Source organism: Suricata suricatta, chromosome 17 (genome assembly GCF_006229205.1).
Source record: "Suricata suricatta isolate VVHF042 chromosome 17, meerkat_22Aug2017_6uvM2_HiC, whole genome shotgun sequence".
NCBI classification, from domain to species: domain Eukaryota; kingdom Metazoa; phylum Chordata; class Mammalia; order Carnivora; family Herpestidae; genus Suricata; species Suricata suricatta.
The window spans coordinates 50,267,075-50,339,163 of record NC_043716.1 but is presented as its reverse complement, the minus strand read 5'-3'; the positions used below and the strand labels follow the sequence as shown (position 1 = coordinate 50,339,163).

At 43.8% G+C, this 72,089-nt stretch overlaps 1 long non-coding RNA gene across 1 annotated transcript; it reads left to right on the top strand.

The window, feature by feature from the left end:
- Positions 1-17,733: 17,733 nt before the first annotated feature.
- Positions 17,734-33,913, top strand: LOC115282585. Its single transcript, XR_003904701.1, has 4 exons — positions 17,734-17,819; positions 23,411-23,487; positions 25,638-25,716; positions 32,735-33,913. It is a non-coding gene; the product is annotated as an uncharacterized LOC115282585 (long non-coding RNA).
- The last annotated feature ends 38,176 nt before the right edge of the window (positions 33,914-72,089 follow it).

Below are 72,089 nucleotides of genomic sequence, written 5' to 3'. Positions count from 1 at the left end.
TGTTAGCAGGTCACTGTTATTTTCAGGCTAGAAAACCACTGAATACATATTTGCTGATGTTGAGGGTCACACCTCTTGTGATGTCGTTTGTCACAAGAATATATCAAGTATATATCAAGGCTGATAGCAGCAGAGCAGTTACTGACATAGTTTAGGTATTTTTCAATTGTCTGTCATTTGTCATTATTAGACAAATACGGCTTCAGTAATTCCTTTGATGTTAGTATTTTAGCAGAGAAGTAACGTGTGCTCATGTGTTATTAGACTTCCAAGCATATGGTAAATAAGCTATTTCCATTAAATGTTTTGACTGATGATTAAAGTAATTATGCTTGTTGTAAAAATTTTGGAAAGCATTAGAGAGTGTAAAAAAGAAAATAAATACCATTCACAATCCCATCACTGATACAAAACTCTGAACTTTTTGATGCACATGTGGGTACATGAACATTTAACTATATCACATACATGCACATGTATAAACAAGTAAAATATAGATGTATTTTGGTAATTCTATTGCATATATGATTTTCTATACTTTGATTAATGTTATGCTCTGAGCATTATCTCTTATTGGTACTTATTGGTATTGGAATTCTTCATAAACAATTTTTAAAGGTCTGGCGGTTAAGCATTATTTGAGCACAACATAACGTTATTCTTAGCAGTTAAACAAATACTGGTCTCTATTTTTCACTCTTACGAAAATGCTACGAGCATCATTGTCTCAATCCTGTAGACTTTGTGAGGATTAAATGAGATGATCCATGTAAAATTTCTGGTATCACAGTGATAAACATTCAAACTGGTATTCTTTCCAATGGTCTCCCCACCGCACCCCACCCCTGTCTACTTTTCTTTTTCTTTAATGCATTTCTTTTCCCCTTAAGAATAAGACCCTAGAATTGTAACTGTTTAGTTAAATTATCACACATTTTTAAAGATCCCAATGTGGGTCACTAGGTTACTTGGTAGAGAGCTTATACCAGTTTTTCTTCCACACTGAGTGCTGTTATTTGAATCCAGTTCCTGGCTGGTTTGTGCAACTTCATTATCCTCTGTTCCAGTCTAAGGTCATGTTAAAATACAAGAGGGCGGGGAGCTCTGGAGTCAATTATCACTGAGTGGGAAGGCATGTGAGCACGTTGCCTTGCCCAATCCTTGCTCGCTTCAAGCTTTATCCACTTGAAACCAGCAGAGGATGAGCCCAGCTGGTTCCCGAACCAATCTTGACAAGACTGGAGGTACATTAGGGGTTCCATCTCCTCTAAGGGTCAAGAATTAGGTTCCTTGTGGGTGTTGCGACCCAAACGCTTTCCTGTCCACCAAAACCATTTTATTCCACCTTAATTACTCAGTCCATAAAATTAAAGCTTTGCTCCCCAAATTCCTGACTACGCTTCACGTCTTCCTTGTTGTGGAGACCCTGTCCTAGCCTACCTGGTTGGGGGCTTGAGCCACTCTCTGGTTCGTGCTGATCCCTTATCCCCGGGGAAATGCAGTCTGTTTCCAACTGCATGGACCACATGGAAGCTCGCTGCTGTCACTCTGTCACATCAGCTTGGAAATAAATGTGTGCTCCTCTATCTCACCAACAAGAGCCAACCTTCCAAAGCATTTACTGTCTTCCAGGTCAAGGTCAAATTTTCCACTCGTTTTTGGAGTTTTGGCCACCTCTATTCCCAAAACACTGGCCTGGGGGGTGAGGTGACCCCCACTATTCCCAGCATTTTTCCTGCATCATTGGCCAGTGTTGCTAAGTTCTGAGCCTGCTAGTGACCAACGCAGTTCACAACACAACACCTTCTGATGTGCTTCTTGCTGTCTCATGGCTTTGAGGAGAAGCAGCAGCTGGCTGGAAACATGTTAAATAGACCTGGCTCCTATGGGAATCACAGAGTTAAGCATTCCCACCCGTTAGGCCACCTTTCACATTTGATTGATTTTTTTTGATTGGTTGTTTGCCTGACCTGATCAGAGAGTTTGGGCAGCATTTCTGTTGACAATTAATTTCACTTTGGGTAAAGTTTAAACATGACTTATCACAACCCTGACACGTCTAGAAGGCCATGTTTTGTCCCCCCACAACCTCTTTCAGTTATGAGAACATTGGGTGTCAAGATTTTTTTTTTTATATATACCTAGGAAGCAAGTTCATTGCTTTGGATCTTTATGGAGAAAGGTCTTAGACATTCCTGACTGTTAGACTATTCTCTTTTGTGCTAGAGTCTAAAACTTTCATATATAGGTCAAAACCATCCATTTCTTGGAGCTCTGCTACTTTAAGGCCCCAGGACCAAGACTTCTATGTGTCTCTTTTTTCCAAGTTAAGTAGCTGAAGATCTGGAGCTGAAGTTACAAGTGTCACAGTGTCCCTGAGTGTCAAGTCTGGTAAAAGCTTTTAAAGGTCCTCTCTTCAACCTGCTGCGTAATGTGGATGTGCTTCCTACAGCATCCTTGCATGGGAATCACAGGTCTCTGTACTTGTCTAGCATCCTCAATTTTGGGGCTTATTCTCCTAAAGAAAACCTCTTCTTTGTATTTAATAGGAAATTACCTCCAACTTCCATTCCCTCCATATTTGCTCAATACCTACTATGTGTCAGCTGCTCGGCCCGTGGACTATAAAGCTGGGTAAATCCCAGGATTTGCCTTGGAGGGTTTGGAGTGGAGCAAGGGAAATGGTCAAGAGTATGGTGCTCAGGGGCGCCTGGGTGGCTCAGTCAGTTAAGCATCTGGCTTCGGCTCAGGTCATGATCTCACAGTTAGTAGGTTCGAGCCTCGCGTCAGGCTCTGTGCTGACAGCTAGCTCAGAGCCTGGAGCCTGCTTTGGATTCTGTGTCTCCTTCTCTCTGACCCTCCCCTGCTCGCACTGTCTCTCAAAAAAAAAAGTATGGTGCTCAAAGTTCCTGGGAATGAAGGTGGAAGAGCACCCAGTTCTTCCAGAGGAACTGCCAGGTAGAAGAAGCCTCTGCAAATGACGTGAGCTCAGAACTGAGGCCTAAGAAGTAGAGATGGGGTTGCACCCATGAGACCGAGAAAGAGGAAGAAAAGTTCATTGCACAGTGAGGAAAAGGTAACCATCCCTCCATTCATCCAGATCCACTGCTTTCTGTTACAGGTGTGCTATGGAATGGATGATCCCAGAAAGCCAGGCTGGAATGAGGCTGATGTGGACCTTGGATGCCCTGCTGAGGGTTTTGGGCTTTTTGCTGCTGAGAAGAGGAGGCATTAAAGTGAGGGATGTATGGGCATCAGTGGTATAACTTCTGACTGAGCAGGAGAGCCAGAAGCATGGGGCTGAGGCAGCACTGAATTCAATAAATATTTGGAGGCAGGATCACAGAACTGAGTGACTATTGTATCTGAAGAGTGATGGAGAACATTGTTCTCAATTCTGCAGCACCCTGGACACAGTTCTGCTTCTCCAGGAGTCTTCCCTTCTTTGGTCCTCAATTGGTTTACATACCACATGCTTTCTCGAACCTTCAACGTTGTTTGCACCTTCTTTAAACACAGAGGTTTGTTGAGGATCCTCTAGGATGTGGTCCCCAGAGTCAAAAACATATACTCAAAGGTGCCCCACCAGAGGAGATGATAGTGTCTTTTCAAGTGAACAGGACACTCCTTCAGTTCCATATTCTGCTTTTACCTCCCTTCATGCTTGGGGAAGGACCCCTCCCCTCCTTAAGTCCCCATCTGTCCATCAGCATGATCTATTAAATAGTGCACATGATCACTTAAAGAAAAAAGGAATAAAAGTTGTTTTGTTTACATTCACTTGTTTATTCTGTAAAAATTTATGGCATTTATACTGTACAAAGCATAATAAGCATTGCAATCAAATACCTACTATGTACCAGGCACCACACGGGGCCCATGGGATATAATGATGGAAAAATTCCAGAATGTGCCTTTAATGAGTTCATTCTAAACAAACATCTAAATATCTAAAAAGATGTGTAAAGCAAGTTTTCTACTAGTAAGGGACTTAGAGCCTAGAAGGCAAGGAAAGACAGACACCCATACTTTGATTCATGTTTTACAAAAACGTGACGTGCGTTGGATCCTTTTCCTGGGCAGGTATCCTTTTGGGGATTGAGACGAATGAGCTCACGTCATTCTCATAAAACCCTATGAGGCAGGGAGAGTCTCTCCCTAAACTTCTCGTTTTATAGAGGAGGAAACTGAGGCACAGTTGCTCAAGGTCACACGACTAAGAGGAATCAGAATGTAAACACAAGAATTTTGCCTCCTGAGTCTGTACCCATTACCAGTATGTTGTATAATCTCTTGCAAATAGGATTGAAAAAATGCCATGAAAGAGAAAGTGCCAACTCCTATGCCTAGAAAAAAGTGGCTCGTTTTGATCCCTTTGTAAATGATTTATCCCGGGTATGGGCTTCTCCCGGGCAAGGCTCCAGGTAAGGGGCAGGAGGGCATCATTGCCTTACCTCGTGCATCTATCTGCTGTGCCTGCATTTACAGCAGGAGAGCTCACACCCAGATGGATCTCTGTGTTAAAGTGATAATGTTTTATGCTTTTCGCTTTCAGCAGGTGACAGTAAAAAAATCAATGGCTTATAATTACAGGTCCTTGAAGTTCAGCGTTGCCACAAACTGTAATGAAAATTCATTTGTCGTAGGACAGCCACAGATTAGCAATTTATCTCTCCCCAAATAACAGGGTGGTTTATTATATTGCTGGTTTGCTACCTCTTACAGAAGGGACCGGATCATGTGCCAGGTTGCCCCAGTGAGTAATTGCCTGGTTTTATTATGTGGGATAAATCAATCACATAGACTTCTTGCGTTGGCTTAATGAGGTTAGTTCAGCAAGCATCGAGCTTGGGAAACAGTTGTTGGTCAACAGTCTCCAAGTGCTGACAGAGGGCCCTTGGAGGGCTGAATTTGGAGTGAATACTCAGCAGTTGGCCTGAAGGTGGGTGGTAAGAATCTTGGGTTCGGTTTGGGAATTGCCTTTCAAGAGGGCAAGAGTTCTAACATACGGTTGAACCTGCAGAAAGCATTTGCACATTGGTAGATGAGTAACTGAAGAAGCAAAACAAAACACAACCAAAAACAAATAAAAAAGAGGGTTTTTTTTTCAGCTGGTAGCCTTTGTCATTTCCCCATATAGTGATGCTTTATCTGGGATCGGGGGGCAGTGTATAGAAGAGGAATGGATCAAACCACAAAGCCTTCCAGGGGGAAGCATCTTACTTCTCCACAGTGAACACAGATTGGGGGCTGGGGAGTTGTTTAGTAACCCCTTGTATTTCCAAGTTCCCAGGTGTTGCAAGAACCAGCCTGCAATTGCTTGAGCTAGGGTCATGGCAGAAGAAAGGCATTGCAGTTTGCTTCTGCCCTTTGTACACTGGCTGATCTCTAAGTGAGATTCCTCTGAACACCTTCTAGACATTTGCCAATAGGGACAAATTGAAAATCGTCAGGAACTCCTTCTCCCTCCAATGAATCCTCCTGCCTAAGTGTGCTGTGAAGTCACCCCATTTGCCTCCCTCTGTGTATACAGTGAATGAGCATATCACTCTAGAGACTAAAGTGACCACAAGGGGCTGTGTTGAGGTTGCTGGAATAGAGAAGCATAGTCAGAGAGAAGTTTCAGGAGATGTCCACTATTTAGATTCTCAATTCAGAGTCAGTCATGTCTCACATCTTGGGATGCAGCCGCAATCCCTAAGGAAATTTTGGATGAGGACCCTTTGAAGACTTCCTGCCCCAGGTAATGCATTTCATGTTTCTACTTTGTCCTTTTCATCACAAGACATAGACTTACCAGAAAAACAAAGGTTTCAGTTCTCGACTCAGAAGATAGAAACGTCTTGACATCTGAGCAGAAAGGGGATCACTGAGACACAAGAAGGCACTTTGTAACAGGGCCATGATGGTGTAGCAATCAGAGTTGGCTGCCTTGTATCAGTCAGGGTGGTATGAGGTGGTAACAAACAGCCCCCAGATATTTTTTAACCTTTTCGTGTAAAATAAAACACGGACACTGCAACCCCCAAGAAACAATATTTATAATATTATTAAAAAGCTAACACTCATGTAACAGACATTCAAGTTAGGAAAAGGAGCTCAGATAGGCAACTCAGAAGCTCTTTACATGCCCTGTCTTTCCTCTCCCTCCCAGACTAAGCCCTGCTCCACTTTTTTTTGTAAAAAGCCCCAAATCTTAATAAATTAAAACAATTAAAGTCCATTGTTTACTCATCCTACTTATCTATCACAAGAAGCTGAGTATTGCTCCTTCGTCATTGTATCTTTACTCTGGGACACAGGTTGACAGAACTTTCCAGAACATTGCCAGTAAACACAGCAGAAAGAACAGTTCCTTCTGGGGAGACACACATTGGTCCAGCCTGGAAGTGATAAACATGACCTTCAGTCACAACTCCTTGGCCAGTGTTGGCCCCTGACATTCCCAGAAATGTGATGCCACCAAGTCCTCAAAAGGGGGAGCCAAGGGGGGTTGGGAAGGCATATTTGATAAAGAGCACTCAAAAGTCTACTGCAGATTTGGATTTCGACTCTGGGTTCAAATGTTAATTCTACCGGTGGCTAGTGTGTATTTTGGACAAGTAATTTTTTTTTTGAGAGAGAGAGACAGAGAGAGCAAGCAGGGAAGGGGCAAAGAGAGAGCTGGGAGAGAGTGAGAGAGAGAGAGAATCTCAAGCAGCATCTATATGGTCAGTGCAGAGATTGTGTCCTGAGCCAAAACCGAGAGTCAGACACTTACCCAACTGAACCACCCAGGTGCCCTTGGACAAGTAACTTTTTAAATGATGTTACCTCATTTATATGATTTATAGAGTTCTAAGAAGTAATGCTTTAAAGCCTTGGGACAGTGCCTGGCAATGGTAATCTTTCCTGAGAGTTTATTATGAAGACTGTTTAAACATCCCCTATTCAGGTAAGATGTTCAAGATTGGAAGAGATTTCTTCCAACTGCTGTCTGAGACGGGGTGGGTGCGGATCAGATGACTCGAGTGGTCTGTGCTGCCATAACCCCATGTGTAAACACAAAATAACAGAGTGAGGGGCCATTTTTGGAAGCACCTTGGAGTCATTCTGTTTCCTACCCCACAACCTATCAGTTTGAGGAGGGGTGGAGGGGAGAGAAGGAAAGGAAAGACAAGACATTCTCATTGCGAGATCCCTTTGGGGTTTCAATGGTGTTGTTAATACTTCGGGATGTTGGTCTTTCTCCCCTTCATGGATGTCAAGAAAGTGATTCATGTTCAGGGGAGGGATCCCATCCCCTCTTTCACTGACAGCAAAACTGTCAAAGAGCCCATCCCTATAAACACTAACCTGGCAAAGGAGATCAAGCCTCCATATGGAAAATCAAAGTAAGGGATCTGGCAGGGAGTTGCAAAGATGGTTTGAATCAGAGGCAGAGACAGCCCATGGACACTGGGGTGGGGGCTTGGGGGCCGTCTGCGCCCTTGTGCCAAGATGGCTGGGAACCTGGGCCAGTGAGTTTCCATTCGTTGGGGAAGGCAGGTCCTGTCTGCACTGGAAGCCAGATCATGGCATGTCTCTGGTTTAAATTCCGCTCATCGGAGGGTCCTCCAAGCTAATTGGGAAGGAGTCGGGCTGTGTTTTCTTTCCCGCTTCATAACAAGGGGAATTGCTTAATGCTCTGGACTTTATTAGGGGGGAATTTGACAATGTTTTGTTGGACAGAGGCTTTGTCCAGAGAACTAATCTCTCACACCTGTTTGGCTTTGTTAAGGAGCCAAGGGGTCCCGGCCTGCTCGCTATTGGTTACTGTAGGAATGGACGTAAGGGGAAGAAAGGAAGAGACCAAAGAAGAGATGAGCGTTTTCCTCCTTACTCCTAAATCAGAAAACCCAGTGGTAAAGATAATTAAAAATTCTACTGATGGAGTTAAAACCTATGCCATTTGTATCTGGAGTAGGCCCATCCAACAATATCAATTCCCTAAATATGTAGTAAGCATTGCTGTCTGCAAGGCACTGGCCTGTGCTCGCAGCAGGACAGGCAGAATTTCTGCCCTTTTGGGAATTCATATACTGGCCATCCCAAGAAACAATGGAACTGACTCATATGATTCTAGGAAGCCGGACCTAGGAACTGTTGGCTCCTTGCCTGTGCATTGTCATTCACTGGAACACCTTTCATCCATTGCAGGCTATTTCATGAGCCTATGGAACCTTGGCCTCTATCCTCTGGGGGAAAACTTGCTGCTCATTAGTGCTGCTAGAATTATGGTCAATGGAACCACGGAGAATATGTGTGGGCATATATACCTGTGGGAGGAGGGATGAATGTAGGACAGACGCAGGGCTTGTGGTTACTAGCTGCTAGTTACATGGGGGCTGGCAGAGGAAGGGTCTGTCCATGCTGGAGCAAGTAGCTAGTTGAATGGCTTGGGGAATCATAAAAGGATGCTGACTCTTATGGGTAGCAAAGAAGAGGCATCCCACACAGGGACCAACAGCTCCATCTCTTGAGTTATCTGGCTTTGAATGTGAGCCAGATCCATCTACATAAGGGAGAGAGGTGTATCCATGAGATCACAACCTCCATTCCAGAACATGCTCAGAATTTAGATTGGGGGTGGGTGAGGGCCTCCCTCCTTTCCTCCCCATCCCAGGTGAGAATGGCTGGGCCTTCCTCTCTGGAGAAATACAGGACATGTGCTTGACCCTGTCCCTATGTGTACCTATGACACAGGGGCAAAAGTTGATGACCAAACATGAATTTTCCTTGTCTACCTGCTGCCCTAGTGGTTAGGGGCAGGGGTGGCAGAGGGGAGGCCAGGCAGGCCCAGAGCATCAGGGAGGGCAAGCAGGTGGGTGAGAACCCGTCCCAGGAAGGCTGGTAGGCGGTGGGAGGCAGGACCATGTGTGAGCAGAGGCCCCAAGATCCCGCACATGCTCCATCTGACTTTACTTACAGAACACAAATTCGAAGACAGAATCATTAAGAATTTCAAGACAGGACCTGCAGAACATTATACCCCAAGCACAGGCCCTTAGAATCTTCTGGATGATTGCATGGTTGCCCACCTAGGAAGCCAGTCCCTGTCCCAAGTTCCCCACTTCTAAGCAGTAAAAGCTTGAGAATGTCACTCAACCTCTGTAAGCCTGAGCTTCTCCATCTACAAAGTCATGATGATGAAGAACCTGTCTATAAGGGATGTTGTAAAAACATGTATGGATGTATCCGTTTGCCTTTCTCTGGTATGATGTACGACTGAAGCTTTCTTTATTTTCCACCCCGTTCACTGAGGGGCCCCACTCTTTCCTTTTGCCTTTTTGTGGCCAGTGGCAGAAAATTCCAAGGTATCTAGCCAAGCTCAAGGAGAAGGATAGAACATGGGGCCCTCTGCCCTTCAATATATATACACACTACACGCAACACTCACACACACACACACACACACACACACTCACAACACTCACACACACACACACACACACACACAGGTACACATTCTACCTTCATTAACATTAAAGGCTAATGCGTATTTTTTTTAAGGACTTCAAGGAGACCGAGTTTCTTTGGTGGCTCTCTAAGGATGTCCGTGAGTGGATAGAAGTTTCGGTCATCTCCCTCTCAGTATCCCCATTCAACCACAAAAACTTGCCCGTTGGTCTGAATTATATTTTGGGGTTTTGTATAAGATTTTGTTTGAAAAACTTAAAAAGGTTCTCCTCTCCTAAAAAAAAAAACAAAACAGTATGAAAACCAGCACACGAATCAATGGGTCCGCATTCTGCTACAGCTATTTGTCCACCGAGTCTGATTCTCTAGCCATGTAGGTGCTGACCTGGGGCGGTGGCTGTACACGGGCCGGCAGACAGAGCAAAACCTGGGGCCCTGATGGCATAAGTTTCTTGCCCAAGGAGACACAGCTAGCAAGCCTGACTGAGTTTGACAACAGGACAGTCAGATTCCTAAGTGCCTTCTCTTCCCACTGCATTGCCTCCTTGCCTACACACGGGTCTAAGAGGTATGGAACTTTGCAGAAGCACTGCTCCAACTTGGGGATTTTAATTGTCTCTTGAGAAACACTGGGCTGAGAGTCAGATCCGTGTTCTACCTGGATCTTAGTCACCCTCAATTGTATGGGTTCTTTGGCAAAGGACATAGCTTTGTTGAGCCTCAATATGTTCATCTGTAAAATGGGAATGCTCTGTCTTACCTTTATCACAAAGCACTCATGAGGCTCTGATGATGTAGTCTGTGCAAAAGTCCCTTGGGAACCTGCAAAATACTATCCAGATGTATGAAAATTTTATACATTTTGCCTCTTTTGCCTGTCCTTTGATGAGCCTAGTTCTTGGAAGTCCTGATGAAGCAGTAGGGTTGATAGGAAGTGTTCATTCTGTGTCATTTGTCTTCCAGTAGCCTCCTCTCAGTGTTTCGTGACCTGCCTCTGTTAAGCCAAAGCCAAGTGATGAACCAAACACATACGCACACACAAGTGCACATATACATATATGTCTATGTAATTGTCATCCTAGAAATCATTAAAATTACCCCGTTTCCTTACATGTGGTGTGTTGGTAAATGTTTAACAACCAACTCTCTGGGGGCGCCTGGGTGGCTCAGTCGGTTAAGCATCTGACCCTTCATTTCAGCTCAGGTCACAATCTCACAGTTCGTGAGTTCAAGCCCTATACTCAGGTTTCTCTCTCTCTCCCTCTCTCTCTCTGCCCCTGCCCCACACATGCTCTGTCTCTCTCTCTTTCTCTCTCTCTCTCTCAAAATAAGTAAGTTAGCTTAAAAAAAAACCCAACCAACTCTCAGAAGAAAACATATTCATGTTTATATACACATAAGTAGATTACGAATCTCATTGACATAAAAGATACGTAGCACATGATTTGTGAATAATTATAAAATATGAAAACCTCTTTACTGTAAATTCCATATAGTTAATTGATTCTTGAGCTACATTCCATCGACTTCTCTTCTGCAGTTGGTGAAAGAGTCTATCTACACTCTTTCCAACACAAATACTGGTTAAAATGATATTTGCACTTTTGTTAAAGAACAAGATAAAAGAATGAAGACATTTGTTGGAACCTCACTTCTTAGTCGGTGATGTTAGTAATTTCTTCACGGAATCAGAGAATAGTTTTGAAAACTGAAAGAATATTTCATATATTCTCTCTCTATATATAGTAAGCACTATAGATGTTATAAAATTTTATGTATAATCTACATCCACAGTATTGTCTTTATCACTCTCAAGTCTAGACAATTACAAAGCCATAAATCACATCCTGATTTGTAGCATTTTTAGATTTCCACGGTGTTGATGGCACCACCATGACCAATTTTAAGCTACAAACGTGACACCACTGAACACAGAACAGGGAAGAGATGGGCAGCAGTCCTACCACATACACACGATATGTGTAAATAACCGCAAGACCACAGATCGTGGTTAAACTTTGTTAAATAGTACGGAACTGATAGCTCATTTACCTTGGTTTTTAATATAATTTATTTTGTTGCAAGTTTATAGAATTCCACTTCTAATAGTGGCTGTGCATAATAACTGGCTCACAAAACTCTTGGAAATCTAACAATCAGCCCCCGTGACTGGGCATGAGCTGGCCCCAGAGTTCCTCTGCATATTCTTTCTTTTCTTCCTTGTGAACCTGAAATTTTTCAACATTGAGATGGAGTATTTAGTACTAATACGGGTTAGACGCTAGGATTTAGTGATACAATCCTGGTTCTCGTGGAGCTTACAGTCTCTTTGGAAAACAAATAAGTAAAGCAGTGATTTAGAAAGTTTTCTAAGTGTGTTTCTGACCTTTAATGATAAGCTAGGCAAATCCTGTTTGGCTCTGGTGCGTATTTCTTCCATTTTTATTTCCTTGTTACCTTCTGGCCTGGCTCTTTCTGTCACCTTCTTCCTCTTAATGAAGAACTTTGGCTTGGGATCGTGAAGCTGGTCCTATGAGGTGCTGTGTCCAAGTCTCAAGTCTGCATATAACTGGTCTGGCACCCACCCCATTGAGAAGAGAGACCCTTCAAAAACACCTGCGATCTGCTTAGACCAGTGACCGCCCCTCACCCCTGCTTCCTATATCATCAGAACATATTTCTAAGGCGTCCACCCTCTTCCATGGGCAAGTACCCATTCTGGGATCCCGAGCAGAAATAAATACCGGAATAAAAACTTTAAAGTGCCCACTTACCCTCTGTTAAGAAAAAAATAGGGTTCGTGTCGAGAGGCCTTCCTCATTTTGTAGATTTCCCCTCAAATCAGGGACTTTCCAAGCAGTGGTTACGCCTCTGCTTATGTGAAATGGTGGCGGGGCTCTGATAATATTGGTCATTTTGTCCAGGACTGGATGCCTGTGTATGCACACGCGTGTGCACACACACACACACATGCAAAGAGGAAAAGACTCTCTCCATGTACAAGCGTGGGCTGCTCATCACAAAGGGCTAGCAGCGAGCCCTCTGTCATCACTGGTAATAGCTCCTGAAATGAGTTGGAAAACTTTAATCAAGTTACTGCTTTATTTTCAGCTTCTGTTATCTTTTGAACTCTAGCGGGTTGGGGGATGGGTTATCCAGCAGCCTGGGCTTTTTCTAAAGAGCCTTTGTCTCTCTGCCCAGGTATTAAGTTGGTGGGGTAACAATCATAGGTACATTCGGTTCACTCCCCCCGCACCCTCCCACCCCAGAGCCATCCTGGGTCTGAATGTGGGCCTGTGTTCTCCTGGTCCACCGTCCTCAGGCCTGCACAGGGGACTGAAAGAGAATGGGCCACAGGAATGTAACCAGAACAGAGCCAAATTGTTCAAGCTCTGTGAAGAAGAAAGAAAAAACGAGTTGGGGGGGTGGTTGGGAGAAGAAAAGATTTCCTTGTTGGTTCGATTTCTCTGGAGATATTTGGAGGATAACACAGCATTTTTTTTTTAGGAGGGGCACCGGGGAGCAAAACCTAGAGAGCCGAGTTTTATCGGCACAGCGGCCCATACAGAGAGGTGACATTTGAGAGAACAATTGCTAGGTTGTTTGGTCACATTTGCTGGTATGAATGAAGCCTAAGAAAAGCTGTCTTTGGATTGCTACTAATAGTCATCTTCATCATGCCTGCTCCCTCTCTCTCTCTCTCTCTTTCTCGGTTCCCTTATGAAATAAGGGCACACTGGTAATAAACAAAGCACTATAAAAGATCAGATTGACGTATTCTGTGGGCTCATTCAATGTCAGGAGCAAGGCTTCTGCACACCATCGCTGGTGCTTTCAGCTCCAAAAGCTGAGCCAGGACTGAGGGATGGTGGTGGGATGAGACTAGACCCCTTTCTCCCTTTTTGGAACCTTGCTGAGTCCATCGAGGCCATGTCCCTGGTCAGCTAACCCACACCTGGCGACTGAGGGACAGAGGAAAAGATGGCAGAGTAGAGACCCTTGGATTTGCTCATTTGGATTTTGGATTTTGACCTGACTTTCTTTGTCAATCCTCATGCCAGACCCAGGTGAGTAGCTGCCTGGGTTAAAAAGCGGTTATTCAGTTGAATCTGACTACCCGCCCCCCCCCCACCTTTGACATTGATTCAGTGGTGACTCTTATTTTTTCTCCTTTGCCGTGGTTTAGTCACTAGCGGGATGATCTCTCAGTGGAGTCCTTTCTGCCACCTGCTGCATGAGTGGCAGGTCCAGTTGTGCAGGGACTAGCTGGGTGGCTCATCTGATTTGGGAGGATAGTCAGGAATGGGTGGATGAAGAGAAGCATGGATGATTCTCTCCCAACAGGCAAGCTTTCTTGCCAGGCGTCTTCTTGCTCCTGGCCGGGCCTCTGTCTTCTGTCTTCACCTTCTCTATAACTCGCCTGTGCTTTCCATTTGTAAGACTCACTCACCGTAAGTGCGCGAGGGAACTGTCTGCTTTCAAAGACAAGAAGCTTAGACAAGACAGCTATGGGCACCAGCCATGGATCTCGTTTCTCCCATGAATTGGTACCTAGTGCGCTTGTCTAGAAAGTTCATCGGTGCATTGGCGCTGGTGAGCTGGGCTCTGTCCTATAGGCTTGGCCTCCGAGCTGATGAGTAACTAGGGATGAAAGCAGGGACCCCAGAGTTCTGGGGCTCTGTGCTTCATCAGGGCTAAGCTATTCTTTGAATTGCTCTTTGTTCTTTCCTGGATCACAAGCACCATTACTGGGAATATAACCTCATAATAGATAGAATAGATAGAATGAAATTATATCCATTTTGCAGACAGGAATATAAGGCTGGAGTGCGTGTGTGACTGCTAGTGTGCGGAGAAGCACATCCGAATGTGATGTGCATGCCTCAAAGACCTGCTTTGAGGAGCCTCAAAAATGCCCGCACTGGGGCACCTGGGCAGCTCAGTTGGTTAAGTCTCCGACTTCAGCTCAGATCATGATCTCACGTTCTTGGGTTCGCGCCCCGCGCCGGGCTCGGGGCTGACAGCTAGCTCAGAGCCTGGAGCCTGCTTCTAATTCTGTGTCTCCCTCTCTCTCTGCCCCTCCCTGCTCATGCTCTGTCTCTCTCTATCTTAAAAATAAATAAAACACTTTAAAAAAAAATGCCCGCACTGTGTATGCACAGTCTGATTACATCAGGGGCTTAGATCTGCATGTCCTAGGAGCAAATTGTCACAGCATCTATGTGTTCACTTCGATCTTTTCCTTAAAGAGTAATATCAAACGGTTCAATACATGCAGTCTGTAAGATCAGACACTCGTAGGTTGATACAAGTAAGTTTCGCCTCAGGATTTTAGCCATTTCCCATCTGTCCCATTTATTATTATTGTTGTTAGTATTATTAATTTTTAGTTTGCTTTTTATTTTATATTAGTATTATTTACTTATTATTGCATACTATTATTTATTTTTAGCCTCTGTTTGGGGAGTCAGCTTTGAAAGTGATTCATCAGGAGTTACCTTCTAATTATTACAAAGGGGAGACTTTCTGGAGTTTAACTAAAACCCGAAAATTCCCACATGAGGAAGACTCATGTGTGTGTGTGCACGCGCGCGTGTGTGTGCATGTAAAAGCATCCACTGTGGGATAGCGCTGGTTCTATTTAGGTGTGTGTACAGGACTGTGAAATAATCATAGGAGAGAACATTGAGTCATTGTGACTTGGACTCAGGTTCCAGATGGTTCAACAGAGCTTCCGATGTGAAGACATAGTATTAATTCGTAGGAACGGGGTTCCATGGAAAACCTCGTCTATGTATTTCACAGACATGCACAAACTTTAACGTATCTTGATCTGTTCGATAATGAACAATGGATGTTGGAAAGCTTTTCTGATGTGTCATCACATAGAACATTTCCTTTTTATTTGCTCAACTTTAGATTTTTTTTTTTTTTGGGTGTGTGTGTGCCTGTATTTTCCAAACGGCACTGATTTCTCTGGAACTAATGGGCTTTTAATATGGCTGCTCTAAGAGAAAGCTACTAAATGGCCTTCGTTTGTGCCGGGAACATAGTAGGGCTTCCGTAACCTTTTGAAGAACAAAGAAATGATTGAATAGTGTCTGACTGAAGGCAATGTTCACTTGTATATTTGTTTACATGCGTAGGTGTGTTCTCTTGAGGAGAATATTCACAGAATTACTGGGCCAGCTGTTTTTGAGCTCAGCCAACCTTTTCTTAGTGTCTCATTTTAATGTATCCTTAAATGCAATCACTTGATTGCTTTGGTATTATGTAAATGTATCACCAACCTTTCTGTCCTTCAAGTTTTCCTCTTTGTATATTTCTCATGATTATCCACATTTAATCCATAAGATATATGATGGATTTTATTGATATATATCACAAAGTGTCAATGGAGGCTCACACAAGAGTCCGTGCTCTCTGAGACCACCGTTTAAAATATGCAGTGTGAGTACGTGTACACTGAGCCCTGAAATAGAATTTAATTTCCTTTCCCAATATATACTCATTATTCCAGAATGGCCAGCAGGATGTAGTACTACAGGGGTCAGGGATTGTTACTCATATGAGGTGAAAGGGGTAGAGAGTACATCATTTTGGAGAGTTCTACCATTAACACTAACCACAAGTCACAATCTATTGCTGTGTCCTAATAAGCCTTTGGCCTGCAAAACATTGGATGAAGCCATTGCCAGTGATGTCTGGCCCCGGACATCTGCCTTTCACAGACTTATGGGGGCATGGGGACCCCGGGCTCAGACATGTGCATTATTCACTGTTTCTTTCTCTGCTTATTGGCCTTGTGGGTAAGGGCAGCATTAAGCAATGGCCCAGCAGCCTTTGAGAACAACGCAGCAAAATGCAGGAGAACACACGGTCTTGTGTTTGGGGCTTTAAGAGGCTCCTAGGTGACTTGGTGCTCAGGAGGATTTGAGAACAGATTGGCTTATAGCCATTACTGTTGGCTAATAATTGCACTAATCTTCTGGAGGGAGGTTTTGTGTGCTCGCATGTTCCCCCTTCCCTTGATACCCAAGTCAGAGAACAATGGGGGACTTGTGTTTCTGCATTATTCCATGAGATAGGTCAGGGAACTTCCCGCGGGTGGATACGGTCTGCGATGGATGACCCACGGCCTTAGCCCCGAGCCATCACGGAGGAACCCGTGCCCAGAGCGCAACTGCTTTGTCCAAATTATAGGGAGACTTTTCCCTGGCTGGGCCGACTGGACAGCAGCTGCCTGGGGGGGGGCATCAGATCCAGTGACCTTTGGGGGACCTCAGAAGCAAGTGCAATTCTTGCTGAGAAGGAGAGAAGCAGGCTGTGTGCAGGCTCATTCTCGCCCATGAGAACGCCGTAGCCCATCCATTTTTCTCTCATCTGAAATCCACTCAGTAAAACCATCCTCTCTCTCTCTCTTTTTTTTTTTAGAATGGATGTTATTTATTTATTTATTTCAAATGTTTATTTTTGAGAGAGAGAGAGAGAGTGCGTGAGCGGGGAAGGGGCAGAGAGAGAAAGGGACAGAGGGTCCAGAGAGGCTCTGCAATGACAGCAGAGAGCCCGATGTGGGGCTCACACTCACGAACTATGAGACCACAACCGGAGCCGAAGTCGGACACTCAGCCGACTGAGCGACCCAGGTGCCCCAGAATGGATGGTATTTAACTCATACGTGGAGTAGAGATGCTAAGTGGGGATGTCCCTAAGAACCAACTGTGTGTGTGTGCGTTCGCGCGTCTGTAAGGGGTGAGGGGCGGCAAACATGTTCATCTATAATGTCAATGTCCTGTTGTCAGGAGTGAAAACAATCTACAAGACTGCTCTATGGTGAGGACAGGTCCTCTCATGTAGAAAATATTATTTAAATGTTCTGTTGTGATGAGAATTCTCCCTGTACTTTATAAAGCAAGTGCTTGGTAAATACCTTCACCTAGAAGGTCAGAATGAGAATGTCGAGCGTTATATGACCAAGAGCAGGTACACCTCCCAGTGCCTCTGTCGCCGTGTGTGCTAATTTCCTACATTCTCCCCCAAACGGAGCACATAATCACGTTAAACATCCTGAGCCTACCATTTCCTTTTAGTGAATTTCCACGGGCCAGCCGTTCACATGCGAGGCGTTGTGAAAGCGGGGTCCTTGCCAATGTATCAACTGGGGTAAGTGCGGAGCATTTTAATTCCACTCCGCCTCTCAGCCCCAGGTTCCCCCCGTGCCCACTTGGGGGGTGTTGCGCGCCTCTCCATCTGCTCCCTGTTAAGCCACTGCTGGGTTTAGTAACAAGGAGGCTGGTGTGGCTGGTGGATGGAGCATGCTGTTCGTGTAATTTGGCAGAAGGCTGCACGTTGGCACCAGAGGGCAGTGAGAAGGAGAGGAGGTGAGCGTGTTTCCACAGGATGGGGGCAGGGGGTCAGGGGATGCAGACCATGGGGGCTGGCAGAGGAAAGCCACCTAACTGCCACTAGGATGCCCCTGGGTGATGCCCCTGGGAACTGCTGCTCTGAACTGGATTGAGATCCAAGCCGAGACGCCGTTTCTTCCTTCTCGGAGCCCGGGAGTTCTCCAGCCCGAGTGTTCCAGCTCCCCACAAACATTTCCAAATTAAAAAAAAATAAAGTAAAAATACGTGTGGAAAATACAGTAAAAGTGACAGCGCCTTCCCAGTTTCCGACTGTTCTGTTTTGACTTCACAATCAGCCAAGCTCCAGCCCCTGAGCCTTGAGTCATTAACCGTTTCCCTGCCTCTCTAGGTGGGTGTCCTGCTGGCGCCCTGCCTCCAGCTGACTCGGTGACCTGCTAATCCTGTGCCCTTTCTCTTGGGCTTCAGACAGGACCTGAGCAGCTCGGTTCCTCTCACGAAGTCAAATTTGGATTCCCTTCATTCCCGTTGGCTTTTGCCGAGTGGTGGCTGAAACAGGAGGGCGGTGGGTAGGGCAAAAAGAAAGATATGTGTTCCTCAGACACCCAACTGGCTAGTACATTTTCCTTGACTAAGGGTCAAAAGGCAGAGAAAGGCTCCTTCCAGAACTGGGAAGATGTAGGACACAGTCTACGGGGAAGCAGAGGGAGAACTAATCTCATATATATTTTATGTCAGCAAATTTAGTCTTTGTGACAATGAGTCGCTTCCTTGGGCATCTTATCTCTCCTTTTCCTGCCATTCCACTGGTGCCTCATGCCTCCATTTTGTCACTTGGGCGTTCAGCATCTTTCTAGGCAATACTGTATATTCAGATCATTACCCAATGTTCTCTTTTCCCTCAAAATTCCCATGTCCCCAGATCATTCTCCTTGGGACCTTGCACTTTTGGGCCATGCACCTTATTACTATGAGGAATAATCCCAATTAATAAAGTGCCTGGAGGCTACTGATTTAATGCATTTTTCAAAAAAATGAATTTCAAAACAAAGGTATCTTTTAGACACAAACTTAACATGGATTAAAAATTCTGTTTTATTTTTATAAAACACAAATGTCATTCTCTTAAAAGAGGTAGTAAATTTGCATGCCCTCTGAGTCGAAGTATAGATGTGCATGTAGTGAAATCTTCTCCCCCAGTAACTCAGATCTTTCTTTGCGGGCAACTGAAATTGCGAGTTTATGGCCTATTTTTGTCCACAGACCTTCTGTGCATATGTGAGCAAAATATATTATCTCCACCTTTTAAAAAATTTGTAATGAATGTCTTATTTTAGAAAAGTTTTAAGTTTAAAGAAAAGTTGCAGAGATATTACTGAGTTCCTATATGTACCTTCACTGAGTCCCCCGTTCCTTAACATCTTTAAGTGTTTATTTATTTTTGAGAGAGAGAGAGAATGGGGAAGGGGAGAGAGGAAGGGAAACACAGAATCCGAAGCAGGCTCCAGGCTCTGAGCTGTCAGCTTGGAACCTGACTCAGCGCTCAAACCCACGAACCACAAGATCGTGACCTGAGCCGAAGTCAGATGCTCAACCGACTGAGCCCCCCGGGCACTTCTTAAGTTATTATGTACATTTGTCACAGGTAAGGACATTACCATTAACTACATTTCAGAGTTTACCAGATTTTACTAGTTTCATTCCAAAGTCCGTTCTCTGCTCCAGAGACCCTCATCCAGGACACGACCTTAAACTCGGTTGTCATCTCTTCTGATCCCCATCTAGTCTGTGATGATTTCTCAGACTTCCCTTGTTTTGAGGATCTTGACAGTGTGTGTGTGTTGGTGGGGGGAAGGACTGGATGCCCCTCAATTTGAGTCATATTGGTGTTTTTCTCATGTTTCCCCTGGGGGTATGGGTTTGGGGGAGGATGACCTAAGTTGTGACATGCATTTTCATCATTGCATCATGGGTACATGGCATCCACATGACTGATCACCGGTGATGTGATCTCCTGAGCAAAGTAGCATTTGCCAGCCTTCTCTGCTGTAAAGTTGCTTCCTCTCTCTCCAGACTGTATTCTCTGAAAGAAAGTCACCAAATGAATCTCATACTCAACGGGGAGAGTTGTGTTCTTCCTCCTTGAGGCCCCTTTCATTCTTAACAATATGGCAGCCTACATTACAGGCTTTGTTGTGCCTTGACTTTCTTTTTTTAAACAATGTATTTTAGAACCTCCACATTTTATTAATTTGCATTGATTCTGTGGATGTCTTGATGCCGTAATCGATTTAACTAGTCCCCTTGTGATGGGCATTGAGGTTGCTTCAAATGTTGTGGTTTTGTAAACAATGCTGAAATTAAAATCCGGTACATATTCAAGTGTATCTTCAGGATACGTTCCCAAAATTTGAGCTGCTGCTTGAAGAGACTGTGATTGGTAACTTCTCGAGCGTTTGCCATACTGCCTTGCACAGGTAGTGGATGACTGTATATGCCCCCAGTGGCATCGAATCAACATGATGGCATGTCAAGCTGGCTGAGGAAATGCTTTTAAGCCGGTGGACCATTCAATGCTTCCACAGATCTCCTTAATCGTAGCACAGTAGGAAAAACAATAGATAACCCAATTATCTAGGTGTGACGTGACCTGTGAGCTAATTTAAAGAGTCTAGAGCCCAGCCCACCCGCTTCCCAAAGACTTCACCTGTCTCCAGCCTCATTCCTTTACGAGGCTCCCACTCATGCCCATTTCCTGGCACGCTCTGGAAACCTTTCCATCTTTGCCTGGAACATTCTTTATTCTCTCAAGACTCTCACCTTCTTCCCTAACTATCCATATACCCATGGAAGGCTCACATCTTGGTTAGGCCCATTTGGCTCATTCTTTGTCAATATAACACAAATGCACTCCTCAGCCTTATGTTTTTGCACCTGTATATTGTGTTCAGACTCTTTGAAGTCACTGTTACATCAAACAAAGATTTTGCCTCTCAGGGATACTCTGAGTATTCTGGGGGAGGGGACTGTTTCTTCTCTTTATTGTATCATTCTCCATTGAACCCAATGTTCTGTGAATCCATGTTGTCAGTAGTGCTACCAGTGGACCCTCTTTGCCTCCATTCCCTCCATCCCCAGCAACGGGAAAGAGCCCTGTAGAAGGAAACCACCTCTGTGAGGATGTCTGCCTATCACTGGTCTCTTGGTGACCATCCTCTCTTCAGAATTACATGAGAGGGACAAATATTTGCTTTGTGACTAAGTGATAATTTCCCAGAGGTGGTGAGAAATAGCTATAAAGGTCACCAGTGAGATTTGAAATTATGTTGAAATGTTGCAAATCACTGAAAACTAACTCTGGGCCATGAAACACACTGTGGCTAGTGGGGACCATGGTATCTCTGATGTGTTGGCACTGGGCTGACATGGATTTAGTTGCTGCAACTGGATTGGCTGCTTACTGGAAGGCCTTCTACTAGGATCCTTTTGGTATAAATCTGAGTTGAGGCAGAAATACTCTGCTCTCACACAGCATGTTTTTTGCCTCAGTCTCTGAAACCCAGCCTTCCTACAATCAGAGCCTTGAGGAGGCCAGTGTTGCATTTGGGGACAGACTCTTCTATGTGACCAATAAAACATCTTCTATCATGCATCCACTCTCTAACCCCCTTATACATTTCTATTGACATGGTTGTTATTCCATGTGGTTGCCATCCATTTAATCTATTTAAGTTGTGGGATTTTAGAATCTCAAGAAATCTTGGAACTCTAAGGAAAAGGAATCCAGAAAGGTAAAGTCTCTCTCAATCTCACAAAGCTGGTCAAAGAAGCTCAATGGGCAGCTCAGGTGAGTCTCTGACACCTGTGAGATTTTTTTTCTATCACCTTCCCTTATTATCTAATGATAATGATAATAATAATAATAATAATAATAATAGCTAACACTTATTGAGTACTTTCTATGAACTAAGCACAGAGTAAAGGTTGTACTGAGGGTTTATAACAACCCTCTAAGGCAGGCACCTACCATTTGACCCATTTAGCAGATGAGAAAATTGAGGAAATAGTGAGTAGGTTACTTGCCCAACATCATATGGCTAATCATAGGTGATGTCAGGACAGTCAGATTGCAGAGTGTGCCTTCCGTATGACATGACAAAGCAAAGTAGCATATGGAATGGACGGCATTAGGTTTTGCAGAGAGGATACGACAGCAAGAGTCTCTGCTCTTGACCGTCCTCCTTCTAGTTGAGGGGATGCTAGGGTTGCCAATAAAATACGGAACAGCCGGTTACACCTGAATTCCTAATAAACACCACATAGTTTTTAGGATAATTATGCCTCAAATATTACGTGGAACATATTTATACTGAGCATTATTTGTTGTTTATCTAAAACTCAAATTTAACTGGACATTCTGCTAATTCTGGCAACTGCACGGAGAGAACCCAGGAAACATTGAAAAGCCGAGGCTCATGCAGTGAGCTCGCTCCCTTGCACACTCCCTTATTCTCTCCCCACGCAGAACCTTCTCCCCTCCTTCCTTGTTTTCTTCTCTCCGTGGTGGGCCCCTCCCCGCTGCACACACACCTTCCAGAACACACAACCTTGCCACACAGCCGCAAGTTGGAGAGTTCTGTCCCAGGCTGTCCGGCACGGAGACATTTTTCTTTCTGTCGGTGTGCCCAACCCCGGGGTGTGTCCTGAGCTCCCAAGGCCTCCACTCTCCTCCAGGAGCACTCTTACCCTTGGCTCTCCCCACTCGCTCTGCCCAACCGTCCACCAGCCCAGACGTCCGTTCGACCAAGGTCTCCACCCTGCCCAGTGGGTGCGCTGGTTTGCATCGGGTCACTATGTGCTCATTAGTACTCCCCCGAGTCACGGGGCCCAAGGGGAACGAGACAGCCAAGTACTCTGGCCACTTCTTCATCCTCTCTCTGAGATAGGCTTTCACGGGAATCGGGGTGAGTGGTTGGGGTGGGGTGGGCGGGTGCCCTGAGCACAGTGGCGAACAGTCTCGGCCTGTGTCCTCTCTGGGATGGGGGCGTTCCGCTGGCTATTTTAAGGCCAGACTGTTGAATGCTGGGTTCCCCTTCGTTTACCTAGGCTCTCAGTATTTTCCCTGGCACACTCTGAGGTGGTCACAGAATGTGGGAAACCAGGCAAAGGAAAAAATTAATGCTCTGTGATGACGCCCCGGGTAGCTGCTGCTAAGTTTCATGGAAAAGACGGGAGTTGCGGGGGACGGGGGGCTTGCTATCTGTGTCTATGGGTGTCTCCAAAAGCTTTTAGCTGTGTTGGCACCTACTCAACTCTAGAGATGGTGGAAAAAGAAAATTGGCTGCTAACTCAGTCCGAGGCCTGCCTGGTGGCCCCAACTCCACCCACTCCTGTGGAGTGGCTTTGCCCACAGTGAATGCCCCTTTATCGTCAGTGAGCGATACTGACTTTTCAAAAATACTGTGTAGGCCTTGTGTCCCAGATGCCTGTGGCATGCTGGCTCTGCTTCCCTTTCAAGGTTGTTGGCTTAAAAACCCACCCAGAAACCTGAGAAAAATATCTCCACTTGGCAGTCAGGACGCTGACACCAACTGCCTTCTGTTTCTTAGCCCACTGGCCCCCAGCTACTGAGTGGACAGTTACTATAAGCGAAGGAAGAAACATCGGTGGTGGAAATACATAGCAGGTAAATCACAGTTGGTGAAGAGTCCTATGGGGAGCATTCTCCCGCATTGTGTGGCAAAGACATAGTGAGTTTATCATCTTCTGTGAACAGTAGCTTGGCTTTGCAGGAAAGTTCCTTCCACTTTCTGCAGGTCTGGCCATCTTGGTTAGCAGTTTTCTATCAGAGCTGATAGTGGAAATTGAGTCCAAATGAGGGTCTGAAGTTGGGAGTGTGGTTGGACATTGGATTTTCCCACGGATCAAGCATTTATTATATGCTGACTGTGTACCAGGCCCTTGATGAGTCATTTTGCATCCATTATGTCATTTTACCTTTACAACAACACCACATGGTAGGTGCCTATAGACCTGTTTTACAGATGTCAGGTTGAGTATCTTGACCTTGGCCCCAGAGAAGGTCAGCCTGGAATACCTCCTGTGCTGTATCTCCCATTATGCTAAGTCTCACTAATGGGAGGATTTTTCTCTTGAGTTTTTTTCTAATTGCAGCTTCACTCTTCCTGTGAAAATTGGTCATGCCTGGATTGAGAGATCCACTTGAAGATTTTCCAGCCATTTATCGTGTATTTGTAACTGAGTTTTATTTAGATGCAGGTGATATAGTTTCATAACTCTTCAATCAAAGCATGTAACAAATGCCTCTCCCCAAATCTATTATCTTCTTGTCATGTCTGGATGGGTTCTGTCAAGTGGGGTGGGGGGGAGTTCATGCATTTAACTGGTCAAAAGATGGGGAGTCCATTAAATGTAGTCTCCAGCTGACTCACAGGACAATCACTTGGGGGTTGTGAAGAGTTAGTCCAAAGGGACCATGAAACAATCCTCCATGTGACCTGTTGCTCCTATAAAGGTAATGCCCAGCCTACAAGCTCTCTGTGTTCCTTTCTAACTTCTTAGTTGGAAGTGAGCGGTGGGAAAGTGCTCAAAGCCCTTGGTATTTGACTTAACTCTAGGCAACACCATACTTCCAGGTTCTATTGATTCCTACCTAGGTCCCCACTCAGATCCCAGTTCCCACTATCACAGAAGTAATACAAACCAGCATGCTTTGCCTTCAGTTGATATTATCACTTCCAATTTTGGTGACTGCTGGCTTGTCTTCATTTTGAGAGCAACTATATAAGCGAAGAAGCTCAGCAGCATTGGTCCATGGCCACCCCATTATTAACACAAGTTATGATTTTTCATTCAGTGCTTGACCACCTGGCAAACACACTCTCCTCTTAATAGGCAGACCTCCTCTCTGCCTGGAGATAGCAGTTGGTGAAGCACAGATGCCCAGGAAAAAATGCCATGCTCCCATCTCACTCCAGAAGACATCAACCCAGCATCCTGGAAAGTAAAATGAAGTAGCAGTGTTTGTTCCTGCTTCCCTAACTCCCAGACTTGCCCATCACTCTTTGTCAGATGGTTCTCACTCCCTCTGTGAACATTGCATCTTACCTTATACCTATTTGGGGGGCAAGACGGCTCTTATATACTATTACTGATTGCTTTTTTCCCCAAACTCTTTTGCCTATGTTCTTTGTATTATGCAGCAAATGACATTAATTCCATTACATTTCCAAATTGCCCACTATGGGCAAAGCCCTATGCTTGGTGCCTTGCGTAATGTAGGTAAGGTCAAGTGTGAACAAGGGAGACTCAGTAACTGGGCCTAGAACTAGCCACAACTGCGAGACGATACACAGGCTGTACAAGCATGGTACCAGCAAGGCATCATAAATACGCACTCTTGCCAAAATATGAAGATCAGCTACAGCTCATAGAAATGAACTAGAAAAGCACAACCATGCATTCATTCTTATGTTTATTCAACATACATTTTTTGGAGGTCTTAAATGTCTAAACCTCTGAGTTCAACTGTAGTGGAAAATGAATGTTTCCTGTCCTCAAGTTGCTTATAATTAGGGTTTTAGGAGAGACTGTAGGCAGCTCTTGTTTACGTTTTTATTGTAAAACTAAATATGGACTCTATCTTTTGCTAGGAAGTATGTTATTTGGGACATGCAAGGACATTCATTAGATTCAGACAGACATTGCTCTTCCCCCGTCATTCTTAGATTTTAAAATATTATAACAATTTAAAATAAGAGAGAAGAAAGGTTGACGTTGAAATAATATTTTTAAAAAGCATTTCTCCGTGTTGAGGTCTTCAGGTGACGGGGCACGTTGACCGTGCAAGAAGGATGGCCGGCATGGGTGTAATTCATCTGAGAAATCCTCACAGGTGCGTGGATTCCTTTTTTTAAAAAATCTCTTAATTTATTTTTGAGAGACAGAGAGAAACACTGCGAGCAGGGGAGGGTCAGAGAGAGAGGGAGACACAGAATCCGAAGCAGGCTCCAGGCTCTGAGCTAGCTGTCCGCACAGAGCCCGACGTGGGGCTCGAACCCGGGAATGTGAGATCATGGCCTGAGCCGAAGTCGGAGGCTTAACCGACGGGGCCCCCCAGGCGCCTCACAGGTGAGTGGATTCAGGACCGTGTTTGAAGAACTTGCAGGGCACAGCGAGACAGGGCTCCAGGAAGAGAAGACATCTGGGCAGAATGTAGAGGGAAGTGAGGAAGTCAGCATGGTGACGGGTGGTGGGAAGGGGGCAAAAAGGTTCACTTAGCAGGACAGGAAGGGCAAAGCCGTGTGGTAAGGAAGGGGAAGAATAGTGAGGAAAGAATCCACGTAGGATCTACTCACATCTTTGTGAGGCTGAGGACTTTTTAATTATTTTTAAAACAAATTCCAGAGTAGGCTCATCCAATTCCAAGGCCATGATCTTTCCTATGTAGTGCATTATACATGCTTGAAAAAGGAAATAAGAGGGTGTCTGGGTGGCTCAGTCGGTTAAGCATCTTACTCTTGATTTTGGTCCAGGTCATGAGATCTAGCCCTGGGTCAGGTTCTGGGCTGACGGCACAGAGCCTGCTTGGGATTCTCTCTCTCTCTCTCTCTCTCTCTCTCTCTCTCTCCCTCTCTCTGCTCCTCCCCGTGCACTCTCTCTCTCGCGCACGTGCTTTCTCTCAAAATAAATAAATAAACATTAAAAAATAATTAAAAAAATAAAAAGGGAAGTAGTAAAAGTCACCGGATTAAAAGGGCCCAATGCTGAGAGACTGTTTACAAAATTTACCTTGAAACAAGTGAAAAAAAAATTTAGCACAGAGAGTAAAATGTGCATGAATCTAAACATAAAAATAGAAGGTGGAGGGAAATGTCATATTTTCAGCTGACCACTCCCAGACTCCCAGAATTTTTTTTTTTTGCACTTCCCTGTGCTATTAGCATCTATTTGGCTAAAACTTTGAGGAAAGTGCCCTCCATTCAGTCACCAACATTCACCTCTCAGTTTGTACACTTAACACAAGGCATGCCATGAAAAACATTTGTACCTTCAAAACAGCGTGGTATCAAAACACCTAAAGCAAACTGTTAGAATTTGCAAGAACAATCTGGGCAAAAAAACACACTTGTGAACCCAAATAAGCACAAAACCACAAAAACAGCAAAGAGAGTCACTTCTGTCGGGCAGTCCTTCTTGAACATCTATTTCCTTCCTTTCTTATGGTTCTTTTGGAAACCTTCAAGATCTGCCTTAAGAACCAATGGTATCAGTCGTGCCGACAGCTGGAATATTTATGCCAGTGGGAGACCGGTCGTGTCTCGCAAATCGCGAGGCTCAGGAATGTACCTGGTTGGAGGCAGAGAGACTGGTGGCCTTTCTTCCTTCCAGGAAAAGAGATTTCATAGGAGATAGGGCGTTTTACTTTTGGACTGTTACCAACTTCATAGCGTTGCCTCTTCTCAGCCCTTTCTTTTGAAGGGAGAAATACAGGAACTATTTCAAAAATTCAGTGAGAGAGAGAAGCTGTTACCACGGCCATTTGATGCTGTTGTTGGTAATAATTTTAATGATGATAAAAATACCATCTAATATTTATTGGAACAATCACAATATGCCAAACACTAGCATAGTGGTTCTCCATCAGGGGTGATTGGCATGCTCCCTGCATTTCTATCTGGAAATGTCTGGGGGCATTTTTGACCGTCGGGAGGGAGGGAGGGGAGATGGCACGTGGTGGGGGGTTACTGGCATCCATCTGGTAGAAGCCAGGATTTTGCTAGACATTCTGTGATGCAGAGGAAAGGCCCCCACAACGAAGAATAATCCCACCTGAAATGCCAAGAGGTCAGTAACCTTGCAGCAGACTGAGGCTTTTATATATATTTAACTTTCAGAATGACCCTGTTAGACACACATTCTTATTATTGTCCCCACTTTACAGAGGAGAACATTTGAGCTTAAAGTAGCTCAAATTGTTCTGACCTTTGAACATACAGTTTCAGGTTTTATTTTTGAGATCTCTTTGGTCCTTTGATAACTGCAGAAAACTTAGGTTTGTTCCGTGGCTGGAAATTGGCTTCCTCACATGTCATCATGAACGTGTTCCAGCGCAAGTGGACTCAACTCCCATCTCGTTCTGGGAGGAGACTGGCTAACAGTTGGTGATGGGGGGGGAGGGGGAGAAGATATTATATAATGTCTACAAAAGTCATGAGAAGTTGACTTAACTGCAAAGATAAGCAACCAGTAAGATGGAGAATGAGAATCTACAGTGGTTTAAAAATATGTTTTTGGGGCACCTTGGTGGCTCAGTTGCTTAAACATCCAACTTGATTTTAGCTCAGGTCATGATCTTAAGTCATGAGATCAAACCTGTTTGGGATTCTCTCTCTCCCCCCCACTTCTCTGTGAAATAAATAAATAAACATAAAAATAAAATTAAAATAAAACTAAAATACATTTTCAAGCATAGTGTCCAGAATTTTGCCCATATCCCCTGTGCTCTACTCCGAACCTCTGATAGTGACATGTCTTTCTAGAAGGCAGAGGCCCTCCTGCTATGAGACTCAGACAAGAAAGTCTATCTCTCTCTCTTCTGCAACCTTGCACAGAATTAGGTGACGGAATCCCAAGAGTGTTGGGTCCCAACACTTCCAAGTTGTCTTGGAATGTCTTCTGCTTTTCATTTTTTTCCCTTTTGAAAAATGCTAAGCTCCGTGTCAAAATATTTATGATCAGAGACAGGAAAATCAGAGGTTTCCTTTTGTCGGTTCTCTACCTCCGGCTTGGGTGTGCTGGCCACTTCTCTTCTTGCTGCTCATTCCTTTTTCTTCTTTTCCACTTCTCCAACTTTTTTTCAGTTCTTGCAATTTCAATCTTTTCCTCTCTCTTTATAGTATTTCTCATGGCTCGTGTAAAAAGCAGAACAAGAGAATGGGGACTGACAGCCTAAATAAGTAGACTGACTGTCCAGTGGACAGGCTGTTCTGGTCAGATCAATGAGGGCAAAGATCTCTTTTGTGTAGTTAGGAAGTACCCACTTTGAAGACTATTTTTTTTTTTGAAAATGAACAACCCCCCCACCCTGGAAGTCTAAGCTATAAACTGGTAACAATAAGGTATCAATTCAAATATTTTTTTCTCTCATGCTTTTCAAAAACTTTCTGCCCTGACTGGCTGCCTATTCTGTCCTATCACTGATATATATTTCAATATTACTGTTGTTTTTTAAAAATACTTTTTGTGTTTTTAATTTATTTTTGAGAGACAGAGAGAGACAACGTAAGCAGGGGAGGGTCAGAGAGAGAGGGAGACACAGAATCTGAAGCAGGCTCCAGGCTCTGAGCTGTCAGCACAGAGCCCGATGTGGGGCTTGAACCCTCGAACCGTGAGATCATGACCTGAGCCGAAGCTGGACGCTTAACTGACTGAGCCACCCAGGCACCCCAACAATATTACTGTTGTTGTTTCAATCGACAGAATTCAATGAGGCCCAAACTATAGGTCAATTTAACAACCATTTGTAAACTTGTTTTATTGGACAAGATGAGTATGACATAACTGAGGTCCTGCCTTGGACGATCTTCATGTTTTGTGGGGAGAATAAGTAAATATATATCCAATCGTCATATAGGCAAGCGTATTAGTTATCTATCACTGAGTAACAAATTATCCCAAAATTTAGTGGCTTGAGATAATCTACATTTATCATGGCACAGTTTATGGAAGTCAGGAATAGAGGCTTGGCTTAGCTGGGTCCTTTGCTTCAAGGTTTTTTTTTTTTTTTTGTAAGACTAAAAAGTGTTGGTTTAGGGTCTCTGATACTTTCTGAAGACTCAACTACAGGAAGATTCATTTATTAGTTCACCAGTGGGGTTGTTGGAAGGGTTCGGTTCCCGGGTGGTTCCTTAAAAGTCTCCGTTTCTCACCAGCTGTGGGCTGAAGGCCACCTTTAGTTCCTTGCCACACGGGCCTCTCCACGATGGCAGTTTGCCATCAAAGTATGCAAGCTGAGAAGGCAGCAGAGATTCTGCTGACAAAATCAGTGACCATCTTATATATAAACTAATTTTAACACTGATAGTCCATCGCTTTTGTGTATTCAGTTGATTAGAAGTGAGTCATCAGGTCTAGCCCACACTCAAAAAAAGGATTACACGAGGGCCTAAAGACCAGCACGATGACTACTGGGAGCTATGTCAGAAGCTGCATATTACATAAAGGTTAAGAGATTGTTAAAGAGAGGCTCAAAGAAGCCATGATTCTTTCAAAGCAGGGAGTGGTAGAAGAAATCTCTCCAGAAGGAGGTATTTTCTGACTACACGGGGCTCTAGGTTTTAGCATCTACCTGGTGATTTGCGGAATGATCCTTGACTTGCAGAATTTGTGTCTGGAGCCTTGGTAGCCAACCACTTAAGGGGTTGTGTCCCTAATCATGGGGAAACAAGGTACCTCCACAGGGTCCCGGAAGCCATGTTCATAGTTGTTCTATTCAACATCTGTCTTAAGGAAAGTTTTGTAGTCCCTTGGTCATTTAGTTGCTTATTTATTCACTTATTTATGGATTAGTTAATGCTAGACTAGTTAGTGCACTGTCAGTGCAGAGCCTGCTTGGGATTCTCTCTCTCTCCCTCTCTCTGCCCTTTGTCCCCTCAATCTCAAAATAAGTAAATAACTTAAAAAAACCTTTAAAAAAAGATGAATTACCTTTGAGGTAATCAAGATCTAGATCACAGGACTCAGAAATGAGGTAACCAAGACTAGAAACAGGACTCAGAAGTGAGTAAGATTTACTTTTGAGGGTCTCTCCTCGGTCCAGGCAAGGGTTCAACAAACTACATCCTGTGGATCAAATCTGCCCTTCCCCTCATCTGTTTTTGTATAGCTCGTGAAATAAAAATGGTTTATACATTTCTTAATGTTTGAAAGGACAAATGACAGAAGAATAATATTTTGTGGCACATGAAAATGGTATGAAACTCAAATTGTAGTACCTATAAAGCTTTATTGGGACACAACCATGCCTGTTTATTTGCATATTGTCTATGGCTGCTTTTGCAGAGTTGAGACCATAAGACTCACAAAGCCTAAAATATTTACAGTATGGCTCTTTAAGAGGAAGTTTGTCTACTCCTGATCCGGAGAAGGATGGACATGCAAACAAATAAGTAACTACCTTACGATACATGATATTCTAGACATACATACCAGGCTTGTCAGGAGCACACAGGCGTGAATTCTGTTCATAACTGCTTCTGGGTTAGTGATGAAAGTCTTCTTGGAGATCTCCTTGCGAATAAGTAAGGGTTTTCCTGAAATGGAAGGTGTTAGGGAGAAAATTATTCATAGCGCTTGTTAAAGATGGTTCAGGAAGACTTTGACCAAAAGAGGCTGCTGCAACGTGGGTTTGGCAGAAAGGGAGATAGAGGAGACCCAACTCTGAATACAACAAGGACTAGCAGAGATGTAAAGCCAAGGAGCAGGGTGGGGTCCCTTGGTGGGAAAGTACTAGGAGGAAATATCAAGACTGGGGGATTCTGGCTAAACCAACCCTACAGGATTTTTGCTGAAGACTGGCCAGAGTGATAAGATATCCAGGATGCAGGAGGAGGAATTTGATCAGATATCCAGAGTGAGGATTTTTGCAAAACTGATCCAGCAGGATTCCTGCTGAAACTAGACTGAGTGACCCAAGGACAGAGCCCAAGGTTGGGGCTGGGCCAGAAAAGCCTGACTCAAGTTTGGCCAAAAGAGAGAGTCTTTGAGTGTCTGTCAGTAGAGAGAAGAGAGAAAAGCCTATCTCTTTCAATTTCCTTAAATTGATGACCATGGAATCCTTAGGGGGTTGAAAGTACCCCTAAAATTGTTTGCCAAACCTGTGTTTATTTGTGCATTTCCGGACCGGAGAGGCTCCGGTTCTTACAACAGGTTTTTAACTGTTTAAGAATCACTCTTGGGGGCAGACTTGGCAACCCGTGCAAAGCCACATATGTAGAAGAGACAATAATGCACTTGTAGGGGTCAACAATGAGAGTACAAAATAGGTTTCTATGAAATGGAAATGGAAATACGGCTAAATAAAAGCCACGCACCGTTGGAGGGATAGCACAGGGCCTGGATGGGGCAGAGGGCTGAGGCTGGCTCAGTCTAGTTTAAAGGACTCACTAGCACAAGGATATTGACCCAAATCAAGTTAAACAGACTTGGTCCTTGCTCTCAAGTGGCCATTCCATCGAAAGCAGCTGATGGACAGGCTAGAAGAACTCAGCCACCTATGGAGAGGCCGTGGGTTGGCAGTTCACTCTAGTAACACTGGGGCGGTTGGCCAGATACCCAACTCTTGAGTCAGTCCTTGATCAGACCCCATCTCCTATTCCCCTCCAAACCAAAACAACACTGACTAAACCTGCCGTGGCCCTGGGACAGTCTGGCCAAACAGCAAAAGGGAGGCACAAGACCCAGCTTCCTCTTCGAGAGGGGGGGTCTCGATGGTGCTGGGGGCACACAGAACAACAGAGAACTCTCCAGTACTGGCAGGGAGAGTCTGGAGGCTCTGGATGTGAGGTGTGTGGGGAGGAGGTAATGGTTTTCACTGAATTCCTTTTTATATTTTATTTAGATTAAGTTCTGCTCAGCGGGGTGATTTCTTAATTAGAGCCGCCCAGCCAGGCAGACCTCCAGCTCAGACCCCTGTGCTGCCTTCTAAGGTTTCATGAGGGACCTTGTCCTGCCTTATTTCCTGAGTTCTAATATTTGAATAGTGTGCAGTGGATTTCAATGGGAGGAAAGACATGTAATTTAATCATCTTTATTAGATTTTGCCTGTGGATGGGGAGAGGGGAAGGAAAGGAAGGAGGAGGGACGCATGTCCTCTCCGTTAATTTTTTTCTTTTTCTCTACCTTTCTTCCAGTGGTCAAAGAAGGGGGAGACTCAACGGCTGTTTCTTTTTCCTTCATTTTTCAAACAAAGACGCTTCACGAGAACAGTAAGCCCAAAAGAGAATTGTGTTCATTGCAAGACTGTTCAAGCATTGGCGGAGAGATTTATATAAACAAATTATTCAGTTCTTCCTTTGGTGACCTCGGTCCTGAGAGTGAATGCAATGGTCCTACAGCTTTTTGGCCCTTCATCAGCACAGAAGCTGCAGTCTGCGCGCAGCAAGACCCCACCAAACGGAGGAAAATTAAAGCGAGAAATGGTCCATGGCGTATTCTTACCCACCATAAATTGGCGTCATTTTGGCCACCGTCCAGGGGAGAGAGACCAGCCTCCTGAAACAGAGAAAAAAGATCAGACACTGCTGTAAGGAAGGGAGGTTTGTTGAGTTGCTCTCCTCAGGATGAGAGAGGAAAACTGAGAAGGAATTAACAGCAGCAAATCGTCAGCAGGGGTTTTTTAGAGGAAATAAATCAACTGGAGTTTTCCAACAAAGAAAGGCAGAATGCAGCACAGCACATCAGAAAAAAATAGTAAGAAAGAAAGGAAGAGAGAGAGGGAAGAAATAATCGGGTCCAGAATTATCCCAATTGCCTTGCTCGGTGCAAACACACACACACACACACACACACACACACACACACACACACACACACACACTCCGCACTCTATAATCCTCCCTCATGCCCCTATCCTGCTGATCTTTCTTCACTTAAAAATTATCAGCAAAGAATTTATTCATTTGGGAGAATTCCAGGCACTACATTTATGTTCAGTTCGAATGAAATGGGATACAGACTTTTCAAACTGTGCTGCTCTGCAGATAGAACACAAAGGCAGGACCTCATTATCTGGAGACACGGTCCTTTCTTTTTCCTCTTGCCTTTTGTTTCTGAGCAATTTTAGGCTTGTTTGGAAAGTCTCATAAGAGGGGCAGAGCGTTTTTCACCACATCTATTTCAGGAGGGTTTTTACTTAAGAATAATGAATCTACCTCTAAACAGATGGAAGAGTTTTACCAAAGCTAGAAAAGACACTTTTACTAATATCCCCGATAGGCTGATCTTAATCCTCTCATTGTTAGAAATGCTTGGTCTACGAGAGTCTTATTTATGTGCCAAATGTCTTTATTAAATCATTAAATTAACACAGAAAAAAATCCTATTACAATGAGTTTCTGTTGTCTGATCAAAAGTGGTCCATGGTCTTGCTGATAGCCAACTTATTCTAGAATTTAAAAAGGTGAAATCCCAGTAGAGCCCAAGGCTTGGCCAAGTTTTAAAAATTTCATTGTAAGATGGCCGGAAGGGTTACTAGGCTCCAGCCAAGAAAAGGCCTACGTTTTTATCAAGGCAGTAGTCCCCTAACAAAAAGAAAACTGTGAGAAATGGGCTTCCCATTCACCCTTAGAAATGAACCCTTGACAATACTGCAATATGATTTGACCTGTAGAAACACGAGTCTCTGGTACCACTCTGATTTAAAAAACCCAAGGGTCATATTCAAAGATGAATTGCACCAGTGAATCCAGGACTGTGGGACTGTGAAAAGAGTTTAAAAAGTCAAGAGAAGCAAAGTTTGGTATATTGGATTTTGAAATTGAAATATATATATATATATTTGAGTGCAAAATTAGTACATGTTCATCATAGGAGAAAAAATTTACTCCTAACTCTCCCACTGAGAACGTACATTTGTTTTGAATTTCTAGACTTGATTCCTGCCTTTATGTGGAAGTGAGCGTTAAAGATTCTGTGTTAGGGCACAGTCTAGAAGCATGGGCCTGATGGACACTAGGAGGAGCTAAAAAGAGAAGAAGAGATCCAACTTGGAGGGTCCAAGGTCAATGGCCTGTCAAGCAGATTTGGAGGCTAGCTCAACCCAGTAACGGGAGGCAATAGGAGGGCCAGATGAAGGCATAGACACGGTGAGAGAGTGCATGGTGGGAAATCTTGGGTAGAACCAAGGAGTAACGGGGCACCTGAGTGGCTATTGGTTAAGCGTCCAACTCTTGGTTTGGCTCGAGTCATGATCTCACAGTTTCATGAGTTCAAGTCCTGCGTCAGGCTCTGCACTGGTAGCGCAGAGCCTGCTTGGGATTCTCTCTCTCTCCCTCTCTCTCTCTGCCCCTCCCCAGCTCGTGCGGGCTCAGTTTCTCTCAAAATGAATAAGTAAACTTGAAAAAAAAAAGAACCAAGAGGTAGCAAAAGATATGTGGCTGATGTAAGAGAGAGAAAGGAAGCCTGCAAAGGGCTTGATCCTAGAGATGCATTTAAAATCCTTTAGCCTTTCAGATAATGTTAACCCAGATTACTTCTCGTGGTTATTCCCGATGCCTTAGTATCTCATATCATTACGAAGTACCTGCCATGTTAAAAATAAGCATTTGGAAGGCAAGGGTGATTTTCCTCCTTTCTTTTAATTGCAATTGTAATGTACTCGTGGCCTGACATTGCATGAGGTCTGGCTTAGATTAGCCCCTGGATGAGAGGTGCCTGCTAATTTAGTGACTGCAATTATGTGAGCCTCTAACCAGGGTCTGCTTTGTGTGGGACATGCCCTTGGAGTCGTTTTTCTCCAGCAGAAGCAACGGTGAAGCTGGCCCTCTATATGCTTTGGTCCCATTGGTGAGACAACGGCCAGGCTTAGGGGTGTGATCTGTGACCCTGAAACAGAGTGAAATTAATTGGCAATGAGGGGGCCGCTTCCATGAAAAGCCTGAGCATGGTAAGGACTCTCATAAAAGACCCCAACTACCACAGGGGTGCACCTGCCTTCCAGCCATAATGACTCCTCCAATAAAAGGAGCAAAAAGAAGCAAACTTTCTCTAAATACCAGCGCCTTTGCCTGGGGTCTCACCCTGCCACAGGCTGCAGGTAAGGGTGTGCGTGTCTCTGAGACCTACAATCGCTGTAGGCCTTTGCTGTCAGTCTGCAGAGGCCGGCAAAGAGAAAATGTCTGCATGATTTAATGCTGGCAGAAGTGGTGAGGGGGCGGGGGCAGGTCCTGCCTCCCATTGTATTAATACACTGCAGAAGCTCCAAGTTTGGGGTTTACACAATTTGACTCCAAAGGAAGGTAAAGAGACTGCACCTTAAAAAAAAAAAACTCACGATTTTACAGCAGTTTGGAAATAAAAAGAACGCTTTCCCCCCGAATGTTATTAACAGAAAGAGAAGTGTGTGCAACAGGCTATCTTTGAACCCATCTTCATGCATCTAGAGTCACAAATGATACCAAAGAAAGAATTGCTTGAGTCTGTGCATTTGGGGGCAACTAGGGATGTAGACAGAAGCGTTGAAAGCTCCCTGAAACTCCGCTCCATCTCATTCTTCCTGAGCCGAGGAATGTCTGCACAGCCACGGGAGGCTGGGGCGGGGGGGGGGGGGGGGGGGGGGGGGGGGGGGGGGGGGGGGGGGGGGGGGGGGGGGGGGGGGGGGGGGGGGGGCTGGAAGCAGGAAGAGGAGGAAGTGAGGGCTCCGGGCCAGTAACCAATGCCTTCACTGGGGGCAGGTGCAAGTCTCCAGGGTCAGTACGGGGCACCTTGGGAAGGCAAGGGAGGAAAGAGATTTCTGGAAGTCTCCCGCTGTCTGTCCCTCCTGCCCGCTTCCCTCCTTTTCCTGGTGGTTGATTGCAAGGAGCAGCGGAAGGAAGGATGTATCAGACCCGAAGAAGAAAGAACCCCTGCCACGTCGCCCCCCACGACTGCAGCTCTGAGCTAAGCAACGCTGAGGCAGGGGCGCGTTGCAGATTAACAGCAGCGGGGGCAGGAGGCCAGGCGGGGCTGGCTGTTTTCTTTAGCTCCGAGAGCCCCGTGTGGGCACAGGCTCCATATCAAAGGAAAAGGGGCGCGAGTGTGTGCAACCTCACATCAGGTCCTGCACTGGGGCTGGGGGTGGGTCCACGTCCCCAGGAGATGTCAGTCAAATGCCGGCTGGGTTTCTAGACCTCGGCTCTGCGGCCCTTTGCATGTGCAAGGAAACATATAGCTCATTGGCTGCAGTTAGCTCCGGGCGGGGGCGGGGGTGCTCAGCAGCTGGGAGGGGCCACAGGCCATCTCCGGGCCTCCAAGGGTAGCTTTTGTTTTATTCTGCTTGTTTTCCCTCCTGCATGGAATTTCTCCCTGGGGGACAAAGCAGGAGGGTCTCCCCTAGCATGCCAATGGGTTTCCCCTGGCGTGCCTGGGTGGCTCAGCCGAATTGAGCAACTGACTCTTGATGTTGGCTCAGGTGATGATCCAGCCTCACATCGGGCTCTGTGCTGAATGTGGAGCCTGCTTAAGATTCTCTCTCCCTCTGCCCCCTCCCGCTTGCGGGGTCTCGTGTGCACGCACGCAAATAAAAATTAAATGAAATATAGAGGTGCCTGGGTGGCTCAGTCAGTGAAGCGTCCAACTTTGGCTCAGGTCATGATCTCACGGTTTGTGGATTTGAGCCCGGTCATTCTCTGTGCTGACAGCTCAGAGCCTGGAGCCTACTTTGGATTCTGTGTCTCTCTCTTTCTCTCCCTGCACCTCCCCCACTTGTGCTCTGCCTCTCTCTGTCTCTCAAAAATAAATACATGTAAAAAAAATGAAATACATTTTTAAAAATAGGTTTCCCCAAAACACAGGATGAAGGCATGGGAGGAAGTGCCCAGATCCTTTGTGGAGGGACAACTCTGGGTCTCCAAGCCTGCCCGTAGTCAAGGGACACCTGGTAACATAGGTGACCGAGTATTTTTTATTTCCAGCTCTGTCATCTTCCTGAGCAAACCTTAGAGGGCAGAACACATCATGATCCTGAGTTATCAGGCGGGGTAAGAGAGGCCCAGCTAGGGTTGCTATTACTCAGGATGAAAAGGAAACACTTTGTGATAGGAATACTTCTCTATATCTGCATGTTCTTGCGGACAGCTGGGAAAGGAGGGGGAGAGAATGTTTTGGAATTGGCCATTTCTCATGTTTGTTCTGTTCACTGCTCAGAACATTTTCGCCAGACCCCAGATCTCACGGAGAAGAAATAAGACTTATATTCGGGTATTCTGGAGCCTGGGTATTTTTCTGAGCCTTTCCATATCTGCCAGGTCCCCTAAAAGCTGTTACTACTGAAACTCTTTTAGCTTTCCATTGTAGGTACAACTTTTCCTTTTAGGGAAAGAATGTCCTTTGCTCCATCACTCATTCAACAAACATCACCCAGCACACACATGAAGTGGAGTAAGGCTGAACGCTGTCTTTCAAAAGTACATTTCCCTAACTGCCGTCTCCCCAGCTCCTAAGACCCTGCCAAGCTTTTGAGGGATCTTCTTTAACAAAGGATGAGCAAAGCTCACACCCATCAGAAGAAACGCTCTCTGGCATTTCCATTCTTCCTGAGCTAGAGGTCATTTCAATGTTCCGTGGAACTACTCAGGGACTGATGGAGGGTGTGAATTTTGAAACTAATAGTAAAGACAGCTTATGTGCAGATAGCTCTTCAGAATTCATAGAGACCTTTCATGTGCTTTTAACCTGACCTACGGCTGGGCATGAGCTCAAAGCCATGATCCCCCTCTTGCTGGGCCCCATGATTAGTGCTGGGGTTCAAGTTACCCAACACAGGCCTCTGGTGACTCAGTACCCCCACAGTGCTCACTGAGGCAGTGGGTACATGGTATGTCCCACTCATAACTTGGCACTCACCCATATTTGTGATGGCTGTGACACACAGCCCCAGAAGGTCAGTCTGAGTCTGTGACACGTGAGGACGGTACTGGAATCCTCTTCACCTGGCTCATCTTCCTGTTAGCTGCTCACCCAGTGTGGCTGTTCACTCACAAAACACAACCAACAGAATGACAAAAGTGAAATAAGAAACTCACAAGAATGGTGATTTTAGGGATCGAGCCTGGTTTCGGGAGTTGGGGTTATTTCTGTTCTTGAGGGGTGTTTCTTTGGACTGAAAAGTAGCATCAAAACAAACAAATAAATAAAAAACCAAAACAGCGAAACAATTATGGTTCTCCAGTTTTGACCTTTGCACCATTTACCATCAGAAGTCATGAGGTCCACAATTATGAAACCCAGAATGGAGTTTATCTCTGAGGGACAGATTAGAGCACATTCAGTTTTCCTGGGCTATTTCAAATCTAAATATCTTAGCCAGTAATATATGATCTTCTGTGATTGCTTGATTAGTTTTGTCTTTTTTTTTTTTTAAAGACAGCATTTAGGATCGACCTTACGAACAGTGGCTTCATATCTCTGCTGTGTCAGCCCAGCCCTGGGCTTCTGCCTCGACCAGTGCATGACAATCAGGCATGTGACCTGTCCCCAGCCAGCCGGGGACACGCTGCTCCCACCATTATTACTAAAGCTCTGGAGGGGTGGGGTGTGGAGAGTCAGCAAGCCTGACGGGTTCCAATGGATTTCCACTCTTCATTTTCAAGCCTTTTGGGTTTGAGGAAACCCCAGACATTTTGAGCCCTGGGCACTTTTTCCATTAATATTTTAAACTGATGTGTATGTCGAGAAATTTAATACCTAGGTTTCTGATTCATTTACACTTAAGTCATCAAAATATTGTTCTGTAAGAGGCATTTGGTGTCCAAGAAATCTTAAGAGCCTTTTTTATAAGCTTTTAAACTTCTTTTAAGCATTAAGAAGCAGAAGTTGCCGTCCACCAGTGTAAACAGGAGTGAATCCCTGGTGGTGGAGAAGGGAAGGGGAGGGTAGAGGCGGGTGGAAGGAAGGCGCCCAGACACACTGACCTCAGTCCCTGAGGGATACCCCCCTTGTCCCCCCGCCCCATGCTTGCAGCCCCCTCCTGATGCTTCATGCCCCACCACAGTCAAGGGAACGACTGAGTCTACCTTCTTGAATTCTAAGGCAAACGCAAGCTCTTTCAGGGGTCCCTCTGTTGGCAGAGAAAGCTCTCAAGTGTTCTCCAGAGAAGAAGGATGCAGACTCCAAGATTTTACTTCCAGGCAAGACCCTTTTTTTTCCCTTCAAAGAAAGTGCTCATAATGTGTCCTTTCATTTATAATTTTATGAATGTCTCAATTGAACATGTAAAGAACGTGGAAAAATTCTAAGTTGCCGTGGATGTTTGGCATCTTTCCTCGATCTACTAAAATCTACTTTCACCCCCAAGCAAAATGGTTTCAGAGGCTCCCATGAAAGGGGGAGCGCAGTGGGGGCCGAAGTCTGGAATCAGAGTCTTCGTGGGAGACATTTGTATTTTAATTACTTGACTGGGATCTGCCTAGGTTTTCACCCCATTGCCCTTGGCTTTCCGTGGTGAAAGTGATCATTACATTTCATAATGCCTGTCACTTCCGTAAACGGGCACTCTCGTATTTTATCCTGTTTTACCAACGGTTCTACAAAGCAGTAAATGCTGCGGAACCTACCATCCCTTCTAAGGGTTCATCTGTCTGTCGCATAGTGATTTTATTTTTCCGCTTTTCTAAAAAGAGGGGGAAAACTTGAGAATAAAAGAAATCATCAATGATAAAAATTTTTTCTGTTTCTTGAATTTTTCCAAGTTTATTTATTTATTTGGAGAGAGAGAAAGAGAGAGAAAGTGAGAGGGTATGAAGTGGGGAGGGACAGAGAGAGAGAGAATCCCAAGCATGCTCTACACTGTCAGCACAGAACCTGATGCGATGCTTGAACTCAAAACCCATAAGATCATGATCTGAGCCAAAACCAAGGGCCAGATGCTCAACTGACTGAGCCACCCAGGGACCCCTGGATTTGTTTTTAATATTCATAGTTTCTAGAAAATACAGAAAGTGCCCATATTCAGAAAACAAGCGAAGGGAAAATGTTAGATGCCACTTCTCTGCAGATTTATCAAATGTATTATTAAATGGAGGCTTTTCTTCTTCTTCTGGGTATCAGCACTATCTGTTTTTCTTCTGCCTTGTTTTAAACAGATTCAGATGGTCTATAAACTGACGTTTTATTCCTATAGAGATATATTTTCTTCAGTTCTCTTACGTGATTTCAGGTGCAGAGACCAAGACCGTGCATATGCTGTAGGAGTCCGTGCTATTGGAGCTGGTCAAGAAATAAGGGAGGATGGACGCTGAGCCAGGCAAAACCCTGGTCCCAAGAGTGTAGGGGGATGGGTTTTGGGAACGCCACACCTGACCCAATGGCTTTAATGCCAATATAGATTCTGTACGCTCATCCTTGGCAAGGACCTTTCCAATAGAACCTTTTTTTTAAAAGTGTTTTTATTTTTGAGACAGAGAGAGAGACAGAGTGCTAGCAGGGGAGGGGCAGAGAGAGAGGGAGACACAGAATCCGAAGCAGGCTCCAGGCTCTGAGCTGTCAGCACAGAGCCCGATGCAGGGCTTGAACCCAGGAACTGCGAGATCATGACCTGAGCTGAAGTTGGACCCTTAACCAACTAAGCCACCCAGGTGCCCCATCAATAGGACCTCTTGAGACACACGTTTTGTAACTTGATCAATGCATTTGCGGAACTTCCAGCCTCATGGGTAAGGAGGGCCGACACTTCTGTGTTGTCTGATGTAGATGTGGATATTTTTGAGGAAATCAGATTTAGAATTTCTTGCAGGGGTTCCAAAACATGAAACACAACCTTCTGCAAAGCAGAGAAGACTTTTGGGTGCTTTAAGCTAGTTGTCTCTCTCTTATTATGTAAGTGTCTCTTTTTTAAGTAAAATTTCAAATAGCATTGTTATCACTAGAATCCCTCCAACTATGCTACAGTTTATCACACTGTTGTTTGTGTTCTTTTGATTTTTCTTCTTTTGAGAAAAAGCAAATATACCTTGTGTATCTTTATAATTGCCTTTGCATTTTTATTTTTATTTATTTTTTTTAATGTTCATTATTTTTGAGAGAGAGACACAGAGAACAAGCAGGGGCAGAGAAAGAGAGGGAGACACAGAATCGGAAGCAGGCTCCAGGTTCTGAGCTGTCAGCACAGAGCCTGATGCGGGGCTCCAACTCAGACTGCGAGATTGTGACCTGAGCGGAAGTCGGCCGCTTAACCAACTGAGCCACCCAGGTGCTCCAGCCTTTGCATTTTTAAACGCTTTTGAGCATTGAATTTTATAGCATCCCCAAAGCTTAGCTGGAGGGTGTGCCCGTCTGTGCCCATGATGAAATAGCAGAACCATGACCTCCTAATAGTGTGTTTGTGTGACTTGACTTATGAGTTGGCAAAGGAAATTCTTATCTAGGGAAAATAAGCTTAGACATGTTCAGCAAATTTTTTTAATTTAATTTTTTAAGTTTATTTCCTTATTTTGAGAGAGAGAGAGACAGTGCAAGTGGTGGGGGGAGAGAGGGAAAGAGAGAGAATCCTAAGCAACTGGCAGCGCAGAGCCTGATGCAGGGCTCAAACTCACGAGACTGTGAGATCATGACCTGAACCAAAACCAAGAGTCGGATGGATACTTAGCTGACTGGGCCACCCAGGTGCCACTATTTATTTCATTTTTAATCAAAGTTTCTGTAAAAAGAAAAATCAACATATGTTAATATAGCCAACACTCACTGAATAACCACTTCCTGTTAGATTTGCAATCACCCCATTTAAAGGTCACAACTGTCCCCATTTCATAACTGAGAAAACTGTGGTTTAAAAAAGTCACTTGATGCAGATATCAGTTAGATAGACCAAGAGCGCTGCATGCTGTGCCCAGCCGATCCATAACGTTGTCTGGATAATCTCCTTCTAAGGGCGCGGGGGTGGCCCAGTCGCTTGGGCGTCTGACTTCAGCTCAGGTCAGGATCTCACAGTCCGTGGGTTCAAGCCCCACGTTGGGCTCTGTGCTGGCAGCTCAGAGCCTGGAGCCTGCTTCGGATTCTGTGTCTCGCTCTCTCTGACCCTTCCTGGCTCGTGCTCTTTCTCTCTCTCTCAAAGATAAATAAACATCAAAAAAATTAAAAAAAAAATCTCCTTGTGCTGTTTGTGTGAATGACCCAGTGTCAGAACAGAGATTTCTGGGTTGAGAACATGTAGCAGAGCTGCTCACAATTTCTTTGATGTAGATCTTTTTTTAAATTCATAAGAATAACTCTTATATTAAGAGACATGTTTTCTCAGCTGTATATTTCTAGTTATTATTTGTTCATTGATTCACTTAATGGATGCTGACTATTGGCTGGATAAGACGGGAAGTAGACAGGTAAGAAAGCCAAGCTGCCTGGCTTTGGGTGTATAATCTAGTAGGAAAAACATAGCAAAAAATAATCAGTAAGAATTGTAAGAAGTTCGAATACAGGTAGTTTGCAAAAATAGTTTTATCTGATGACTTTCAACTTGGACCCCATCTCTTGTTTAGGAAACTAGTATCCTATTTTACCAAAAGTGGAGAAGAACCTTCGTAACATATACAAACAGAGTGAAACTCTTTTCTGCTCTATAAATGTCACCTCGGGGCTCCTGGTGACTCAGTTGGTTAAGTGTCTGACTTCGGCTCAGGTCATGATCTGACAGTCTGGGAGTTTGAGCCCTGTGTTGGGCTCTGTGCTGACAGCTCAGAGCCTGGAGCTGCTTCAGATTCTGTATCTCTGACTCTGTCTGCCCCTCCCCTGCTTACACTCTCTTTCTCTCTCAAAAATAAATAAACATTAAAAAAATACTAGGGGCACCTAGGTAGCTCAGTCAGTTAAGCGTCCGACTTCGGCTCAGGTCGTGATCTCACAGTTCATGGGTTCGAGCCCCGTGTCAGGCTCTGTGCTGACAGCACCTCAGAGCCTGAAGCCTGTCTTCCGATTCTGTGTCTCCCTCTCTCTCTGACCCTCCCCTGCTCATGCTGTCTCTTTCTCTCTCTCAAAAATAAATAAAAAAAATATTTTTAATGCTATAAATATCACTTCTACAAAGCATCAGATTAGCCCAGTTCAAACTATGATTCTGGATTCTGAAAAGATGTGAATGAACCAAATACCACACTTCATTTTCAATTCCTTCATGGCTCTTCTGCTCTTCTTTACCAGTGGAGGAGGAAGTTCATTTCCAATTTACTTCCAATTTTAAAAGCTTTATTTGAACACTGAACACTGTTTTCCATTCTAGTTAGAGCTACGACCCTAATCTTCCCTCACAGCAGCAGTAGAAGACCCTTCCCCAAATTACCCTCTTTTTTATGGGCCATTAAATGAGCAGAAAACACTAATTAAATGATCATTAGCTTGAGGATGAATAATTATACTTAGATTTACATGTTGCCTTTTATGTTCAAGAACGGCTTGGGCGCCGACTAATTAATCTACAAATGAAGAATACTCCAGCATTATGTGTAATTAGTCAATCTCAGGAGGAAACAGGAGAATTGCCGGGGGGAGGTAGACAGGTTTGCAAGGCTTCCCGGCATTTCTTTTTTCATTGCTCAGGTGAAATGGTCGGACCTGAATTCAACTGCCTACTCACGACTTCTATTTACAAATACATTCTTTTTTAAAAGATCAAAGTTACCCAACGGATGAGGAGCTGGAAATGAAAACACATGGATAACTCAAAATATTGCCTTTAATCTGAGCCTTTTGGGCTATGTTTTAAGGCTTTGTTCCCATGAATAGTGAACTTAAGTGAGTCTATTTCCTAATATGTGGTAAAATGTACTTTCTCTTCTTCACCATTTGCAAAAGTTGTTGCTGTGTGTGTGTGTATGTGTGGTGGAGGGAGAGAATGACTATTTCTTTCAATGATTTTCTGAGGGATAAAGATTTGAGATAGGACAGATTCTAAATATATATCGAGAAGGTGACAAAATTTTGCAAATGTTTTTGGGAACCAAATATCCATGGCCATAAAAATCATTTACTTGTGTATTTATATGTTGGATGTTGGATATCCCTTTGGTGCAATGATGAATATAAATGAAGTAGATGATGCCTTTATAAATTCTAGAAAAAATTATTAAACATGAGGACTATTACTAGTAACAAATGATGGTCCTCAATGTTCTCATCTGTATGTTGGGTTGGTGGGAATGTGATATTAAAATGTTTGGCCTCAGGGGCACCTGGGTGGCTCAGTGGGTTGAGCGTCTGACTTTGGCTCAGGTCATGAACTCACAGTTTCTGAGTTCAAGCCCCACATCAGGCTCTGTGCTGACAACTCAGGGCCTGGAGCCTGCTTTGGAGTCTGTGTCTCCCTCTCTGTCTGCCTGTACCCCACTCATGCGCTCTCTCTCTCTCTCTCTCTCTCTCTCTCTCTCTCAAAAATAAATAAACATCAAAAAATTTTTTAATAATAAAATAATTTGGCTTCTGTGGTCAAATGGTTATTTATCAAAGTTTCTCTGAAGCACAATCACTTTTCTCAGCTTTGAGAAAGAGAGGGTTGTAACAAGTGAATTCGGTTCCAGTATCTGGTTTTGACTGATTTCAAATGAGCTTGTGTTGAATGCTTAGCCTTCTTCAATTCAGGAACTAGCTTATATGTGAAAATTAAATGTTTGGGGGGAATTTCTTCTATTCATTTTTAAACTTGCAGCTCAGCACTTGTTTGTATTAAATTTTCTTTCCCTCCTTCACTCACTTGCAGTGAATTAAAGTGTTGACCTTTTCTTTTTGAAATCATAGTTTAGTAAGTGGGTGTCTTTGGGAATAGTAAGTTAATTTTCTCTCTATGAGTTTGCCATTTCCAACCCACGGAGACAAGCGTGGAAACACCGTTCTACACAAGCATTCTGGCAGGAAATTTTGAAAACTGGGGTTGTTGGAAGAGATAGGAAGCACAGATTGCACTCAGTTTGGACAAAGGTAAACAGGCAACATGCTTTTGTATGAAGTCAGAGATTAAATGAGTTGGTGGAAGCAAGCCTAGACATCCACATAAGCCAGAGTAGAAAACTACGTAGTAAAATCCATCTGATATCAAAGAGAATGACCCTCTCCAAAAGCCCTCACTTTTTATTTGAATCTACATTCTTCATTAGTTCAGCAACCTGCAGAATTTAAAAAGAAAATAAAATCCTCAGAACAGCAGGCTTTCATCCAACATGTTTATGATTGTCAAATGACCAGACTTGAAACTTTCATCATCTCACACCTGGGGATTTTCTTTGTTTATGTGTGTCTCAATTTGTGAGGCATATCCACGGACTAAATGACTCATGAGAATCAGAATCCACCAATGCTCCCAATTGGCCCTATTTTCTCTATCAAATCAAGAGGGTCGATTTCGCCTTGGGATTTTAGAATGTCCCCACGTAGCCCTTAAATTTACGCAGTTCATCTGGCAGCTATGATCACTGGTTTCTTTTGAAATGCACTTAAGCTTTTGCTTAAGTTGTTCCGGAAATTGGAAAATCCTTTCCTACGAGGAAACTTTCTTCCTGGGCCTTCTTATAACTTGAGATGATGACTCCTTTGGTTCACACAACCCGTGGATCCTACTCTGTGAGTCTGTTTTATAGAGACGGTATAGTAGGTGATGTCTTTGAAATGCATTTGGAAAGTATGTAGGAGCTAAGATAATGTCTTTTGAGAGTCCCTGGGGACCTTTGAAATTATAATCCACAGAAAGTTACTGCTAGCCAAGATCTCTTTTGAGTGGAAACAGAAAAGACCATATAATAGAACTCATCTCTTATGAATCAAGTCTTGATTCTCTTGGAGTTGCTAACACTAACGTCATTGTCCTTTCTCCTCAAAGATAGAATGACACTGGTGAAAAACTAAAAGGCTTAGCATTTCAGATATGCCCCAAATCGCTTGGAAGTATAACAACAATGGAACAGAAAAAGAAGAAGAGCATCAACAACAGAGAAATGCAGCCTAGCAGAATATTATATCCTTTTTAACAAGGAGAATGATAGCTAACTTTACTCATTTGATGTGTCATAACTTTCCCCCTTGGAAGAAACTCTTTCTTAGCTAGTATCTTTTTTTTTTTAAGATGTATTTATTATTTTGAGAGAGACAGAGACAGTGCAAGTGGGGGACAGAGAGAGAAGGAGAGAGAGATCCCAAGTGGGCTCTGTGCTGCTATCACAGGACCCAACATAGGGCTTGGACTCATAAAACCATGAGATCATGACCTGGGTTGACATCAAGAGTCATATGTTTAGGGGCGCCTGGGTGGCTCAGTCGGTTGAGCCTCCGGCTTCAGCTCAGGTCAGATCTCACGTTCATGGGTTCAAACCCCGCTTCAGGTTCTGTGCTGTCAGCTAGCTCAGAGCCTGGAGCTTGCTTCTAGTTCTGTGTCTCCTTCTCTCTCTGCCCCTCCCCCTCTCATGCTCTGTCTCTCTCTGTATCAAAAATAAATAAAAACATTAAAAAATTAAAAAAAAGAGTCATATGTTTAACTGACTGAGCCACCTGGTGCCCCCTTAGCTATTAAACCATTATTCTAATGGTTTAAAAGTTAGGTTTAAAAAATCCCACTGACAAGATGTCTGGGTGGCTTAGTTGGTTAAGAGTCCAAGTCTTGATCTCAGCTCAGGTCATGATCTCACAGTTCATGGGATACAGCCCCATGCTGGTCTTTGTGCTGACAGCGTGGAGCCTGCTTAGGATTCTCACTTTCCCTCTCTCTCTCTGCCCACCTCCATGCATGGTCTCTCTCTCTCTCTCTCTCTCAAGATATATAAATAAACATTAAAACAAATCCCAACTGGCCCAGCTAGCTGTGTGGACTTGGGACTCCTCAAGCTTCAGATCTTTCATCTGCAAAATGGGATACAGAAAGTACTTAACCTTGTGTAGGATTGACCAATTGTCCCTGCTGCCTAGCCCTCGCCTGGTTTTAGCACTGAAAATCCCAGGTTTCAGATAACTCCTTGGTCCTGAGCAAGCCAGTACAATGGTCACTCTATTTGTGAGAAACAAATGAGAAAATACATGTAACTTTCATGGCATCGTGCCTGGTACATCAGAAAAGTTGGCTTATTTTAGCCATTATTAAATGGCTTGGAAGGGGCCAAATTTTATCCCCTTTTCCCCTTGTACATTTTGGATGTGCTTTTGCCAAACAAGAAGGAGATACAATTCCCCATGACCAGCTGTCAGATTTGGTCAGAACCTTCTGGGTGACCACGAGGGACGGGGACACATGCCATCAACCCTTCTGCAGATACTCCAGAGTCGAGTGTGGGGTATAGACGGGATGGGAATTAAACAGCTAGAAGAGAAGGGCATTCTCTTGTGCTTGTTTGCTTTCTCTGTGTTGTATGATATGGATTTCAGCTCAAGTCTTCTTCCGATGGGTATTTTTATCCCTAAATATCTTGGGTCCCAAATTTTCAATTTTGCCCCCTTCCTCATAGTCACAATAACCAATGCACATCAAACACTTTGTCTGTCACAAATCATCTTTAAGCATTTTTACACTTCTACATTAACTCATGAAAACTAACAGCAGCCATGAAGTTATGACTGGTGTTCGCCCCCGTTTTACAGGTGAGGACACACAGACAGAAAGATGGAGAACCTTGCCCTGGGTTTAAGAGGTAGTGGGTGGGAGCTGGGACTCAGATCAAGGTGGGCTGACCTCCTTCCATCTCACTCTCCTCGCCTGTAAAATGGGCTAAGAGGAACTATCATCTAGCTCACAGAGCTGTCGGAAGAATCAAATGATTTGGTACACTTGAAAACACACAGTCAGCTTGCCAATTTTAAGCAAATGCGCCTTCATTCTTCTTCCAGTACACTTTTATTTGCTCAGCCGTGTGGCGTAGTCTGAACGTGCAAACATTTTGAGAGCTAACAAAACCGTCCTGACTATGTGTAATTAACGTCCCTTCTGTAATCAAGGATACAAAGACTTATTTCCTTGGAATCAGCTCCTTGGGATGAAATTTAGAGCAGAGAATTGCCCTAAATTTCTCAGATCAGCGATGCCTCTGACTTTCCCTCCCGTTAGGTAGCACTTGTTGCCAAGACACAGAATATGAAATGAGGTCCCTAGCATTGTTATCGTGCAGAAGAAGAATGGACCCTGCGGCTCTGAAGCCAGGAAACAGATGATATGGCTAGGCAAGCACTGAGCTCCCATTTTGCAGGTGCTAGTGCAAGCTAAGTAGAAGACAGGGCTGTTCCTAAGAAGCCAACCAAACAATGGTGTCCTTAGGACACCAACTAAAAGGAGCATAGCACTGGAGTTTGGGTTTGCTTTGGATGAGAAAGCTCAGAAGAGATGGTGTGTTCATGTGGCAGATTATTCACTATCCTGCAGCCCGGCGGGAGCACACACCCCACAGCACTCACTCTGATTAATGGAGGCCCTATATGCACACTGACATCGGTATCGGGGCGCCAGAGTGTTAGGAATCTCACCAGGTGTGGCTAGTTTATTTTCAGGTGTGGACAGGATGGATATTAAAAACAGAGCCAGATTTGGTCTCCTACCTAAACTCAACACCTCGGCTGCCCCGCCCCTGGCAGCATTTTCACGCCTGCAGAGGCTGCCTTTTCCCTGTTGGGCATGCAAAGCTTTCACTCATTAGAGGCCCAGAGGACTTTGGAAGCCTCCGATGTGTCAGTATCAGTCAACTAATGGAAGCCATGTGTTTGCAAAATGGAAAAAACCTGGCATCCTAAGGATCCAGACATGTCTCATCATAAATGGGTCTAAAGTAGCAACTTTTTTTTTTTAAATCCTTTTCTTAGGTTGTTGGCCTGATTAGCTATGGATAGTGCTATTCTGAATGACCCCACTCCTAAACCCGAAGGGTACTTTCACCAAGGGCAAGGGAAGCAGCTAACACTTACCGCTACATATAAGGTCCTATGCAATTTATTAATATACTGCTGATCACAATGATTATATCAATGGCTACGAATTTAGTGCATAGACCTTCTAAGAACTCTACATTGGCCAATGTACTTACCAGATGGGGAAGTAGGTATTGTCATTCCCGTTTTATGGAAGGGAAAGTCTTCCTCAGAAGGTCCCATAATATTTCAGCCGGTGAACAATCACTACAAGTTGTATACGTCTCCTCCCATGGGACAAATAAAATTACAGTTAATTTTATAGCTAAGGAAGATGAGATTTAGAGAGTTGGAGTAAACTTCCCAAGGACATGTGATTGGCAAGTGACAGTGGAGGGATCTCAGTGCAGTGTTTAAAGTCAGTGAAGGGGAGCCTGGGTGGCTCCATTGGTTAACTCTTGATTTTGCCTCCTGTTGTGATCTCAGGGCTCTGAGTTCAAGCCCTGCGTCGAGCTCTGCACTGACAGTATGGAGCCTGCCTGGAATTCTCTCTCCCTTTCTCTCTGTCTCTGCCCCTCCCCTGCACTCTCTCTTTTTCTCTCTCAAATAATAAATAAACTAACAACAACAACAACAACAACAAAATATCGGTGAGGTCTGCTGTGCTTACCCCAGGACAGTTTCTGAGGACTTGATTGCCAAACAGACAGGTAAGTTGATACTTAACATACCACTGCCGTAGCATAAGCATACAAAGGAGAGAAATTCTTGGAAGAACTTGATTATTTCATGGAAGTGCCAAGTTATCAAAGTAGTCACTTGGGAAAGGAATCTTGCAGACTTCTTTCTTATTATTTTATACTTTTGGATCCTCATTAAAAAATAACGTCAAAATCTCCATAGCTGAAAATAACAAAGGCATATTTTTAATTTGTATTACACATTCACTGTGGGTCAGCGAGGGGGGTACCGGGTGGGAGGGGTGGGTCTGTACTACTTAGTTTTCACTCAGAGAAGCAGAACAGTAACTAGAAGCCCTGCCCTGGCCTCAGTGGTAAAGAGGAGATGGTCTGGGCCATTGTTTGTTGGCTGCCCTTAAGGTTAGTTTCTGCAAGAAAACGTCTTTATTTCTCCTATGTTCACATTCCATTGGCCAAAGCAAATCTCATGGCATATATGACTTTAAGGAGGTAAAGACTGGCAATACCGCCATGTGCATGGAAGGAAAATATCTAGCCTATTGGGGAGCAGCCTGACAATCATAATTTTGCGATAGACAGATGATAAGTAGGTAGGTAGATAGGTGATAGATGATAGATAGATAGACAATGATGGAGACAGAAAGATAATGACAGACAGTGACATAAGATGGACAATAATCTTTTCAGTATTTGGGGCCCTTACATATCTTAATCCTTCCCAGAAGGGAGGGAGAAAAGGCTGGTCTTCCTTCCTTGGAGTTGGAGAAACGCAAACAGTAAGATTCCACAATCCCTTCTTCTTCTCCAGACCCTGTGATTCTGATTCCTTGCTTTCTGCCTCCCACCTCAGTTCCGAAGGATGAAGACCTGTTTTCTCACTAGAGTGGGAGCAGGGCTGGTGACCTCTTTCACCGACAGTCTCCTTGCTGTTGTTTGGGGCAGGTGGGTAAGTGTCCTTGATGCGTGGGTTGTCTTCATTTCAGAGCAGAGCTAAGGGGTCCTGGGGCTCTTGGTGTGAACACGGCTCCAAGCAAGGGCTGATCCTCTGCAGGGATCACCCTGGCTCCAGCCTTCCCTTCTTACCTCTTTCCCACCCCTTCCTGCTGAACATCTCTTCGCAAATTAGCATCTGAATCCTGGAGCGTGGGAGGAGGGGGGTGACCACTTTGGGGGCCAAGGGGTTCTAAAGGCTCCTTAACAATTATGAGGGCATGTGAGCCCTGGGAGTCCTCTGTGGGTCCCGTTCTTCCTCCCTAGCTTGTGGGGTATGACTGCTTCCTTCAGATGCATAAATTATAAAAACAGGCTGCTTTCTCAAGGCGCAGTCCACAGTGCCCGCTGCCAAATCAGTTCCCTCACAACGCAGTTGGGCACCAAGGCTGAAAGCTCCCTCCCTCTGCCCTGTATCCCTAGCTCTTACCAGCTTCATCCTTTTTGGGGATAAAAGGCTGTATCTGAAAGGTCAGTTCTGATGGTCCTGGGCCCTTTCACTAAAGTCATCTGAATTGCTCATTTCTTTATTCCTCTCCTCCTATGGCCTGGTTTTGCTCCGACATGGCTCCCAAAGGAATCACTTTGACATTTCTTCAAAAATTGGTTGCAAACTGAGCTGTTTTCAAAAGTAAGGTCTTACTTAAAAAAAAATACTTCCTTCTTTTTCTTTTGTGGTTCATTAGCATCTTCTATTTTTTTTTTTCTTTCTCTCTCTCTCTTTCTACTGCAAACCAGAAGTATTTCACCCTGGCTTGCCAAATGATTTTTATCTCAGTAGAAAAAGAACTTGCTATTTCCTGAAAACCTACCACCATCACTACCACCACCACCCCCCTTTTTAAAATACATTTTGTGCTGGGAATCAAAGCCAGGTAACTTGATAAGGAGTTAATGAAAACAAATTAATTCTGTCTGCATTTAAAAGAGAGACAGCTTGGCCTCACAGAGTTATCTTATTTGCTTCCTGAAGTTGGCACTTTCTTGATGTAACACTGTTGGAAACTCTAGGTAGTTGGGGGAAATAAACAAGGGCATACAATTTTCCCACTGGAGTAAGGTGATTATGTGTGTGTAAATTATTCAGATAATTTTTGAGGGGTTGTGGGAGAAATTTCATTCCAACACATCTGGCTAATTGCATCTAAATTGTCATTTTGACCCTCTGTTATGTGGACAATTTGCATTAAATCCTGGGTTATAGAATACGAATTCTAAGTCGCGTTTGCGTGACAGCTGTAAAAACAGTATTTTAATCATCCGAGGTCTCTCCTTCTGGAATGGGATTGGATAGCCATCGGAGAGGTGACATGACCCTCACTCCCTCCTCCCCTTTCTAAGCCCTGTGCTCCCAAGGACAGAACATGCTCACTCTATAATCATTCTGGACTTGGACATTCGTGAATTTGAGGAAATATGTTGCTTTCAAAGCTTTTATGCTCTAGAGCCACTGAAAAGAAACGTTGTTCTCAAAGTGACACTGCAAGGAGGTAGTCTAGGGAACAAGAGGCTACACTTTTATATCCAGGCATGCCTCCTTATGTAGCTGCCAGAAGAGCAGTAGCAATGTACTGCAGATCATTGTCATATGCAGTATTGTGGGAAGAGGGGGGCAGAGGTCTGGGCTTGCCACCGTCATTGTTTGCGGGTCCGTCCTTATTCTTGCCTTCCATGGATGATCAGACCAAAGTAGAGAGTATCCCAGGAGCCTTGTGTGGCTTTCTCTGGCCCAATATAATTAAATATCAAGACTCCCTTCTTTTTCCTCCTCCTGCATTAATAGGTTCTTCCTACTGATAGAAAGTACATGATGTTAGAATTGGACAGTGTGTGTGTGTGTGTGTGTGTGTGTGTGTGTGTGTGTGTGTGTGTGTGTGGTGGGGAAAAGTTGGAGATGTGTCTGATGTCATTCCAACTCTTGGTCCAACAAATTTTCTCTCTCCCTTGTAGGGACCTCGAATGAAGCTATTTTTTTTATCAGTGGAAAGAATTTTCTAAAGCTCAGCCAGAGATTCAAGGGTCCCTGTCTGTAAAAATCCTAGGCTAAAGCTTAAATATTTACAGATACGTCTAAGGTGGACATTTCATATCCATCATGTTTGAAGGATGCTTTCCAGATCATTTTGCTTCTTTATGGATCTATTCCAAAAGGTGAAGGGAGGGGGGTTCCACTGCTTTATGATCTCAGCCAAGATGTTGCATAAACCATTCCACCTCTTTTTAGGGTCCCCTTCTTGTGCTGGGTAGCCTTTAGCCAGGATGTTCATAAACTGCTTCCACAGAAACCTCCTGAAACTTTCTCCAGCTCTGGATGTTTCGATGAGGTGACTGGGAAGAGAGATGTGTCTGTGGTCTGATCCTGAAATCCAAAAGCCAGCAATAGTTATTTGCCTTAGGATTTTGGGGTTTGAGATATTTGGCTGTTGGTTAAGGATGACAGAAAGGGAGAAACCCAGTAGATGGAAGGGAAGATGCTAGCAATGCCAATGGAATTCGGGGAGGGGGAGGGGGCGAGGACGCTAACATCGTCCAAATAAGGTGCCCCTCAAGTAATTGGGCATTTGTGCCTTGAGTTTTTGGATTCCATTCTCAATATGCATGCTGAGTCATTCCATTTTCTTCCTAGGGCTTTTCAGTTTGCCTTCCAGGATTACAAATTGATATTATCTGCTAAGACAGACTCAGGCTTGTTAGTCCCAGGGCTATTTAAAGTTGAGAATGGCCAGGAGATCTTAGGGAAAGTGCAATAAATAAAGAATTAAGGAAACTTTAATTTAGGTAATCTAAATCAAAATCCTCCTTGTCCCAAGTATCTGGTTATCTATTTCCTTCTTTTTCTTTTTTTCTTTTTGTCTGAGTTTTGTCTGAGTCAGACAACCAGCACTACCTTTTGATGACACGGCTTGGGCTACAAACCTTTTACATGTACTATCACAACATAGTTTGTTGTGGCTTCATTATTAAGATTTTTCTCTTAATTTCAGCCAATTTTAATAATAAGTAGGGATTTGGGGAAATGCTATGGGAAGTTTAGGATAAGACATTAGAGAACTTGAACTTGAGTTTCTGATTTACTACTAATGACCTGTATGATCTCAGTGAAGCCATTTTACTTGTCCGAGGGTCAGATATCTCCAGTGGGAACTGGACTAAGATGCTACAACCAAATATGTAGGAAAACCAATGGGAAGGGCCGCTGATGGCTACTGTCTCTGTGTCACCCATTCATAGTTCTTTTTGTTCACCTTTTATTGTAAAGGACTTAACCACACTCGCACCAATACATTGAGGTGAGGAGCTGTGATTCCTTAGAGGCAATTGTAAATGCAGGTAGTCTAGAGATGAGACGTAGGGATGCTTTATCTATGGCAATCTTTCTTTTTCCAGGCTGTTCTAGGGTGGTCTTGAGATTTATTCATTTGGGTTCATAGAGTTTTCCCTCAGGAGTCTTTGGCAGGCTGCCTGTGTTGGTTCTATTGCCATCACAATAACTTACCCTAAACTCTGTGGTTTAAAAGAACGCAAATGAATACCTCATAGTTTCTGTAGGTTGCACATCCAACATGGGTCTCACCAAGCTGACATTAAGGTGTTGGCAAGACCGCATTCCTCATCAGAGGCTCTGGGGGAGAGTCCCTTTCAACTTCACACAGTTGTTGCTGAACTTGGTTCTCCAGGGTTGCAGGACTGAGGCTCCTGTTTCCTTGCTGGCTGTCAGCAGGGAGTGGCCAACAGTCCTCAGCCCCTGACTTCCTTCCTCCATCTTCAAAGCCGGTGCTAGCAAGTCAAGTCACAACTCAACTTTTGACCTCACCACTGGCCCCCTCTCTTGTGCTGGATAATCTAGGCTAGTCTCCCTATCATAAGGTCAGCTGATTAGTAAACTTTAATTTTCTCTGAAAACTAACACAACAGTACCTAAATTAAATATTTGAATAACCAAGGGCTGGAAATCACGGGGGAGGGGAGGAAGTACCAGGATTCTGAAGAGTTGTCCTCCAGGTAACATATTAAGCTATCATCAGTCATCAGCATCAGTTATTAGAAATTAGCCTAATGGGTGGGTTTCCAGCATTGCTGCCAGCTAAAGGGAGTAGGATGACTTTTATGTTTTTAAGGCTAAGTGGGACAGTACATGGAAGATTACATCAGTGTTTGGGTTCAAGGATTAGACATGTTTGGCAGAGAGTACTTGAGGGCAGAGAAGATAGATCTAAGCTAGGTGGTAGAGACAGAGAAACCCTCACTTATTGGAAAAAAGAAAATGAAATAAAATGAGATAAGATAAGATAAAATGAAATGAAATGAAATAAAAGAGAGGTGACCAAAGGGGAAAATCATTCACTTAATACTATGCTGATATGTTTGAGACTGAGAGGTATCTACTGATTTATAACTAATACAATATCTAGAAATATACCACACTCATTGGAAATATAGCTCTGAAAATAAATGGAAAAATATTTGAATATGTTAAAAAATATTTGAGAAAATATTTGAAGAGGTTTGCCTGAGCTGGATATGGAAGAAATCTTCCCTTCTCTCTTTCACCCTCCTTAGATTTTAAAATTGTGTCCAATTTCTATTTAAGTCTAGCCTCATGAAATATACTCTTTGTTACCATTTAAGTAGTTTTACAGATATCGATATGTAACATTTAAATAAAATATATGCTATATCAAAATATCTTCAGGACATAAGACTCCATTGCCTTGTTTAGTGACATTATGTGTACATACAGTATATACATTCTATTTGTCCATAAGTATTGTTATGGAGATGACAAATAGAAAGAAATTAGATAGATAGATATGGATAAATGTAGAAATTGATACAAATAAGTTCTATTATCGTTATATGGGCATAAATACAAGACCTTACATTCTCAAATAAAAGCAATTGCAACACCACATTAAAAAAAAAAAGACTACTGCAAGTTTTGTTTTCACCCAGATTCTGCTATTACATGACTCTCTTTTTAATCTGCCTTGGAGTAGATGTAGATCTCACTCAGATATCCAGATCATTCCCAGTTGCAATTCCTTTCCAAGACAATGGGAAGTATAGTCCATTGACATGTTCATTTTGTGGTCATCAAGGTTTCCTGTCCACGGTTCTTCTGTGAATTCCCTTTGGGCTTAGTTTGGCCCATGCTTATAGGAGTGACTGAAAGACACACAGGCACAGAGTTTGACCCGCCCACAGTACCTGGGGTTTTTGAAATCACACATCAGTCTGGGTCAAGCTGACCATTGTCTGGTGTTCAGGTCCTTGACTGGAAGTAACAGGACTTAGGGAGAAAAGAAATCATATCCTGTCAATAAACGCTGAAAATATTTAGTGTGGCAAGCTCTGTGTTTTCTTTCTTATGAAAAGCTGATTAATATTCAGTGGTTGAAGGTTAATACGCCATTCATTTTATTCACTTTACATCCTGCACACAGCAGTGACTGTTCCAATTTCAGCTCCTAACTCATACAAATCTGGTTCCAATCAGGAGATTAGTAACTTACTGCCTAAGCAGAAACAAATCACACAATTGCTAAGCTTATCTTTCTATCCATGCACAGACATGTACATGTGCTTGAAATGGACTCATTCATGGACAGATGCAAATGCATACCGACCAGCAAAGTCCAGTCAAGGTGGATATACCTAGGAAATGTTATTTGCTTATGCAGGCATGAGATAGGAACAGATAGATGAAACCGACCCCAGAAAGCAGTGTCTAAACAAATTCGTAAGTGCAACAGTCTTTAACCTTACTCAATATTTGTGTCTCTGCAAAGTTTTCTGTATCACAAGTATTCCTGTGCTGAATCATATTTTAAAAGTATTAGGACAAGACATGATTAAAAGATTCTTTATACTATGTCCTTCCAGAGAATACGGTTTTATTTGGTAAATTATCCACAACCACTCATTATATTTGTTTATATGTTCATTTTTATATTTGAGAAGTTTCCGTAAAATTGGACAGATCACTTTTTTTTATAAATGAAAGTGCCGCAGGATCAGCTGGAGAGTATCAATAATGAAGGTTTTTCTGATCATATGAGTAAAGCTTCGAAACAAGTCGCCAAAGCAAGGAGTGGATTTGCATTTCCTGAAGATCTTTTGAAATCGTATCTCATTTGTCTGGAAAGGATTTAGGAGAGACCCGTAGGGGTCTGTCTTAGGGCTGCTTCCAGCTTCCGGAGCCTGTGATGTGGGAAGATCTGTCTGTAGTCACGGTAGAAAAGCTAAGTGTAGGTGGACGTCTGCGTTCAGGGTAGGAAGGAGAAGGCAGGCACGTCAAGATGTTTGCACTTTTGGATGATGGCACACAACGGTTGACCTAAAGAATTCATCATCTCGGGGCACCCGGACGGCTCAGCCGGCTTCGGGCTCTGTGCGGATAGTATGGAGCCTACTTGGGATTCACGCTCTCCCTCTCTCTCTGCCCCTAAACTGCTCACTTTCTCTGTCTCTCTCTTTCTCAAAATAAATAAATTTAAAAAATTCTTTTTAAAGAATTAATCATCTCATGACTGGCAATCTAATGGTGAGAATAACTGATGCTAAGGGTTTCTTTATCCCCCTTTTTAAAAATAAGATTTTATTGTTGTTGTTGTTTCATAGTTATTTCTGCTTTCACAACATAGTGTTGTGCAGCTAAAAAAATGATTCAACGGGACGAAGAAGAAAGTCGTGGTATTAAAGACTAAATGCCTTATTTGAAAGCCTGAATTCTGCTTTAGTTTTTTACCAAAAAGATATTTCCTAAAGTGTTGCAGAGTCAGGAACCAATGAGAGGCTCTTCCAGCTTCTCTGACTGCCTGCATCTCATCTATCACCTATAGACTTCTACGATTCTATCCATTTTCCCTTTTCTCTTTGACCTTCATATTAAGGAAAAAGACAAAATACAGAATTTGGGGCTAAAAACATGCCGCTACCACAAACAAACAAACAAGCCTGTCTTAGAATCCCGTCTCTTCCACTTCCCAGCATGCATGGTCTTGGCCTCTCCAAATGTCCAAATCTGGACTGAAGACGAAAAATCGCAGAAGATAGAGAGGATGACAAGCATACCTTGACCCTCAGTGGTGACAATCACCCTGGTTTTGTCATGAGGGCTGTGTGGTCTATATCTGTGAAAACATTTGGAAATCTGTACATTGCAGAACAAATTATGCTTCTTTATTACTTCTTGGTGCAGTTATATTTCAAGTGGCCTGAATTGCTTTCATCCACCCTGTGTCTGTCTGCTTTCCAACCAAATTCCAGCTCTGGGCAATGACCGGCTGTGTTCTCTTTCTTTTTTTTTTTTTCTTAATTTTTAATTTAGTTTTGAGAGACTGAGAGAGACAGAGCAAGCAGGGGAGGGGCAGAGAGAGAGGGAGACACAGAATCCGAAGCAGGCTCCAGGCTCTGAGCTGTCAGCACAGAGCCCGATGCAGGGCTTGAACCCATGAACCGTGAGATCATGACCTGAGCTGAAGTCAGATGCTTAACCGACTGAGCCACCCAGGTGCCCCACCTGTGTTCTCTTTGGATCATAGGGAAACACAACCTCTCAACTCTTGAGCTAAGTTAAACATCTTCTAGCTCTTGCTCAAGTCTTGGGTTGGCAACAGCCCGAGCAACTGAGGAAGTTTCTATCAGCGAGGACTGGATTTCTAAAATAATTTATGACACTCTTGTCAAAAATGTTTCAGGGGTTCCTGGGTGGCTCAGTTGGTTAAGCGTCCAACGTCAGCTCAGGTCATGATCCTGTGGTTTGTGAGTTAGAGCCCTTCATCAGGCTCTATGCTGACAGCCTGGAACCTGGAGCCTGCTTCAGATTGTGTTTCCCTCTCTCTCTGCCCCTCCCCCACGCACGCTCTTTCTCTCCTTTCCCTGTCTGTCAAGAATAAATAAACATTAAAAGAAGTTTTTAAAAAATGTTTGAGAATATGGAGCCCAGATCCCAGATTAACAACAGCCCTGGAAACCAGATGTCATTCATGGATGCTCATTCACCCCTACCTGGGGAAGAACTTGGAGTCTTAACTGGGACTTTTCTAACCATCTTCTGGCCTATGTCATCCTTTCAAATTTGGCTAAATACACGTAATGCAGAATTTACCTTGTTAACCACCTCTAAGTGTACGGTTCAGTGGCAGTAAGTACATTCACTGTGTCGTCCAGGCTCACCGCCCTCCTTCTCCAGATCTCTTTCCTCTTAAAAAATGGCAACTCTCTCCCCATTAAACACCAACTTCCGGGGCGCCTGGGTGGCTCAGTCGGTTAAGCATCCGGCTTCAGGTCAGGTCATGATCTCACTGATGTGGGTTCAAGCCCCGTGTCGGGCTCTGTGCTGACACCTAGCTCAGAGCCTGGAGCCTGCTTCGGATTCTGTATCTCCCTCTCTCTCTGACCCTCCCCTGCTCTCACTGTCTCTCTGTCTCTCAAAAATAAATAAAAAACATTAAAAAAATTTAAACATCAACTTTCCATTTCATCCTTCTCCCGACGCTGGCAGCCTCCATTCTATTTCCTGTCTCTATGAGCTTACCGACGCTCCCTACCTCCTTTTATGACTGGCTCATTCCACTTAGCATCACGTCCTCAAGGTTCACCCATGTGGTAGGCGCCGTCCCTGGCTGTGTGAGGAGAGAGTGACAGTCATGTGCTTCAGGGACATCTGGGGGTGTCAGAGATCCAGCATCCTTAGCGTCTCTGTGAGGTCACCGGGTACTGACAGGAACCCAGGGTGTGATAGCATCATTAGCCTCCCTCCGTAATTGGTGATGATAAGCCACGCTTAGCAGCTCCAGACTTTCAGGGCTTCCGAAGAGAATTCTAGAAGACACGACTCCTGACAGAAAAGCCCACACCCTCAGCGATTCGGAGGAGGCGATCCCTCTGTGGAGACTTAGAGGCTGTGCTGTAAGGGGGGGGCTCTCACTGCTTACCACTTAGTGCTCTCACTCTTTTAATTTCGGGGAAGGGACTTTGGCTTGTGGAAATACTATGTTCTCTTCCTGCCTTCGGGTGACTGTACAAACTTAGAGGGAAAAAAAGGCCCAGGCTGCAGCTCCACACGGGGTGTCTAGCCAAAATGCAAAGTTTTACCACAGCGCACAAGTAGACAGTGTTTTTCAAGTGTGGGCACCGAGCGAGGAGCCTTTCAGCACCTTTGCCGGCACCTTCTTTAAAAATGATTTAAATTGGAGGCAATAGCATCGGATGCTGAAGATCTGACATTCAGACAAGACTTAATGAATCATACACTTTAACCTCCAGCCACTGCACTTGGAGTCCATGGTGGTTGGGTTTTTATTCCCCCACAAAAACATTTGTTCTGCAGACCATTTGCTTATTAGAGTGTCCTAAGCAACTCTTTGTCCATGGCAGAGACAGCTGGCCCAAGAGAGACTGCAACGGTGAGTTCCTCCGTGTCCAGTCTCTCCAGCTCTGAATTTCAGTCTCTGGAGTCAACTGTGGTCCTTAGGAACCTGACCTAGAACCACCTCGGTCTCTAACCCAGCCCAGTCTACTGAAGAGTATTTAAGCTACGTGACCAAATGTCCCCAACCTACAACAGCAAGCTCTGTCGTTTGACTGATTTGAATCAAACTAACAAAAAAGTTATGACTCTATGGATCGGAAAATACCAGTGTTAGGGGGGAAAGACAGCAATCCTGATAGTCAAGTCGGAGCAAATCATTACCTTCAGTGTTGTTATTTAATCCTCTCCCCGTGGGGGCTGGCAGTATATCTCATCGAATGCTGACACTGCTAAGGACACAGGCAGCGTGGTCCAAGGCTGCCCAGCGTCACCGAGGACCAAACGCTATTGTCTCACACACCTTTTGGATGGGTTACCAATTCAATGCCATTGGCAGAGAAAGCAGGAAAGGAGGGGGCGTTCCCTAGGGGCTGCACCGTATGCAAACAATTTAATCTTCCAATCCAATCCTTAATGTAAATGTTTAATATAAACCTGATGTTAACACGATGTACATGAATTTACTGGCAGGCAAAGCTGGGATTTACATCATTCTGAAAATCAGATGTTCTTTGCAGCAGGGACTGGGGAAACCTTTAAATATGGCAAGGCTTTCCCTCTGAATGGCAGGTGCATCCTAACACGCACAGGCCCCGTGTTCCCCTGGGGGACCGAGTACTCACAGATGCAAGATTCCCTCGCGCAAGTTACAAGATTCTCAGCTATTTCTTTGTATGCCGCCCCGGGAATGGCAGGTTACCTGCTCGGCCGGCTGCTGGCAAACTAAGGTCCAGGGGCCAAAGCAGGCCCACAGTCTGTCTTATTAACAGCTTTCATGCGGTACTATTGATATACAAGAAATAGCACGTATGTAATGTACACAATTAGATGAGTTGGACGTAAGCACCCGCCTATGAAACTGTCACCACGATCAAGGTAATAGATATATATCCTTGCCACCACCAGAAGTTTCCTGGCATCCCATTGGGGTTCTTTTTGTTGTTGTTTTCGTTGTTTTGCTTTTTCTACTTTGGGAGTAAGAACACTTCATGTGAGATCTATGCAGAACACATTTTTAGGGGAAGTAGATTAATTGAAAAAAGTTTTGGTCATGGAAGAGGAGTACCTTCTAGGGATCTTTGGTACAACACCGTGTCTGTCACTAACAACACTGTTTTGTCCACTGCCTGTGTTTGCGTGGTATACAAGCTAAGAAAGGGCTAAAGGGTTGAAAAGAATAGAAAAGGGAGGAGGCGCATGGGTAGCTCTGGCTTCAGCTCAGGTTATGATTTCACGGTTTGTGGGTTTGAGCCCCATGTCGGGCTCTCTGCTTGACAGCTCAGAGCCTAGCGCTTGCTTTGGATTCAGATTTTGTGTCTCCCTTTCTCTATTCCTCTCCCACTCATATTCTATCTCTCTCTCTCTCTCAAAAATAAATATTTAAAAAGATTTTAAAAAAAGAAAAGGGAAATATCATGTTATGACATGTGAACATTTCATGAAATTCAAATTCCAATCTCCATAAAGTTTAATTGGAACACAACCATGCTCATTCACTTCTGTCTGGCCCGTGGCTGTCTTTTTAACCTAGTAGCAGAGTTATGTAGTTGTGGTCACTTATGGCACAGAAAGTTGAAAATACGTATCTTTGGCTCTTCATGGAAAAAGTTTCCAGTCGCCTGCTCAACAGTCCACATAGGGATGATGATAATTGTGACTAGTGATTATTGATGGCTTCTCTACATTGTACCTGCTGTATGCATAGCTAGCAATTATCAATGGCTTCTCTACACTGCACCTGCTGTATGCATAGCTAGCAATTATCAATGGCTTCTCTACACTGCACCTGCTATATGCATATTGCCTGCCCCTTCAGCACATGCTGTGCAGTATGTTAATTTCCTCTTAAAAAATTATATTTGCTGAGTGTTTGTGGGATTGTTGTCCTTATTGGTCTTACCTTTGTCTACTTCTATGACTCCAGATTTGGGCTTTTCTACATGCCAACGATTATCAGGAAGAAATTAAAATAGGAATAGTTTTTTTTAATCCTTCAGATTTTACCATATCCAGATATTTGGTGCTGTGTAAATTAGGTATTTCACAAAACTGGCTAATCATCAGAATGACCAGGGGAAACTTAAAAGATGCCTGGACTTAATGAAGCAGGGTCTAAAGATGAAACCCAGAACTTCTGTTCGTTTGATTTTCATTTTTAGGTTTTACCAGTGATGCTAAGATTCAGCTTGATTTGGGAAAAACTGGTCAAGATTATCATTTTATGGTACACTCTTCAGAAGGATAAAGCCTGTATTATGAATACCACCTGATTGGGAACTCTTTGAGAGTAAAGCTCATGTCCCTATTTTCTTAACCTCTGACTTCCCAAGCCCCAGATTCCCCCGCACCCCTACCCCGCACCCTCCACTGCCACCAGGGTCCAGAGACAGGAATTTGTACATAGGAGGTCTGCAAATGTAGTTACTTAACTAACTGGATAGCACAATTTCTGATAATAAGTGTTGACTTCCTTCCCTGACTTAGGAAAGAACTTAGCTATGAAAATAAAACAGTTCCCACAGAACACTGAATTCTTACATGAAAATATTTAGGGCAGTCTGGGACTGGCCCAGGTTACAGCTTTTGTTCCCGGTCAAATTTTCATAAAAGAGTCAGATTGACCCTAATTGAGACTGAAAATTCCTATCTGGCCTTAATGTAACCTCCTCGAAAGGTGAGGAGTAATTATCAGCAAATGTAATATCTGTAGGTTATGATGGGATCCTAATTTTTTTCTTCCAAGCTTTTAGGATTAATTTCCCTAGTTTATAGCCTGCATGAAAACGGCTCTTTGGCCCCTCTGAATGAAATAATTAGCTACACATGCTATCCAACACTCTTCTATACTCTGGCCCCTCATTAGTTTCAAATCTCAATTTAATTTCCAGGAGAAATACTTCAGGGTTTCCTGAGACTTAGCAACTGAATCTGACCAACAGCAGGGGGTCCAGTACCAGACTGCTCTTTTCCTGGTTCCGCCTCCACCACTCACCCCTGCCCACCCAACCCCCCATCAGATCTCTGTAAGATTCCATTTTTTCGGCCTCTGTGTTTGCAAGTGGGACAGACCAGAAATTGTTTCCTGAAATGCAAATGCTCCCATTTGTTCTCTTCCCAGTTGTTCCTGGAGTTTGATCTGAAGCCGGTAGCTTTCTAGAATAGCTTTTCATAGGTTGATCTGCAGTAAATCGATGTGGCCCTAGAATCCAACATCCGAATTGCCAACTCAGGAGAAATGATGCTAATTTGCCATTAATTCTTTTGATAGTAATTGTATGCAAATGCCCGTTTGGTCCTCACTGCCCTAACTCTGGAGCTATTCCTCAAACCATGAAGCACTTTTTTAGTTTCAGCTTGTGCATGCACACTATGGGTTTGGCCATCCTGGAGAAGAAAGACTGGCAGGATCTTATCCATGAGCTATGAGCCCCATTTTTAGTCACCAAGTAAGTAGTAGATTTTAAAAATGATAAACATGTTTGAAGGCAATGCTCTGTTACGGTGATAAAGCATCAACTTTTAAAGACTATTTCAGTAAATTCAGGTCTGAGTCTTAGATAACCTCTAGTCCTGACAAAATTTAAAAAGTGGAGTGGAAATTTTGCGATATGAAGAAGCTATGAGAAAGAAATCGCTTATAAGGAGGACAGCATATGAAAATGGGCTTGTGCTACCTCGCAAAATGATGAAATGACATTGGCCATCGGTCATGTCTGGGAAAATGTTAACATGCCTAGAGCGAAATGCTTCATGTGTATAATTTATATAGAAATGGGAAGGCACGCTGCAGAAGTGCGTTCCCCTAAGTATTACCTCTAGAAATGTCTTTGGCATCTTTGGTCAAGTGGAGTTGTTTTGTTTGGGTTTTTTTTTTCTCCTTGCCAGGAGGAAACTTGAGGCTTCTGATAACTATATTCTTGCCAAGCAGGATATTATGAGAAAAGTGTAGATTTCAGTGTCAGAGAGAAATAAGTTGGGTTCTGAGTTTTACCATTTTTCAGCTCTGCCCACCTGGGCGACGCCCTCAAACTTAAGCCTCAGTTTCCTCATAGCTATATTATTCCTGTATGTTGGTAATGGGAAAAAATTATGTATATAATATATTAGTAAATATTACTGCCATATCAAGGCTCACATTTCAGTATTTCAAAATGTGGCCATTTTTGTTTTAGGCACTTAAATCCTCCTTATCCGTCTCTGAACATATTGAGTTCTTTTTTTGCCTTGTTACAATATTCAGAGCTGTGGGCTTAGATGAATGGATTCCACATTCTGCATTGTTTGATTCCCTCTCTTTCCCTTGTAAGACTATGATGTTGGGATGTCTGGGTGGCTCAGTCAGATGAGCGTCCGACTCTTGATTTTGGCTCAGGTCATGATCTCACAGTTTGTGAACTTGAGCCTGATGTCAGGCTCTGTGCTGACAGCACGGAGCATGCTTGGGATTCTCTCTCTCTCTCTCTTTCTCTCCCTGCCCCTTCCCTGGATCGCTCTCTCTCTCTCAAAATAAGTTAACATTAAAATAAAAAAATAGACCATGACATTGGGTACTGTTAGAGGAAGTGACATTGAATTCTTGCACTTTGGTCATTGCCAAAGCCACAGCATGATGAACTGGTGTTCTTTCAAGTTTTTGCTGGATACCTACCTCTAACATGAACAATAGTAGCAATACTATGTAAGATCTGCTTTAAGTTTCAAGTTTGATTTAATGCCAAATCCTCCAAAAAAGAACCAGAATTGAGGGAAATGGAGATAATCAGAAGTTTAGACCTCATATTGAGTTGTTTTCATTGGCTGGCATAATGCATGGATTATTTCCCTCTTCATGGAACAAAACATGATACCACATTTCTTTACAATTAAATTAAAGTTAAAGAACAACAAAGACATTATCATTCATATGATGCATTTGAAAGATATTGCTAGCGCTCGATTGGAATAAAGGATAGAATGCCTTTACTTTGTTGCTTTATGAGATGCCAAGTTTTCAGGGCAAATCCTATTAAGAGGCTTTAGTTCCTGCCTGATATTTTACTTTGTTCTCTGCTAGCTGCCACTGCATGGAGATGTCTGAAGATTGCTCAGGCTCTGGTTGGACTTCATCTAGAAACTGAAACTTCTAAGTTGGGGAAATTTGCCCATTCCTTTATTCTGTCATCTATATATCAACTATCTACCATATTTATAATAATTTTATTGTAACTGCCTGTTTACCTATTGATTCCCTCCACTAGTCTGGAAGCTTCTGGTGAAATTTGTTCCCAGTTGTATCTTTGATGCCTGACATTAAAAACACTCTGCAAATATCAATTGAGTGTTGGAACTCTCAGTGAACTTTTAATATGGGAAGGAGGATAAGACATGTAAACAACAACTACAAAAATATTATGTTGGGCTGGTTAGCATTTTTCTTAGTCATTTGATGAATATTATAGGTAATACACTGTAGGGAGGCTGGATTATATTGTCTGTTTTAAATGGTGTTAAGATTTACTGGCAAGCAAATAATATACTAGAGGTTCTCCTCGATCCTGTTGGAGCTTCCCATTAGGCTTTCTTAGGGCCAGCTAAGGTAGTCCTTACTGTAGCACATGAGTTGACTAAGTATTCTTAAAAGGCTTGATGATAAATATTTTAGGTTTGTAAGCTCTATTGTCTCTGTTGCAACTACTCAGCTCTGCCACACACTGTAGCATGAAGGCAGCCATAAAATATATAGAAGTTACTGAACATGACGGTGTTCCAATAAAAGTTTATTTACAAAAACATATGGTCTGTCCATGGGCCATAGTTTGCTGATTCCTGCTGTAGATCATGGGCTTTATTCCCATGGAATGGACTCACTCGTATCCAATTGCATGTGTGGGACGTTAATGATCTCTCTCTACTCTGGATGCAATAATAATTCAGTGTGTCCCAGTGTTGTATAACTCCTGGAGTCTCCCTTCCATTCTCTCTGTGAGGACTCAGTCTCACCATGCAAATCTGCAGCCCAGCCCTTGGCTAAGTGAGGTCTTGCAGAGAACCCTACGCGGGCCACTTGTACCATTCCTCACTTCCCCTTGACCGATGTACTCTAATCCTTCCCAGAACCTGCCCTGAAATTTCTACTGACATTAGTACTCCTTTTTTTGGTAAGTCTATTTATTTATTTTGAGAGAGACAGCGACAGCATGAGCAGGGGAGGGGCAGAGAAAGAGGGAGGGAGGAAGGGAGAATCCCAAGGAGCCTCTGTGCTGCCAGTGCAGAGGCAGGGGCTTGAATTCAGGAACCGTGAGCTCAGGACCTGAGCTGAAACCAAGAGTTTGATGCTTAACCGACTGAGCCACCCAGGCGCCTCGCATTAGTGTTCCTAAACGCTAACCTCTGCCCCCTCAGCTCAGCACAGCTGCTGTGCTCTTTGGGTTCTGCCTCTCTGTGCCATGCTTGGGAAATTCTCCCTGGCAGAGAGCCCAGGTGACTGCAGGGGGTGGGCTGGGGGGGCTTATCTCACACATTACCCTTATCTCGAGGATCTTATCCCAGGGACATTTATTCTCCAGTGACTGAAAATAGGTTCCTTATTATTTTGACCAATTTTATTTTTGTTTACAGGGAAGAGCAACTCCAATACCAGCCGGCTCATCAAGGCTTGAAGAAGTTCATTGCTCATTGTTTAAATGTAGAAGCCAATGGCTGTGCTGCATAGAAATGAGAAGGACTATCCCCATTCAAATGGTACCTCACGTGGCTAACGTGGGGAGGGCTCTCAGCCAACAGTGCTTGGGTGTGGCCTCCTTTATCACATTCTGCAATGATTACCAGAGCCTTCTACACTTGCTCAGCCTAAAACAGATGCTCTTCTGGGAGCTGTAATCTTTTCAGCATTTGAATAATGGCTTCTAGTCAGAAGCCAATATGTCAACAAGAAATTCCAGAGGATTGTAATTGATTAAAACTCACCACAAAATTGATCTCCCATAGGTTTCCTGACTACCTATCGATTCAATAAGAACAAAATCCCTCTTCCTATCGATTCAATAAGAACAAAATCTTCAAAGCTCCTCCTAAGATCGAGGCCCTATGCTAGGTTCTCAGAATATGAAAGTGAAGAAGACACAGACCTTCTAAGACCTCATAGCCTGGGAGAAGATGATAGACTTGAAAAAAAAGAGCATTGAAATAGTGCGAAAAAGCCTCGAAGGGAAGTGAGATTGGAGGTGACATACCGAATGTATACAGACAAGTTAGAAAATGCTTGAGCTAAGCCTTTACTAGTTTGTAGCAATTTATCACACAGTGGACCCATGCATTTATGATGAGCATTTCAGGCACAGAAGAGCATCTGAGCACAGGTGCCAGGTAGCAGAGAGAGACTGTGGGCTCTGAGATTGAAGAGATGGTAGAAGAGGCTGGACTGGTAAATGAGACTTAGCTCATGAATGACATAACAGCGCATAATAGGAAATTCACATTTTATCCTTAGAGAATGAGAAGCTGTTGACAGAACGTTGCGAAGGGCAGTGATATGACCAAAATTAGCTTTTAGGAAGATCTAGAAGGTAAACAGGAAAGGTTCAGTTGAGTAGGGGACTGAAATCAGAGGGGGTGACCTTATGGCGAGCACACAGAAATCTCTCAGCCAGGGCAGCGACCCAGAGGGAGCGAAGAGTTCCATCTGAGAAATATTTCAGAAGATCATTTGGGGGGGGGTATTTTATTTTTATTTTTAATTTTTTAATGCTTATTTATTTTTTGAGACAGAGAGAGAGACAGCAAGGGAGAGAGTGAGAGAATGAGTGGAGGACAGGCAGAGAGAGAGGGAGATGGAATCCAAAGCAGGCTCCAGGCTCTGAGCTGTCAGCACGGAGCCTGTTTTGGGGTTTGCACCCACGAATTGTGAGGTCATGATCTGAGTGGAAGTCAGATGCTTAATTGACTGAGCCGCCCAGGTGCATTAAGAAGGAGGAAGTATCCAGAAAGAAGCCTTGTTTTGAGGTTGAATAAACGGATAATGGCAGTAATATTTGCTGAGGAAGAGAGATAATGGGAAGGACAGATCTGTAGGATATGGTGGTTCATGGTGTCATTCAATCATTCATTCACTTACTCAACAAGGATTTAGTGAATGCCTACTATGTATCAAATACTGTTCCAGGGAAGTAGTGACTATAGCAGGCAAAGCTCTTGCTTGCATGGGTGGGGGCGGGGGAGGGGGATGGGGATAAATCATTTAAAAATGAGTAAGAATTTTAGATATTGAAGACCACATAGAACAGGGTCTAGTGATAGAGAATAAAAGTAAGGAAAAGACGAATGCTTTAGGTCAGAAAAATCCTCTTGGAGGATCTGGCATTTGAGCGGAGATCTATGTGCTGATCAGAACTTAGACAGGCAAAACTCAGAGAAGCACCTAGAAAGAGTGAACTGCAAGTGTCAGCCCTGTGGATGGAACGAGGTGGACTTACTACTAAGCTAACAGAAAGGTTCATGTTCCCGGAGGAGAACAAGTAGGCAGAGACGATGGACTTGCAGGGGCTCATAGGAGAGGGTACGGAAGAGGCTGTTATTCAAACTGCAGACGCTTCCTTACTATGTGTGTCTCAGGGCACTCAGTCCCCTGCTGGAGCAGCCTCTTTTAAGTTTTAGAGATGCTGGTGCTTGTCAGACACTATAAATGGAGATGTCCAATGCTTGTCAGATGGTCAGATGTCGTCCTGGAACTCTGCAGGGAAACGATGACTGGAGAGGTAGATTTGTGCACCGACAGCACATGGGCGACAGTTGCAACGGAAGGTGTGGCTACGTTCTGTCGAAGTAGAGCCCCAGACAAGCTGTCCATGTGCACCTTTTTGAGGACAGGCATTTTTAAGCATTAAAAGGCAATGAGAGAGGGCGGTATCATTTTTAGTTGCAACATAAGCATCCGGCCGGCCAGGCACCTCTCTTTCACATCTGGTTTGCTCCATTTACTTCTTATTTATTTTCATTTGGGGATAGTTGACACACGATGTCACGTTAGTTTCAGGGGCACAGCGCAATGACTCAGCTTCTCTGTACATTCTGCTATGCTCGCTACAAGTGTAGCTGCCATCTGTCCCCGTGGAAGGCTATCACAGCGCCACTGACCGTGTTCCCCGCACTGTGCCTCTTATTCCTGTGACTGGCTCATTCCATGACTGGAAGCCTGTAACTCCTTCTCCCTTTCACCCACTTTGCAGATCCCTCTACCCGCTCCTTTCTGGCAACCATGAGTTTGTTCTCTGTATTTATAGGTCTTACTCTGCTTTTTGTTTGCTTATTCACTTGGTTTGTTTTTTAGATTCCACAGATGAGTAAAATCATGTGATGTCTGTCTTTCTCATTCCGGCTTCTTTCTCTCTTTCTTTCTTTCTTTCTTTCTTCCTTCCTTCCTTCCTTCCTTCCTTCCTTCCTTCCTTCCTTCCTTCCTATCTTCCTTTCTTTCTGTTTTTACATTTATTTATTTTTGAGAGACAGAGCACAAGTGGGGGAGGGGTAGAGAGAGAATGAGACATAGAATCCAAAGCAGGTTCCAGGCTCTGAACCACCAGCACAGAGCCCCACGCCGGAGTCAAACTCACAAACCATGAGATCACGACCTGAGCCAATGCTGGAAGCTTAACCAATTGTGCCACCCAGGCACCTCTCTGGCTTATTTCACTTAGCATAATAACCTCTAGGTCTATCCATGCTGTCACAAATGACAAGATCTCATCCTTTTTGGGAGCTGCGTAATATTCCGTTGTGTGTCAATGTGTATACATGTATATATGTACGTGTGTGTGTGTGTGTGTACCACATCTTCCTTGTATTGCTACATGTGAAAGTACTAAACTAGACCCCTTCCAATACAATACACAAAAATAAACTCAACATGGATTAAAGACCTAACCATGAGACCTGAAACCATAAAAATCCTAGAAGAGAACATGGTAGCAGTTCTGACATGAGCCATAGCAGTGTTTTTCTAGATATGTCTCCTAAGGTAAGGGAAACAAAGGCAAAAGTTGACTATTGGGACATCAAAATTAAAGCATTTGCACAGTGAGGGGAACCATCAACAAAACAAAAGGGCAACCTACCAAATAGGAGAAGGTATTTGCAAATGACATACTGATAAGGGCATTAATGTCCAAAAGATATAAAGAACTTGTACTGCTCAACACCAAACAACAACAACAAAAACCAATCTTACTTTACAAATGGGCTCCATGCATTTAAAGGAAGTATGTATCCTCCTCAGGCACTCTGGCGAAAAGGAACAGAAGCCAGTTACAAATGGAATCTTGGAGAACACATTTTCAGATTGGCCAAGCTGAGTATGAAAATCAGATGTAAAACGTAGGCAATTCATATTTCTACACTCTATCCCACTCTATTATTTTATTGTGCCATCTTACCCTGTCAAATCTAGCGTCATGTGGGTAAGCAAAGAAGCTGTTTTGTGTGTGCTAGTAGGTGTAGGCTGCGGGATCACACCCGTTGTGTGTCACAGCAAAGGGCAGAGTATTTGTTCCTAACACTTGCGGACTGAGAGTTTAGGATCGATTCCATGTCTCTCTCTTGTCTTTTAAAACTTTAGCCACATTGTTTGTCTTCCATAGATTCTTCCTTTATTTATCTCCAGTGTTTCACCTCAATGGAGTACTAAGGTTTGTACCACTGTCTGGCCCTCCTTCATTGTATGCACATGTACAAATTATCAAAATCCTCCCCAGTTGGGTAATTTTGATTTTTAGATGATAAAAAAGTTGCAGATTATTAAAGAAACAAGTTCTGCTTAGCATTATCATTTTTTTTACGTCTTCCTGTTGATATAGTGGGAATTTCCTCTAAACGAAACAATAAAACCACTCTGTGACTCCACTAACTTGGAAGGACCTGGAAGGCAATCTGGTTTCTCCATCAATCCTCTGATTGATTTCTTTCTGCAACTCATTCCTTCTAAGGAACATGCTTCTCATCCATTAAATTGATGTAACACAGCAAATTAAATCAAGCTTTCCTGTCTTAAAACTTGCCTGAATTCTGTGACGGTGGTATTTTTGGTTGCCTTGTACTTTCTTAAAGACTGAACGTCAAGTAAAAGTAAATAGAGAAAGTAGGGCATCGACCAATAAGCACCCTTAATAAAGGAGGGTGTATATTAAAAGCAACTACTTCCAACAGTGTTATGAACTAGAAAGATCGATTCGTCAATCTTAAAATAAAAAGTGAGAGAAATAGTGCAAGCATGGTGCCATTGGAGGTGCAGACTCTGGTTGATTGCTGAGAGACCAGCTCTAGGGTCCCTTTATCGACACCTGCAGCATTTTTCTTCCAGGACCACGTTTTAGGGCAGGGTGAGGAAGCAGTCTGGAAGAAGTCAGGAGCTCTCCACTGGGAATTCTGCTGGTATTGATTCTGGCCTGTAGGCAAATTCCAGTGGTATCTCAGGGTCCCCAAGTCTGAGAACTGGATTCCTATAGGGACTCTAACGGCCTCTGGCTA